This window comes from Astatotilapia calliptera, chromosome 12, assembly GCF_900246225.1.
Source record: "Astatotilapia calliptera chromosome 12, fAstCal1.2, whole genome shotgun sequence".
Taxonomy (NCBI): domain Eukaryota; kingdom Metazoa; phylum Chordata; class Actinopteri; order Cichliformes; family Cichlidae; genus Astatotilapia; species Astatotilapia calliptera.
This window is the reverse complement of record NC_039313.1, coordinates 5,001,167-5,071,849: the sequence shown is the minus strand read 5'-3', so window position 1 is coordinate 5,071,849 and position 70,683 is coordinate 5,001,167. Positions and strand designations below refer to the sequence as shown.

Below are 70,683 nucleotides of genomic sequence, written 5' to 3'. Positions count from 1 at the left end.
TGACTGACCAAACCAGTCCAGAGGACCCAACAGACCGACGTTACTGTTGTTAACTACAACTGGATTGAAAAAAACAAAAAAACAAAAACAAATCTATGATGTGACTTTTTTTTTTACAAACTGGGGTGAAAAGGGAAATTGGAATTTAGAAGAAACAAATAGCCACATTTAGTATCAGCTTATCATGGATTCATATTGCAGTCGTACAATATGCAATACCGGTATATACACTACATATTTGGGCAACATGAAACAACATGAAACTTCTGGATAAATCAAGTTAATAAAGCCTGGAGGTTTACCAGTTCATGTTGAGAGACGTTTCAAGTATTTCCTATAATCTTATTGTTAATATTTTTTTAAAGACTGTCAGTAAAGACGAAAGAAACATAAAGAATAATAAATGGTCAGTTTCTTGAAGCAATCCCGAAAGAGTTACATGTTGCATGAATTGTAATATTACCATTAATATTTATTCTAAAATAAGATTCTTTAATGTCATGTTAGCATTATGTTGGGTAGTCAATATGGAGTTTTATTTTGAAAACAGGAAGTGAATGATCGTGAATTGGGTGGAAAGTGTTTGCAGAAATTTAGCTAGGAGCTTAGCAGAGGAGGTGTCAGTCTCCAAAAAACAAAGAGGTTGTTTGTGGGAGCCGCAGGACCTTCGCTGTTGTCGTCAGGTCACGACCCGCTAAGATGGCAGAGCTGAGGCACCGTGGACCCAAAGACAGCGACCCTACGTTTCAGCAGCAGCCGTCAGAGGACAAGGTAACGTTAGCTTGGACTCAGTCCTGCCATTTAGCGGTCCTGACGCTAACTAGCCACCGAGCGATTTGAAATTCCCGTTACACTGTGACTGGTGTGACTAAGAAAGGTCATGTTAGAATGAATAATAAGGCATGTTTAAGTTTTACAATGCTGTCGTCAATTTACTCTTATAACCACATCTTACAACGTAAAAGCTGTTAAAAGCATCTGAAAGACGCTATACAAACCATCCGCCAAACTACTCAAATTTTAAACTTGATTGGCTGGTGGTACACACCGTCTTCCTGTGTGTTCGTCCGCTGCGAAAACAACAGCAAACCAAATGCAAAAGTTAAAATTTCATCGATTCTGGAGCTGCCCTTTTCACCTACGTTATGCCGATGTGTATAGCAGCTGGTCTTGTCCAACAAAAACCCTTTGAATACATTTGAAGACGCTTTTTCTTGAATGCTAAGAAGTCTACCAGAAAATCCAAAAATAATAAACTTAGATTTGTAAGGCGTGCTGCAAGCTAGCCACATACGCCGTTGCACACAGAGGTAAATAAGCGATGAAGGTCTCCATGTTGGCCCTTTATGAGCTAGCACCGATGCTAAATGTTCAGCAGCAGCGTTAAGCTAAACGTTTTATTTTGTTTGTGTATTTATTTATTTATATTTGTAAATTTTGGTTTGATATGACCGATAGCGATGATGTTCGCGAGCCCTGCTAGGCTAAAGTGTTTAGTAGCTGTAGTTACATTAACAACCACTGCTTCGCGTCGTAGACTGATGGGTAGCACGATATTATAATTAATCTCTCTTAACAAACTGTTATTAAGCTGTTTCAGTCAGTGTGAGGGGAAATAAAAGCAACATTTATGAGTTCAACATGGACGATGCGTGGCATTGAATGAAGAAAGGGGCGTGGTGATAGACGTGTGGATATCTAGGACGAGATAATTACAGAAAATTGGAGAGTAGCTGAAAGCAGTTGGAGAAAGTAGTGGAAGCATTAGTGACATCCTCACAGCGAGCCACACAGGCTAATGTAATTTTCCAGGGAAGGGCACTGTGACTGGTTTAACGTGTTCTTTATTATTTACTTTTTTGCCATGACTTGTTTAAGAGCAGCCTACCTCATGACCTTGAGCTTGCAGTTGTGCAATCAGGTGAATAATTTGTATTATTTTCGATAATAATAATAATGCTACAATTCTGATACAAAAGTATCCATTTTATGTCCACTTCTGCTGAAATAAAAGAAATTGACACTGACAATACAGAATACCCAACCAGATTATTTGCAGTTAACTATTTATCAGTAGTTTGCCTGAGCAGAACCAGGGTTTATTTGAAAAAGTCTAGCTTGGTGGAGGCGCACATGTGGACAAACATTTGTAACTCTGTGTAATATCACGCAATTTACTAAAGAAAAAGTTGCTCTAAAGACAGTTATATTAGCTGATGAAATTACTTTTGTTGAGGTAGTTTTATGGTGGATTGCATAATTTGAAATATAGTGAAATTCAGTTCACAAGTGCATGAATGCTTCAGTCTTTGATTAGGTTACATAACCTCATGGTATAGCTGCAGTGTCTTGATGACGTCAGTAGAGTTAAACTGTTTGATCACAGTTGTCTACTTTGGCTACTTTCCAGCATGGTGAAGCTAGATCACAAGCCTGCACTTTTGTATCTGCCTCCCTGTGAAGGAATCGCTTTCCTCTTTGCACGAAAACCATAAGATCCAAATAAAAATGGCCTTTTATGGCTGACAGAAGCAGCCTTTTCTAATCAGTTAGAGATTAAAGAAAAAACAAACCCAGATGTGCAAGACAGCATAAAAGGGAAGAAGTGTTTATGTGAAAGGAGCGTCTATTTTTAACTCAAGCATCCTGAATGACGGATATTGTCTCCATAGAAACCAGGAAAAGGAGAATGGGCCTGTGTGTATGTGGATTCTTGTGTGTGCTTCTGCATTCGTCTCCTGGGTTTTGACTTCTGGGTGGCAGTGCACACTAGTGACTGTTTCATATAATTTGAAGGGAACTTAATTAAATTTTCTAAGTCTTATAAAACATACAATGTTTTTTAATATATATTTGGCTGACTTGTAACAAACATGATGCAGCCAATCAGGGAATCACTATTTTGTTCACAACATTAACATGCGATCCTCAACCTCTGGATTAAATCTCTCTTAAAAAGCTTGCAAACTTAACAGAGCAGCGTTTTGTTATTAGAAACTTTTCTACTTGAAGTTCTTGCTCACAGGAACTGTTTATCTTGAACCAAGTTTTTAGTGTTAATATGTTGGTTTGAATAACAGAAAAAGTAGGGTTACTTACCAAACTCAGATACAGAGACCTTGGCCTGGGGCGTGGGCAGATGGAGAATATCAAATTAGAGGAGCACTGGTGTGATATTAGTGTAAAAAGCTCAAATAAGTCGTTCTTGCTCTCTAACTTGTGTGTCTGTGTGTCTTCAGTGTTACTTATAAGTATTTATTGCATCTAATAACCTGTTACAACCAACTCCATTAATATTATTTGACTTCATTTGTCTCCTGGATGCTCCACTGCTACTGTAACTTGTATGAGGAGCAGTAAAATGAGGTGCACTTAGACTGAGATGAGGAAAAGAGAAACTGTTATGACTTTAAATATCACACAGTGCTGAAGTTAGACTAGAGAAGATAAATTCGCTGAATACATTTTTAATACTTTTTATTTTGGTCCTGTTTTCATTTATCATTTAACTGATCATTCAGATTTAGTCAATTTATATTCTAAGATATATTTATTTGCTGCATTTTCTTTTATAAAGTTACCAAATCCGTGTTTTGAGCCTGATATTGTTCATGTCTCGTCCTCACTGTTTTGGCAGACTTTACGCTAAGGTATCTATATCTTGTCTGTGTGGCTAAGTAAATGTAGAACAAAGTGAAACTGAATTAAATAGAACATCTCACCAACATGTAACCAAACGTCTCATCATGCTAGTTCATATTGGACTGATATCAATATTTGAGTGATGCATGCCTAACAAGAAGTATTATTATGTATTAAAGCCGGAGCCCGACTAATATAATATTTGGTGATGTAAACGTCCAGTATACGGGCAGATTTTTTTTTTTTAAAGACACATTGTTATTTGTTTGTTTTTAATCTAATAAATATCCAGCTGTAGTATGGATTATTTGCCAAATTGTGAATGTGAGACCAAGTGGGCGTCACAAAACCACGTCAGCCATCTGCTGGGTGAATCTGATGCGTCAACTCCAAGCCTTATTTGGTCACCAGCAGCAGAGAGTGCAGCAGGGGATGAATGAGAAGTGAAAGAACAAACTGCCTTAAAAAACCCTCTCTATTATTGGCACAGGAGCGCTAACCATCCATATTTTTTAGCATTGCCGCTATGGGGGGATAAAGATCAGTCAGTGTTGTAGGCAGGCCTTCATTAGCAAACAGATGGTTTTGAGAAATCAACAATATGGATGGAGATGATTTGGAGCAGTGTTTAGCCTCCCACACACGACTGTACACTGACAGTCCATTAATCATAATATGTTCATCTCAGATGAAGCCGATGCTTTTTTTTTTTTTCCTGCTTTTTTTCCACACAGACGCACCCTGAGCAAAATTTGTTGTTCGCTCTAAACCACTTCTCAGAAAACATTGCTCTGTTGCTTTGTATTTCTCCTCTTGCACAATAACTCACTAACGGACATTTAGTATCCATCCATCCATCTCTCTCGGGAAAGAAAGGGGATTACGCTTCTGCGGTGTGTGTGTGTGTGCGCTACAGCGAGAAACGGTAACATCTGCAGCACAAAGTTTGTTACAGAAGTTTGAGTGAGAAAAAGAAGAGTATGTTTATAGTGGTAGCTACTGCAGACGAAAGAGAGTCTAATGGACCCAGACCAGAAAGCTAGTTACCAGCCACGAGCCAAACTATTGTTTATATTATTCTATTTTATTCTATTGTATATAGTATTTTATTTTATTGCATTCCAGTGTTTTCTAATTTCTGCTACATAACTTTGCACTTTTGCTGTAACGAAACACATTTCCCAGCTGTGGGACTAATAAATCTTATCTTATCTTATCTTATCTTATCTTATCTTATCTTATCTTATCTTATCTTATCTTATCTTATCTTATCTTATCTTATCTTATCTTATCTTATCTTATCTTATCTTATCTTATCTTATCTTATCTTATCTTATCTTATCTTATCTTAACTCGGAACACTAAGCATTAGCCAGAGGTATCTGTACATCGGAGCCGGGGGATCTGGCGCTAAATCTGCCATTCTGATACTTACGTGAACATACAAAAAGTATGCTTTCGATATGGAGGGAAATATGTCTCAAAGTGTTGCAAATGTGTTACAAGCAATGATTTGTACATATTTGTTTCACACTGGGACTGAAACGCAGCTTACATTTGCGGATCTGTGTGAAGCTGACAGCTTTAAATTAGTCTCAAAACTCCATGTGGGCATGCGATGTCATCTGCGCGTATCAGGCGATTCGTCCACATGTATTTAAGGATTTGCGAACGAGCAAGAGACACGATACATGTAGTTTTGGACACTTGATGCAATTTTACTTTATGCTCAGGGCTGGATGGTTGATTTCTGCCTGCGGCTTGATGAGAAAACAAGATGACAGCACACTGAAGTGGACTGAAGTCATAATTGCATACAAATAGTTTTCATGATTATTTGAAAGTGGGACTCAAATAGACCTGCAAAATGATGTTTTATTTGAAAGTAAGCCTGCACACGTCGGAGCTGTTTTTTCCTCTCTTCTCGTTTGTTAAACGGATCTTAAAAAGTAAAAAAGGTCTTATTATAAAGACTTCTTAATATTCTTGCATTAAGTATGTAATAGTAAGCATTATCCTCTCCATATTCCATCTGTCCATTTGTTACACACCCACTATCACCACAGACACACACACACACATATGCGGCTCTTTTTCTCCTAAAGCAGTAGCCTAGCATCACTGTTTTTGTTTTTAAATTGTTTATTTTTGATAGTTTTATAATACATTGGTGCTGTGTGAAGATGGAAAATATTACAGATGCCAGCAGCCAACAAACATCTCACGTATTCAGTTTTTTTTTTAAAGTTTTTTTTATTTTTTAATTTTTATTTTTTACTGAAACTGTTGGAGAAGAACCACTTCACTGTTATTTTGAAATTGTGTGGTGTTTTCACAACCACCACCTCACCTCAACCTGAGTAACTGGCAGAACTGAAAACATCTGTGCAGGTTGACATGCTGTTAGTTCTAACCAGCCTGGTTTTCATGCAGTAATGGTAATAAAGTGTTTGTGGGGTGGGGAGTTTTTAGAGTTGCATATGTTACCATTTTGGGTAAAGGTGGTGTTTTTTTTTTTTTTTTTTTTTTTTTGTCACATGTGTCACAAATGTGTCATATGAGTGTTGGGCAAAAAGTACCAAGAGATTACTTACCCAGGTATTTTATCGCGTGATCACAGCACCAGCTCATTGCTCCTGTAAATATGTAAAAAAACAGACATGCATCATATTCCTGGATAGCTCAGAGAGAAAAGGTAAACTCTCCTAAGTTCATCCGTGATCTATGATTAAACAGCACATATCTAAATGTTCTGTTATGGTTATATTAGAATAGTTCCCTTTCAGAGCCAAATCTTCCATTTCTTCAAGTTCTTCTCTGTTTTTGTCTGTTTGCAGGGTTCGGACAATGAACTGAAGGCAGAAAAAGAGGGGGTGTCAGACAGTGAGTCCAAAGTGGACTCTGGTGTCCCAGAGGTGCCGGTCCCTCCTGACGACACCCCTGAGGTTTTAAATAAGGCGCTGTCTGGACTCTCTTCAAGGTATGCTGAGTATCAAAGGAAATATAAACTGCAAGCTGTTTGCAGTGTGTTTTAAAGCTATGAACGTAAAGATGCGTCCTCTTCCTAGGGCCGGAACACGCTCAGTCTTGTTTATTGATATCGAACACCCCCATTGTCTGTGTACTGTGAGTTGCTATGCGCTCATTTTAAACCCACCTACCTAAACAAGAACCCCGGGTTTTTTCTGGACTGCATGTAAGGCTACGTCCACACGTACACGGGTATTTTTGAAAATTGAGATTTTCTGTTTTTTTTTATTTTTTTTATTTTTTTTTATTTTTAATTTATTTTTTTAAAATCCCGTCCAGGCTGCTAGGAACATGCCAAAGCAACAGTTAGCGATATATTTCTATCCGTGTAGAAATGTTGGCCAATCAAAAGTCTAGAAGCCTGGGTGGGAAAGAGTAAACAAAGATGGCGCATAGAACTCAGTTCTGCTTCTATGTGTGGAGGGACAGTAACTGTGTTGTATATGTAAGCATTTAAACATTGCAGAGAGTAAAGTTAACAGTATTGTCTAAGTCCGCTATTGTAGAAATCCATTTCACCGAAACGATAACGTGTGACGTGAAAAAGGCGCACACCTTTGACGCTGCGTTTTCTCTGTTTTCCTCGTCCAAACGTAAATGCAACAATGGAGTTTTTGAAAATCTCCACCCTGGCAGGAGTTTTTAAAAATCTCTGTTTTCAGTGACCGAAAACGCCATTTACGTGTGGACGAAAGGTGCAAACGCATAGAAAAATCTGCGTTTTCAAAAATACCCGGGTACGTGTGGATGCCAAGCCGCGTTGCCACCGTGGAGGTGTCATGATTCATACAAAGGAATTCCTCGTCACATATTTGAATGATTTTGGCCTTTTTGATAACATAATATAAGTAAAAGTTTTGGCCCAGGCTCTTTCAGTTGTGCTTACGTTTAAAATACAACTCGCTTGTTGCTTTTTTAATTTTTTTGTATTGTCATTTTGCCAGTGTCATGTTTATGTCTTTTCTTCAGATGGAAGAACTGGTGGGTGCGAGGCATCCTAACACTAGCCATGATCTCCTTCTTCTTCTTCATCATCTACTTGGGCCCCATGGTGCTTATGATGATTGTGAGTACAAACTACTGATTTGTCCTGCTTGACTTGACTTGTCATTCCACTTTTAGAGCCATCGTTTGTGATTTGAGACAAATTAAGCTTTTTGATACAAAATTATTTCAGTTAAGATGAATCGTGTTACGAATCAGACTTTTTCTCACTGAGTATATATAGAAGACGTGTTAATGTTCAGAGCTACTCTAAGCAGCGCAGTCAGTTTATTTTTTAAAGAAAATTAAAATCATAGTATTGTGGATTAAAGAGGATCCAGTTTCTCTAATCATTTGCAGGATAGTTGGCTCCGTCATCAGGGAATACCCTGAAAATAGGCCTGTCAGCCATTTTGTGTCAGTAGGACACCATACTGTGTCACACACACTGAGTTGTGCTCAGGGTTTTTCCTGCACAGAGTATTTGGTGCCCTGCAAAGAGGTTTAACAGAGCCAGTGGAGAATCAGCAGTGTTGTAATAATGATCTTTATTAACTAGTTTTGTTTATTGTGGTCTTATTTACACAAGTGTGATCCACAGTGTTGCTCATCAATACATTCAGACTATTGGACTGTGGAATATTCATCCATTTCTGTCAGATAAAGTAACCGGTATCTTCTACTGTACTTTGACTGATCTTGCCATGTTTTCTGTCACCCCAAAAGCCCGTTCTGGTTTGTCCTATCAATATTTTGCCTTTGTGCTGCTGACACAGTGTTTTATCTACGCAGGTCCTCTGTGTCCAGATAAAATGCTTCCAGGAAATCATTACCATTGGTTACAGTGTGTACCACTCCTACGACCTGCCGTGGTTCAGGACATTGAGCTGGTGAGGACACAGACACACACAGTGTTCACTTGGCAAGACAAAGAATGGGATATTAAAAGCAAATGTCCATGTTGGCTTCTTTCTTATTGTATTGTCTCATGTTTTTACTTCGTTACAGATGTCCTGAGGTTTGTTATCAACCCATTTTAAATTAGCAGTATCTTAAAGATTATACAGTGGGGCAAAAAAGTATTTAGTCAGCCACCGATTGTGCAAGTTCCCCCACCTAAAATGATGACAGAGGTCAGTAATTTGCACCAGAGGTACACTTCAACTGTGAGAGACAGAATGTGAAAGAAAAATCCATGAATCCACATGGTAGGATTTGTAAAGAATTTATTGGTAAATCAGGGTGGCAAATAAGTATTTGGTCAATAACAAAAATACAACTCAATACTTTGTAACATAACCTTTGTTGGCAATAACAGAGGTCAAATGTTTACTATAGGTCTTTACCAGGTTTGCACACACAGTAGCTGGTATTTTGGCCCATTCCTCCATGCAGATCTTCTCGAGAGCAGTGATGTTTTGGGGCTGTCGCCGAGCAACACGGACTTTCAACTCCCACCACAGATTTTCTATGGGGTTGAGGTCTGGAGACTGGCTAGGCCACTCCAGGACTTTCAAATGCTTCTTACGGAGCCACTCCTTTGTTGCCCGTGCGGTGTGTTTTGGATCATTGTCATGTTGGAAGACCCAGCCTCGTTTCATCTTCAAAGTTCTCACTGATGGAAGGAGGTTTTGGCTCAAAATCTCACGATACACGGCCCCATTCATTCTGTCCTTAACACGGATCAGTCGTCCTGTCCCCTTGGCAGAAAAACAGCCCCATAGCATGATGTTTCCACCCCCATGCTTCACAGTAGGTATGGTGTTCTTGGGATGCAACTCAGTATTCTTCTTCCTCCAAACACGACGAGTTGAGTTTATACCAAAAAGTTCTACTTTGGTTTCATCTGACCACATGACATTCTCCCAATCCTCTGCTGTATCATCCATGTGCTCTCTGGCAAACTTCAGACGGGCCTGGACATGCACTGGCTTCAGCAGCGGAACACGTCTGGCACTGCGGGATTTGATTCCCTGCCGTTGTAGTGTGTTACTGATGGTGACCTTTGTTACTTTGGTCCCAGCTCTCTGCAGGTCATTCACCAGGTCCCCCCGTGTGGTTCTGGGATCTTTGCTCACCGTTCTCATGATCATTTTGACCCCACGGGATGAGATCTTGCGTGGAGCCCCAGATCGAGGGAGATTATCAGTGGTCTTGTATGTCTTCCATTTTCTGATGATTGCTCCCACAGTTGATTTTTTCACACAAAGCTGCTTGCCTATTGTAGATTCACTCTTCCCAGTCTGGTGCAGGTCTACAATACTTTTCCTGGTGTCCTTCGAAAGCTCTTTGGTCTTGGCCATGGCGGAGTTTGGAGTCTGACTGTTTGAGGCTGTGGACAGGTGTCTTTTATACAGATGAGTTCAAACAGGTGCCATTCATACAGGTAACGAGTGGGGGACAGAAAAGCTTCTTACAGAAGACGTTACAGGTCTGTGAGAGCCAGAGATTTTCCTTGTTTGAGGTGACCAAATACTTATTTTCCACCCTGATTTACGAATAAATTCTTTACAAATCCTACCATGTGAATTCATGGATTTTTTTTTTCACATTCTGTCTCTCACAGTTGAAGTGTACCTCTGGTGCAAATTACTGACCTCTGTCATCATTTTAAGTGGGGGAACTTGCACAATCGGTGGCTGACTAAATACTTTTTTGCCCCACTGTATATTATAGCAGAATTACAATGAATCATCAGTGCTGTTTGATTTGTAGCAGTAGTGGTTTATAGTGTAGTGTAATCCTGATATTCACTATGCCAGGAAACTCAAACTCCTTGGAACACTGTTCTCCATGTACAGGTGTAAACTTTTAGCTGTCTGCAGTTTTCATGAAGAGAAGTTAGTCAGCCTTGTTGATTTATTTGTATTTGTGTTTTTCCCCCCGCTGGCATATTGAATTCAGAGTCTGATTAGCTGCTGTGACAACACCATCAGCTGCGTACATTTACTCTAACCCTTTGAATTACAGGTACTTCCTGCTGTGTGTGAACTACTTCTTCTATGGTGAGACCGTGACAGATTATTTCTTCACACTGGTTCAGAGGGAGGAACCCCTTCGCATCCTCAGCAAATACCACCGCTTCATCTCCTTCGCGCTCTACCTCACAGGTAGAAAGACACAAAGTCCTGCTGTAGATTCTGTGTTAACGTCATCATGCCAGCTGCCCACAACAAACATTCTTCCAAGTTATTCAGTAATGACTTATAATAAATGTTTATTACACTAAAACAAACTGCTGAACATGAGATAAGTGCACAATCAATAAACAGACATTAGATGCAGTTTACATTGTCATAGCAACCAGAAGTGTCAAATTTCTTTTAAGAGATGTCAGTGATTGGTCAGTCTGACTCAACAAAATACATTTACAATCAGTAATATTTCCATGAGTCATTCAACTGTTCAAAGTTTTATTGTTGTATGCACAGTAAAGAAAAATGTTTCCCTGTACAATGAAATTGTTCCTTTACTATCACCAACAGATGCCGAACAGAAAAACCCACATATATAAATAGAAAAAATGCTCATTTTAAAAATAGAATAAAAACAGTTATGAATACTGCATTTGATAAATACATTAGAGATGAAAGAGGAATCTGAGTTGCAATAAGCTGTGTACATATTTAGAATGCTACATCGTGTGTGTGTGTGTGTGTGTGTGTGTGTGTTGTAATTCTATTTCAGATATCTCTCAAGGTTGTTTCTTCAAATTTGGTATTTTTGGTTATAACCAGTGAATTTATATATTAATACATATCATATTATTCAGTTATGTTATTTGAGTTTCAAGTGATGTAAACTAGGACTTGACTGATTGGTGGAAGCACACAGGCATGCTTTGATGGAAAAATGAGTCTCAAGGTTTTATATGTTGGTTAGTTCAAAGCTTATTGTTTCAGTTACTATGCTAACTTTAGATGTTCCACTTCCTGTACTTCTTTGTCAGTTAGTAATACATTACTACTATAGCTTCTTGCTGATGCCAAACAGGATGTGGGGAGGAAGGAAGCACCCAGACTGTCTTACCTACTAGATTTAAGGTGCAATTGAATGGCCCGTTATGACTTTGAGCACAAATGCTCTGAAGCTCGTGATTTGAAGTGACATTTAATGCAGAGTTTTGTCATCCTGTACATCTTAATGTCTTGCTTGAAGAAGCTTTACTGTCAGTCTGAAGAGTCCAGGAAACCAACAGCGTCAGTATGTCTGAGTCAACTTCCGTTCAGGCCACATTTTCTCAGATATTCTTTGCTTTACAACATCCTCTCGTTTCCTCAGTCACGTAAAAGAAAAATATTCACTGCATCCTAAAGTAGGCATGCTGTGAAATAAGTCAAGCTAGATTGAATCAGTTTGACCAAAGATGACCTTAAGGAGGTTTCCTCCTCTTTACAGATGCTGTTGGTCTGTGTGTCTTAATAAGTCGTCCTGTTGTTGCAGGTTTCTGTATGTTTGTGCTGAGTTTGGTGAAGAAACATTACCGCCTTCAGTTTTACATGGTAAGTGCTGCCCTGCATACTCCGTGCATCCTGCCTCAAGGCTACTGGCTTATTCATGAGGCTAGCTAAAATATAAACCCTCAAGTAAAAGGGAAATTGGGTCAGAGACGGATCCTGCAGAAAAAACCCCCCACTAGTACATTCCACTTTGATTTGGCCATACCTAATGTGCCTGCTATTTCTGTCAGATTTGTTTTACTGTTGGCAGGTTATGAAATGTTGTTTCCTTTGCATTGAGAGCAACTTTGACCTCCATTTTGTGGAGGCCAAATCCAACATGTAGAATCATCTCCAGACCTGCTTAATCTAAGCTAATGAAAGAATAGCTGTAGTTACAGTTGAATCAATAAAAATATTGAATTATGTTAAAAAAAAAAAAAGACTTCCTCAACAGTTAGCGCAACATATATCTTGAATACGTCTTTGTCACAGTTCAATTCAGTTCAGTTTTACCACAACAACAGTCGCCTCAAGGCGCTCTATATTGTAAGGTAGACCCTCCAATAATACATACAGAGGAAAATCCAACAGTCTTTTTTGGTGACAGTGGGAAGGAAAAACTCCCTTTTAACAGGAAGAACCAGAAAGAAGAACCAGGCTCAGGGACGGGCAGCCATAGTTGAAATAATGTTGTCGATGTACCAAAGTAAAAGGATCCAGCTGTGTGTTTACAGTGGGGCAGGTTTATGTTGAAACACTAGTGGTCTTAAGAAAAACACCCGAATGGAAACACAGTAACAGTTTTTTTTTTTTGTTTTTTTTTTGGTAACACAAAGGCTTGTAAAAACCATCTAAAACATGACCAGCAGGTACTAATACAATACAATACAACTGTATTTATATAGCACATTTAAAACAAAGTGCTTCACAACAAGGTTAAAACATAACAAATATTTGTACCCTGTTATGCTCTTATAGACTAACAAGTGAGAAACGCTAGTTAAACAATCAATACAGATAAAACTCTTCTGCGTGACACTGATTATAAACAAAATTTACAGAGCCTGTGTCATTGTCCAAAAATGTATGAATTTAACTACACGTCATTGATCTTGTGCCCGTCTGCACAGTTTGGTTGGACCCATGTGACTCTCCTGATTGTTGTGACCCAGTCTCACCTCATCATTCACAACCTGTTTGAGGGAATGATCTGGTACGTTAAAGGCTCCTTATCCAATTCTCTAAATCTAATTAAAATTCAGTTATTTTGCACCTTAATGCAAATATCCATACACCTGCCATGTAAACTGTTCTTTGTGTGATCAGGTTCATTGTGCCCATTTCTTGTGTGATCTGTAATGACATCATGGCCTACATGTTTGGTTTCTTCTTTGGGCGAACCCCTCTTATCAAGGTTGGTTATTTTGAACGTTTGAAGCTGCTTAAACATGGAATGCAAATACATAAATGTTTAATGTTTTTAATATAATGTTTATTGTGAATTATTGATGCATGTAGCAAATCACCTAAAGGCTGTTGTGCTCTGTATGGTGGTGTATGATTTCTTTGATACTGGCTGTTGCAGCTGTCGCCTAAGAAGACTTGGGAGGGCTTCATCGGTGGATTCTTCTCCACCATAGTTTTTGGAATCATGGTAGGATGTGAATTTTATTTATTTATTTTTTTCCTTTTAGCTCTTAGCGGTGTAGCATTCTGTAGGAGCTGCTTGAATATGCAAAGTGGTATTTATCTCACAATGAATTATGGTTAAATGGAGTAAAATCAGCTGTGTAGGGCAGAAAAACTCACTCTCCTCATGTCATATACCAGCCGCACCTTCCTGATTTAGATGCCTGTTTAAGCTGCATCTTCTCAGCTCTCACTCTAACATCATTGCGACTGCTTCCTTGTGTGGGTGTCTGCGGTTCTAACCCTGCTGCCACCCCATCGTTTACCTGTAGGCCTCGAGGGGATCATTGTTCATCACTTCAGTTTCTGTATGTGTCATATTTCCGGGGCGTAATGAGCTCTGAAGCAAATCATTTCAAACACAATGTGTTTGTCTCAACTTAGTTAAACATGCACTCATCACAAATGTTTGTGGCTGAGACTCACGCTGAGGTTGATTGCTCTGAGCTCTGGATATCTTTAGCTTTAGCCTCTTTGGCTTTGGTAGCTTTTTTAAAATGCCCATGTTCAGCTGGGTGAGGGTGTATTAAGTGTAGTTTTATACTGGGTTTGCTGTAGCTGTTGTTGTCTCCAGTCACAGCGTCTAGTTTCCATACTAATGACACATTAATGCGTTACTGGTGCCGGCACTGTGCACATGCATGCACAAACTCCTTTGTAATTGGTCATGTGGGAAGGCTGACTGGCTGGGCCGAGAACACAGGAAAGCAGTCAGTTCTGATCTCTGTCCAGTTAGTTGGTGACAAGTGACACGATTGAAGCATAACTTTGCTCTCTTCACAGCTCTCCTACGTCATGGCTGGCTATCGCTACTTTGTGTGTCCGGTGGAGTTCAACAACGACTCCAACAGCTTCCAGGTGGATTGTGAGCCATCAGAGCTGTTTCAGCTCCAGGACTACTTCCTCCCCAGTATGCTGGAGTCTGTCACCGGATGGGTAAGATTCAGTGGCTATTTGTTGCGGTTCATCCTGTGCCAGTATTTAGGCTTCTTACAGTCCTCTCACCAACACATTAAAAGTATGCAGAGCTTGTAGAATTTTATTGAACAGCGCTAAAGGAAACCTTACAGCCTGTTACAGCTTGAAACACAGTATACAAAGTTTTATACCCACCTAGAGCAAACACAAGGCAATATCTTATTAAAACTGTCAGGCCCAAGTTGTGAGTTTCAACAAGATTGGATGTAACGTGTCCTATGTTTCCACAGACCACAGTGCGCCTGTATCCATTCCAGATCCACAGCATTGCCCTCTCCTCCTTTGCCTCCATCGTGGGACCCTTTGGTGGCTTCTTTGCTAGCGGCTTCAAGAGAGCTTTCAAAATCAAGGTATGGATGTGGACCAACAGAAACTATTCACCACACATAAGTTGGATGTGGCCTATGATTATCAAGCAGTGTTTGTGTTTCTTAAGCCATTGTGACACTTTGTTCTGGGCCATTTTTGGAAAAGAGAAAGAACCTACCACGGAGTAGGCTCTGAAAGAGATACAGAGCATATAAGCAAGGCTTTTAAAAACGCACACACGCACAGAATGTCATGTCTTTTGTAGCTTTAAGCTTGTATGTCATCTTTCAGGATTTTGCAAACACCATCCCAGGTCACGGAGGCATTATGGACAGATTTGACTGCCAGTACCTCATGGCCACATTTGTTAATGTCTACATTGCTAGCTTCATTAGGTAAGCATATATTTATGAAGTTTAAAATATAATATAATGTATTTCATCTTGCTTGTTGTCAGTCTTTGTCCTTTACATGCTCTTTATGTTGCTTAAGCAGCGTTAAAGCTTGTAATAAAACCTAGTAGTTCAGTGTAAGCTAATGTTCACCGTCTGCACAGACTGAAGGGATGGTTTCTGTGAAGTGAGGTTGAATAAGGCACATCCAGGAGAAATTGCAAATCTTGATTTGTCAGTTTCAACTTTTGTGGATATGGTGAACGTTGCAGACATGGACCACAGCCTTACATTTAATAGCCTATTGGGCTAATAAGTAGACCAGGAACAGAAGATCAGGAGAAATGATGAATTTATCTGTGATATGAGGAGAATCAGTGGTCTTAGTGACTGCTAACATTAGTTAAGGTGGGCTTATTTAGCAGTACTGTGCAGTTAGCTCTCTATGTTTAACAGCAAACAATAACTTGCTACTCTTAGCTTTTAAAAATACAAGACAAACGCATTCACACGAAGCGCTTCTCACTCCTACTAATCTCCAATAAGGTGCTCAGTATTTACAGTAGAGCTGGGCGATATGAGATTTTTTTCATATCACGATATGTTTTTTTAATTTCAGGCGATAACGATATCTATCACGATATAAGCCAAATAACTATATTTGTAAGATTTAAATGTGCCGTTGCTCACAAGTAAAATGTGAAATAATCAGCAGCTTGTTTTTATTTAAATATTTATTTCCCATAATAAGTTCAACAGGGTAGATGTACTTAAGGAACATGAGACTTTTTCAGATAAATAAAGGCAAATATTGCAAACTACACAAAAGGCAGCCGCTAAAGCGTTTAAGTTTCAAAATAGAACAAACGAAACAGACTAAATTGTCAATTCCACTTAGAAACAAAATATTAATTCTAAAAATAAATCTTAGTTTGTTTTACAGAAGAACAGACAAAACTGACTAACTTTTGTCAATATCAAATAAACTGAGAACTAAAAGGAAATTCTCAATCTCTCCTTGTTGTATAGCTGAGCTTTTCAAACAGTTTTAACAGTTACTTTAGTCTGACAAAAGCCGAATGACGAATTAGCGCTTCCAGTCAGAGACTGAGGCTACGTCCACACGTACACGGGTATTTTTGAAAACGGAGATTTTCCGTTTTCGTTTTAAAAAATAATCCCGTCCACACATAAAGGCAGAAATGAAGAAAAACGCTGCTAGGAACATGCCAAAGCAGCAGGTGGAGCTAGATTCCTAACCGTGCAGAAATGTTGGCCAATCAGAAGTCTAGAAGCCTCGGTGGGAAAAAGTAAACAAAGCTGGGGCATAGAAGCAGAACAGAGTCGTGTGTGTGGACGGACAGTAACTGTGTGTATATGTAAGCATTTAAACACTGCAGAGAGTAGAATTAACAGTAACAGTATTGTAGAAATTCATTTCACCGAAACAATAACGTGGCGCAGTGTGACGCATGCACCAGTTTATTGTATTTCCAGACTTGCTTTCGGCACAATTTACAGTGCACGCTACTCTGTTTTTTGTCAGACTTGAAATAGCCGAAATACCTTCACACTACGGAACTTCTATGGCTCTTCCGTTCGACAATCTCTCCGGCGTTGGAACCGTCATCTGTTTTCTCTTCGGTCACGCTCGGTTGATTTTTCTAGTCGGCACACTCATTTCCTCCATTACCCGCTGGCTGCTTCCCAAACAAACACACGTGCGGCTTGGCACTTGTGCTGTACGTAACAAGTCACGCGACGTGACGCTGCGGCTGTGATTGGTTCGGCTCTGCGCTACTTAGTTTGGATTGGCTGACCTTTTTTATTTTTTATTTTTTTATTTTTTATTTTTTTAAGAGGACAAGAGCGGCGAGGTCTATCGCGATAGCTTAATTTCTCTATCGAGTAAAAGTTATATCGCGATACATATCGTTATCGTTCTATCGCCCAGCTCTAATTTACAGTGTATAATCAGTATTTAGTAAAACTATTTGCATGACAGATACGGAAGTTTTCAAAGCCTCAGGCTCAACTTTTAAATGCCACTGATTCTCAGTTCTCAGTGCATACTTTTTCATGTGATTCTGTTTATTTTGAAAAGTCTCAACAGGATCTTGAGCTTTATTGTGAAAGGTTAATGTGGAAAATAAACAAGCAGACACGCGATGGTTTTACTGTCGTTGTTGCTATTGACAACACATAAAAACAGGCGCTTGTCCATCCTTAGTGTGGTTATATTAAATATAAGAGAAAGAGAGAACTTTAATAAATTAATATAGCCACTACAGTGACCATCAAAACGATGAGAAAATATTGCTGTAAACAGTTTATTTTGCGACACCACGAAACAAACGATAGCGTGAAATGAAACATAGACGTTTTTATATCGTCATATCGTTATCTCGAACAGCCCTACCCTCTTGCTGTATTTACTTTTGTTTCTCCTGCCCCAGACACCTGACCTATGAGCAGACTGAACATTTTCAGCTGATTCGTAGGACACGTTTTGGTTCGCTAAACACAGTTAAATTTTTCTGTGTGAAAACAAACTAGACAATAAAAGAAAAAAATAAACGACAAGTTTACAAAAAGAAAGAAAGAACTACAGGTGTGAAAACACTCTAAGGTGGTCGTGTCCATCATGGCGTCCAGTTCAGAGACTTGAACCAATCAGCAGACTCCATCCCTGCACTCTCTGCACATACACCCACACAAATCCTGAGGCAAACCAAAAATCACACAGTGAGCATGGATCATAACACATTGCATCACCTGACATGAATCAATAGGTCTGTGCAGTTTTCATACTGTACTGTTTATATCCTGTTACTGTATGTACAGAATAGAATAAGTCTCCTGTTACATATAAACATGGTAAAGAAAAATTGGGTGATCACTACTTTAAATGTACACTTTTTCATTTGTCTGTTAACCTTAATATCTTTGCAGAACAATTAAAAAAAGTCATACTTGATAAAAGATAAGTGTCATATGCTAGTTGGTCTATAATTGTATGTTTAGTGGTTTCTTTGCAAGTTTCTGAAAGACTCATCGTGTCTCGAATCAACATGTTACTAATCAACCAACTCACTGTATTTCCACTGGTTGAGCAGATGACCCATAAGCCAAAGTACACTGCAGAGGCCAGGCTTTGAGTCAACCCACTCCCTCCCTACACCAAACCTGCTTTTCTGTCCGCACTCTGTACTGCATTTAAAATAAGTCTTATAAGTTGTGTCCCCACCTTTTTTTTCTTAGAAATTATTTTTAAAGGCAGTGGTTTCTGGATAAAACTTTAAGTACATTTGTGCCTAAGCATTTCTCCACCTTCTTTCAGGGGCCCTAACCCCACCAAGGTGATCCAGCAGCTCTTGGCCCTCCGTCCAGATCAGCAGCTCTACATCTTCAATTCCCTGAAGGCTCACCTGACCGAGAAAGGCCTGCTGCCAGCGCTGGAGGAGGCCGCCGCAGCTTAGAGCCGCCAACAACCACAGCTTGCTCGCCCTAAGAGGAGGGGAGAGACGGGAAAGGAGGGCAGCGGCACCCAGGGAGCCCCGCGCACCCCTGGAGCTCTGGGAAGACTCAGTGCTTTTGCGTGAGCGAGAACACATCCAAGAAAAACAAACCGAAAACCACAAAATCGACAGCCTTGGGTCATTCCATTTCATGTGGGTGTGGGAGTCATGCTTGTCTGTGTTCCTACAGTCTGTGAATCATGTTTCTGACACCAGTGTTTTCAGGTTGAGTTTGTGAATTACTGTACTTTTACACATTTCCATTACCATCAACCTCTATCTAGTTACACTGTTAAACAAAATGTTGGTTTGCTGTACATTTCTACCTGTACACACAATATCCTCTATATATACCTTATTATTAATGTGTGTCGATATTTTATTGTTCTTTTTTTATTATTTCAATGCACTGCTCTCAGCGCTGTTACTCACTGTATTCTTACTCTACTGCACCCTCCCTCTAATTTAAGGGTAATTTTCTTTATTGTGAGTTTTTCTATTTATAAATAGATGTTTTTATATTTGGTATGGTTCTATTATATCTTAATGTTGTCTTTTTTTCTTTCTTTCTTTTTTTTTTTTAAAGTCAGGCTAAATTCACCATCGCCATCTGCCATGTACATTTTTTGTCTTTGTTTTTTTCTGCCATTCATCAAAGCCTCTCATGCTTGGCCAAATCTTTAAGACGTTATTGTGCCGAAATCAAAGGTGAATGACTAAATTAGACTTGAAGGGGACCTCTAATGCTTTGTTCCAGCTCTTGGATGGTAGCTTTATGTGATTCACAATTCCTTATATATCCTACCCCAGGCCTTGCTGCAGCTCCTCAGTTCATTTTCGGAAACGAGTTGTTTCAGCTTCCTTCCTTTTTAAACTTTGTTCTGATTGGCTGCTGCGCATAAACAGACTTTATATCACACTGAGCCAAGAATGGGGGGGAAGCTTTCTAAAGCCAGACAACTCCCAGAGATTGCACATGCACTGACCTCATGTTTGAAAGGTTAGCCATGGTTATTAATGTATGTATGTGAGTGAGGGAGGGAGGACAGGTCCACTTTAGGTCCATCAAGTCTTTGAGTTCAACTATTGGTGGTTTTGTGTTTACGGAGCATAAAAGCTACATTATCATCTTGTTGCTGTTCAGCAGAAATGATGTCACAAATAGAGCTGGCTACGTTTGTTTTACATGTTTGTTTGTTTGTTTTTATTTTTGTGGTCTGTTGCTTGTTGACTGTAAGGTACAGCGGGATCGTTGCATTATGGCTACTCCCTCTGACAGCTGGAATGTGTAACAGTGCCACAGTTAGGGTTTCTACACTGCCACCAGCTGCTTGTGCGTGCTGTGATGTCACTGTTTTTCACCGCTTGAGCGCAGCACAAACGGCATATCGATACTGACTGATCAACTTGATTTATTTGTGGCCTGTTGCCGTCTCATTGGGTGAAACTTTGGCCAATACAATCCGTTATTGTGTACGTATTGCAGTTCATTCCCTTTTCCAGTGGCGGCTTTTTTAAAAAAAAAAATTTATTTTTGCCACTTTCAAGTGTGTGTGTGTGTGTGTGTGTGTGTGTGTGTGTGTGTGTGTGTGTGTGTGTATTGGATTTAACGATAAAATATAAAAGCTGGGACTTCATTAAAGCTGGCTTCTTTTCTGATTTCACACACAATCTGGGGATGTTTAAGGACCACCACATTGTTTTTATTAAACCTGCCACACACGGACTCATGCTCTTGATCATTTCATAATCTGCAGACAGATTTTGGTGGAATAAAGTGGGCCTTTGAGTCAGCGATACGCTGCTAAGATGCATTTGTGGGAATTGTCTGGCTGTTTCATCCTCGTCTTTTCCACTTTTTCTTCCACTGTGCTGGGTTATTAAAGTTCACAGACAGATGGAAAATTAATCCACTCAGATTACCGGTGATTGTTCAGGTGAGAAGCCTTGTAGACAAAAGACTTGGATGGTGTTTGCACACATTCATTGTTTTGTTTCATGTCTACTCATAGGACAAAACAGCAATATGAACATTCATGCAGTAGTCAGTGTAGCAGGGATATGATCATGGAGAGTAAGAAACGCATACTATTTATATTATTTATATATAAATATATATTTATGTTGTCTGTGTGACAGCATGTCTCTATGCTAGCCATACAAATCAGCTGATACAGTAAACGACTGCTTTATTTCACCTTAAATTTCCTCTGAACTGATACCCCCCCCCCCTCCCCCAAGAAAAAGTTATATTTTTAAGCAATGCACTTTATTGCTACCCAGATCTAGATTGCGGCAATCAATTTATAAAAGGGTCCCCCTTTTTTCCCATAGGAGCCGTTGTGTAAACCCAGGCATGGCTTTGTGTTGTGTCATTCCATTCATGATTTCTGTGCTGCATCCAGCTACTCCGTCTTTCTGAAGATGTTTTATTTAAGCAAACCGTTTTGAAAGTTACTATATTATACATTTATTAAGAGGCTGTTTAGGAAGACTATTTTGAGTGTTCTTTAGTATTTTTCTTAGAGTAATATTGAAAGTATTATTATTATTATTATTGCCATATAGGAAAAAGTGCAGAGATGACAGAAAGGTGTTTTCTTGCTGTGGCTTTATTAGTACATTTGGGTGTTTTTATTTAACCTTTTCCCTGATAGCCATTGTATGTTCACTTCTGCGTGGAGTGTGACTTGAATCAGTGTGGAAACTCATTCTAGTAGGTTCCAGGTAGCTAGTGTCTCAGCAGAAATAGATATCTTGTGATTTTTGTTGGGTTTTTTTGTTTGTTTTTTTGAGCCTCACTGTCTCGTTGTCCTTCGACAGTTTTTAAGCCTGCAGCTCTGTACTGCCATTTCACTGCCTGGTGTTGCAGACGGCCACTAGAGAGAGCTGGAGCTCCTGTGCTGGGTGGATGGGTTTGACCCTTTCTGACTGCTGCTTGATACATTCCAGTAACCCCTGAAGTTGAGATTTGCTCACAAGCAGGTCATTTTTAAGAGATAATCATGCCACTTTCAGAGAGAAACCTGATTTTTGTTGTTGTTTTTTTTTCCTTCTTCCCCTGTTTTCGGGCACCTACAGTTGGATACGCCTCTGTGCTACTTTTATCAAGACAGTGCCACTTTGCTTTTTTGCATCCTGCTCAGTCAGGAGTCTCTTTGAAATTAAAAAAAAAAAGGAATGTATGGGAGAGATGTGTCTGTCCCACATGCTGTGTAGACTCCCCTCCTGCCTTGTGTTATATTTTGTGGTTTGAAGTTATTATACAGCTATATGATTTCACTATATAATTATTCAAATGTGCAATGGTTTGTGTTGCGTTGTACATTGTCTAGAGAAAAGCTGTACTCTTTTTGATGCGGAAATGTGCTTTGTCTTGTTTCAGAGAAAATTAAAAGGTATTTAAAAAAAAAAAAAAAAAAAGTGGTTACTGCGTGACTGGTTTCTTCCTTCTTAGGTTTCTTCCCCATTTAGTTGCATTTAGTTGACTTCCTTACACTCAGCTGTGTAATAGTTACTCCATCATTAAACAAGTGAGCATCAGTGCAGTCGGGAGTATTTTGTGGGCCACTGTGAGATGCCTAACCTTTCACCTTAGATGTAAAAATCAGCATTTACAACACCTCTGTAAATACTGACTTTTGCTTCAGTGAGGGCTGAGCTGTGAAGCAACATGCTCACTAAGGGAGTGACACCAAGAGGTACAAACCATTTCCTTTAAGAAGACGCCGGTGGCTTTTTTTTTTCTCCCCTCTTCTTCTTGTGACACCATCCAGCATTAGCCACTTGAAGAGTTCCCCACTACATGAAGCCCTGGAACTTTTTGCACCTTTTTAGTGAAACAACCTGGAAGCCATTTCTGCTGTAAGCTACCAGAACACGGAAGTAAAGGCAACCCGAGGGGACTCGTTGTGAACAGCTGAGAAAAAAAAAAGAGAAGATTAACACACAGGAAGAAGGAAGTTTGATCTGCGAGATCTCCTCTTTCTCTCTCTCTGTGTGTGTGTGTGTGTGTGTGTGTGTGTGTGTTTGAGTGTGTGTATGCGTGTGTTTGTCTGTCTGTCTGTGTGTGTGTGCTCCGGCGAGGTGCATGTGCGAACTAAAACACTGACCCGTGGCATGAATGAAGGACAATGTCTCTGAAACTACCTCGCAACTGGGACTTCAGCACCCTCAAGGCAGAGACAGCTCGCATAGGTAAGCCAGTGGCCGTGCTGCGTTCACTGACAGCCAGAGCAGATGCAAGGATTTTACATTTCAAATTTTAGAAACGAAACAGTTTTGTTCTTATCTAATGACGTGTAAACTTTAAACTGACCAACTGACATTCCAAGAAATCAGGGATCACATTCACATTTACACCGCAAGATCTGTACCTTGTACAACAAAGATTTGTACCTCGTAGAAGAAAAAGTGGCCCTTTGATTTCTTTGCCTATAATTACATGTGGTATAACCAAAGAAGTCAAAGGTGGTTCATACTAGAAAACAAGCCGATAGCAAAGGCATAACAAGGGGGTTGTGTGGGTTTTTAAGCACAATGGCGAAGTTGACCACAGTTGCTTAACACCCCACTTTTTTTTTGTTTTACACACCCCTCGTCGTAGACCATAGAATTCACGGTTTCAATTTACACAAAAAGCTTTAAGACTTTGCATCACCTCTCTTGAGGGCCTCAGAGTAGCCCCCAGCGGCTGACCAAACAACGCTAATGCAAGGATATATTTTTAAAGTGTACAGCGTGCTAGACCCACTGATACTGTGCTCAGCGGTGTTTGCACAGGGTGGAATCAGTGCAGTACTTAATGGTGTTTCCTCTCAGGTTTTCAAGGCACGACAGGTTAGCACAGACACTAGCAGTGACTAGATGAGTTTCTACAGTACAGTCGTAACCATAATTTTTTTAAACTCTAATCTTTTTTTTTTTTTTTTCTGCCATTGGTGTCAGCGTTGTTCAGTACTGTGGAAGGAAGTAGCTGCCTGAGCGGCATCTATTTTATCTGCCTCACATGGATATTAATATCCCAGACTTGCGCCAGTATGGAAGTAGAACTTCCTCAACTCTGGTGACCCTTCATGATTCTCCTCATGCTACCCTGAGATATCTTGTGTTAGGTAGTGGATGCTTCTTTTTCTTTTTGCTCTGGGACTAAAGTGATGCAGCCTTTCAACAGGAAACTGATGCAAGAGCTAAGTTCCTGTGGCTGTGTAACTTTGCCTACATACTGTATATGTAAGTGCAGGCTTGTATGATGTGCAAATGTCTGCACAGTCATACTGCATCTGTCCTTTCATAAAGTATTGTAAAGGTCGAACACACACCTTCAGAGTCAATGTTAATGATGAGGAATAAGGCATTTGACCCAAGTACTTACCAATCCTTTAACAAATGTCATATGTTGACATTTTTGAAGATGTTCTTATTTTACAGGATTAAATGAGAACATTGAACGCCTCTCTATTAAATATGAAGCTTCAGACTGAAGGTGTTTAACTTGTGTTACAAAGGAAGAACCTGCAGAGCCTCTGAAAGTCCTAAAGTACAGACATTTAAATTGGGCACCAGCAAGCTAAAACTGCATTGCATAACTTCTCTGTGTATGGTCTAAGGAGCTTGGAAAGAAAAGTGTCTGGACTTCTTTAAGTTGAGAGGTGAAACGTCTTCAAGCAACTTAAAGAAGTCCAGACACTTTTCTTTCCAAGCTCCTTAGACTACGATGACCTGGGTGACTGAGAACCTTCACAGACATATCCTCAGAGACATATAGTACTTTACCAAAAGTCTTTAGCCACCCCTTATTTCTTTGAATTTTGCAAGTAAAAGTGCAGTTCTGCTGAAAAATGTGCAAACATTACATAGATGTATACAGTTTGGCATGACTTTCACAATAGGCATCAACATAGCTTGAACTGTCTTAGGCAGCTTTCTAATTTTTTTTAAGCTGTCTTCAGGAATTCTCTAGTCTTCTTTAAGGACATTTAATGTTGGCTGCTTTTTGTTCTGCTCCCTACATAATTCCAAGGTCAAGATAATTCCACACTGATTCAATAATGTGGCCATCCGGGCACGGGGAGACCAATCCATGACTGATAGCGTCATGTTTGTAGCTAAAAGGACTTAGGGAATCACTTTGTTGGTGAAATATACTGTTTTGTGCCTGTCAGGGTGAGTTATCTTTGGCATTTGGCATATATTCAATAAAAAATGGGAACAAATCCTGTGTTTCTGTGGCAGGCCTGCAGAGAAGTGCCTAAAGCAACATTTAAAATTGGTTCTGTTATATCTACACACAACTGTGGTTCATCCCTGGAATTAAGTTCCTTTTTTATGCTGGAATTACTTATAGGTCAGTGTTAAGTGGATTAAAAAATAGGTTCACGGACTGGACTCTAACGTCAGAGAGTTATTGCTCAAGACCAAATTACAAGGAAATTCAGCTCCTTGAAAATAGAATATAAAGAAATGAGATGAAGAAATGGGATGACTTAAGACTTCTGTACAGCACTGTAAATGATTTTTTAAAAATAATTCACTAATAATAAATAAATTGTACCAGGGAATGAAATATCTCGTAGCTTGTGATCAAACCCTGACTTTAGAGGAACTTTGCAGAAAATAGCCAGTCAAGTTCTCTTAAACATAAATACTTTCACTAGCTCCATAATCCTCATTATATAACACAACAGTGATCTTTTTAAAGGTGGTTCTGTAATTGTACAACATTATAATTAGCAAGTTTGAAGGGTTTCATGTCTCTCTGTTGAGTATGAAGTTTAATTGAGAGCCAGTTAGCTTATTAGCATTAGCAAGCTTTGTTTGCTAATGCTTTGCCAGGATAAAGATTAGGGAAAAAGGTTAACCTGGCTCTACAGAGAGTTAAACTATAAATGTCACTGCTACACTGTAATATATCGGCATTTACAACAATTTCCAGTTTAACAAAAAAACAAGCAAACAAAGCCAGTTAAAAAAACATGATCTGGGACAGGCTAGCTTTTGTCCCATCTTCTGGTTTCATGCTTGGTGGTGTCTTACTTCTATTTAGCACAAAACTATAAGAATGAGATCAGTTTCCTCAGCTAGCTTATGGCAACAACATATAAAGTATTCTTTGAAAAGAATCAGGCTTTTAAAGTAAAATATTTATTGTAAGTATTTGTTTGGTCCTACTTTTATCCGGTCTGATCACAAGCCGTCATAAAACGAGGCTAGGCAACTACATTTATTGATGGTAGTCACATTTATACACTTGAGCAGAAATATGTAAATTGGTAAAATTACAATTATCAGTTCGATATGAAACTCTTCACAGTCTGTGTAAAACTGAGCATCATACTTCCCCGAGTCCATCTTGACTTGAAAGTGTTGGATTTATCGCAAATATCTTCTAAATAGTGGTTATTGGACACATCTCTGAGGTGCTGTGGAAATCTGGCTAGTCACGATATGAAGTGACATTAAAGGAACTTTATGTTTGTCAGCTGAGGGTGGGGTGTGACATCAGTCGATGTGTGTGGGCTCACATTTCCTCAACTTTAACTTTCCACTAATCAGGGTGGTGCTATTAAAATGAGACCAAAGGACTCTAAAGCTTGTAGGTGGAGACCTTCAAAGTGTACCAGGCCTCCGGCAATGATGTGGCTACTTCCTGTTTACCCCACTGTGGCCCTTCTCCTTCTCTTTTTACTCTGTCATCTTGCCTAACAAGACACAGAGAATTAAAGAAACACTGAGAAAATGGGCTCAGTCTCAGTCCAGCTATCTCTGGTCCTACCTCGCTGTCTGGGACTCAAACCGTCTGTGGTTTAGTCTGTGCTCACTAGGCCGCCTACACGTCACCTTTGTTCTTTCATCACTCCTCGTGCTCTCTAGTGTCACAGGTGATGTGACATTATCTGTCCATAACTTAACCACTAACCTTTCCATCATATTGTTTGGTGGTCAGTCTACTGCTATTTATGTTAGTACAATCACAGCTGCATTCATGCACCTTCCACAGGAAACTGGTCAGCTTAGACCAGCAGTTTCCTGTCAGCTTGAAACTCAATAGCTGAGGAACAAAAATAGTATACAGCGAGCTGCTGTCTCAGCCCTGATAGGCTGATGCATATTCATATCAAAAAAGAGGAAGTGCTCTGCTGAAGTTGAGTACCGCTGGTGTTTTGGTAATATTTCATCGCTCTGGCTGTGACACAGCACGCTGGGCGCTGTTGTTCTTGACGTTTTTACAAGCTGCCTCCTTGTGGTGTTTGGCAGCGCGGTCCAAGAGTGTGATACCTGGAGAGGGAGGCCCAGGCCAGGGCTCGCCGCGCTCCTACAGGTCCATGGAGAGGCCGCTGAAGGCCGGCTGGCTGAAGAAGCAACAGAGGTCTTTAGTGAAGAACTGGCAGCAGCGCTACTTTGTTCTGAGAGGAAGCACTTTGACTTACCACAAAGATGATAAGGAGACTACTGTCCAGGTAAGGCTGACCTTACCAGATTAATCCAGATTTTCAAAATTATTCATTTCTATATCCACTTTGGCCTTTGTTAGAATAAAATCACTTCCAAAACAAGTCATTCACATGTTATATATATTTATATATTTAAAAGAAGTTCTTATGATGACAAGACATCAAAGTTATTTCCATGTCCCAGTTTCTTATTGAAGCTACGCTTCTTTTATGCAGTGGTTAAGCGTGGAGATAAGCACAGATAAAACCGAATCATCATTCCTGTCACATAAACTATTTTTGCAATAAATGCATTTATTCATAATTAAATGCACACGTTAGTAGAAGAATTCATCCGTTAATAAGAAATGTGTCTTTTATCAAGTCTAATTAAGACCACAAACTTACTGCTAGCTGTGTGGCTAACCTTACACATTTCCTGTAGAGAAAACAACTGATGCAGGAAGCCTCACATGAAAGACCTTCTGCCATTGAAAGAATTTTAATATTGCACATTTATGTTTGATTTAAAGCCACGTTTTGCATGTATACATCTGTAACGTTCATCTCTGAAAAAGCTAAGTTTTGTTGGTATGCTGTAGCTCTGTCTGGGCCAAAAAGCAAACCTTCAGAAAGATGATGCCATAAATAATTACATGTTTTATATTGTAATAGCCGGCTTAACCTGTACTGTAATCGCAAACGCTCAAAGAAATAAAAAAGATGCGAGAAAAAGTATCTTAAAAATTCCTTTAAAATGTCTTCCTTCCTTTGAGTTGCATAAAGAGGTTATTTATATTTATATATATATCAGTGCCTAAACGTAAAATGTTGCTCCGTTTATTTCTAATGTTTCAGCGTTAGCGTGCACATCACGCTATTACCAATGGAATCATTGGCTAAAAGCCAGCAGCCAACCAACGTCTGCTTGTCTGCCACAGTCAGCACTTTCCACTGATGTCCACTGATGTTGTAGTGTCCTGTGTGGGTGTGTCAGGGAAGTTCCAGATTTGGATGTTAGCTGAAATACCAGGCATCAGTTCCACTCGCAGCTCAGATGCTCAGGTTCTGTTTTATCTGCCTTCAAGTCAGAATCGCAAAGCTGACACTAAGTATGCCGTGTCTGATGGATGGATCGATAGCAGAAAGAAGTGTGCACAGTCACGCTCTGCTCAGTGATAAAATAAAGACCTGCACTCCAAACCTCAACCCATTATTCTGATGCTTATCTACGTCTATCACTGCTTGTCATGCAATTGAAAAGACTCATTTGCATTCTCATTTCAATAGTTACATTATGGTATTTTGCAAAGGTGCATGATTAAATTACTCATCACCGTCTATAGCAATTGAAAACTACTATACTGCTTAAAATCCTACTGGAATTGAACTTCTTAATAAGGTAGTTGAGTCGACTTAATGAGCACTTTGTAACTTAACCGTAACTACATGTTGGTATTCATTATAAAATGAAGGCAAGCAAATTGTTATTATTGTCTGAGCTCTGAAAACGTAGTTTTGTTTGCAGCGAAACTGGTGTAGCAAAAAGTGGTCAAAGTTATCAACCATATCAAGGTGTGAAACAAGAAGAAACAAAGCAGCGTTTTATTTCCTTAGATATAAAATGTAATTAGGACTGCATGTTGCCAGCTGTAGCTGCTCCTAACCTCTTCTGTTGTAAGTGATTTGTCTCCTGCAAAAGCACAAAATTGAGGATTTACTCCAAAAGCCTTCCAAAAGCCTTCTGTTTTAATAATGTTTTAGTTTTAATACTTAGGGGGGTTGAGGGTAATGGTAGATAGAGGAAGTGAAAACAGAGGCTAGGGCTGTTAGTTCTCTGTCATAAACAGTGAACATTAATGCATCTTAAACTACATCAGCTTGTAAGCATTTAAATAGTAATAATAAGCAACAAAAGCACCTGTTTAGGCCTTCCCACTGCACACACAGCATGAATACCAACTGCTTGTTAAAGGGTAAATGTAAGTATGTGTGTGAATTGTGCTGGTTGGTTCTTGGCAATGAAGGACTTTACAATTCTGAGTGTGTTTGTGCTTATGTGATCTGGCCTGCAGGGAGTCATCCAGCTGCGCTTCAGTAAAGTTAACGAACTCCCCCCGAATTCAGATGACCCTGGAAAGTACCTCTTTGAGATCATACCACGTAAGTAACACACTCAACACTCACAATTGAGACCTTACATGATATTTTTACTCCAAGACCTAAAGAGGATTTTTTTTTTTTTTTAGGGGAATCCCTTCATTGTCATTGGACAGCAGAAACCTTTTTATATTTCCTGTTATATTTCTTGTTTCCTGTCTGTTTGACAGGCTCAACTGGAGACAGAGAGCGATGTCCCCATGTGTTGATGGCAAACTCCCAGAGTGACATGGAGGAGTGGGTGCGCACCTTGCGCAGAGTCATCGGAGCGCCAACAAGTGGAGGTTCAGTAAAATCTGTCAAAGATTATTAAACTGAAACAATCCTGTTTGACTAATGAAATTAAAAACTTGGACGTTGTCGGCAAATTCAGCTGAGATAAGTGGACTAACGGTGCTCTCATATTTGACCTTTGACAACGTGATGCTACAGTCAGCTGCTGTTTAGCTTAGCTAATCAAAAGGAATGGAAACAGAGGAAAACAGCTAGCCTGGCACCGTCCAAAAGTAAAACACTTAATCGAACAAAAAAATGAAAAAAACATCCATGTCAGCAAAGCTTTGCTAAGCTTCGTGTAAAAGAGGAAGTCATCAATCTAGCTAGTAGTCAAAACATATTACCTACCCATAAAAACACAATATTTCAAAATATTTGAATCAGAATCAGAATACTTTATTGGAAATTATTTTCCATTACAGTGCTGCATTATAAACAAACATTAACAAAGACAGACAGTACACTAACTAAGAATAGCACAATATAAACAAGCATATATATACATAAAAGTCACTTATTAATTAATAGCTGAAAAAACATTTGCTATAACAACGTGATATTTATTTTAAGGTCTTGTATTAGTAGTGTTTGAAGGTAGATTAGCCGAGGCTAGAGCCTAGCATCAGACAGAATCAAACTAGCTGTTTTCTCATGTCAGTCAGTAAATCCTTGCAGTTTTGACAGAAACCTTGAAAATGGGAAACATTTTAAAGCATTATGTTTGTTGCCAATGGTTCTCTGCATTCTTGTGTTCATGAAATATGAAGCTCACAAACTGAAAAAAGCTTTGTCAGACTAAAATAACACAGCAATGGTCAATCTTTAGTTCCCCAAGCTATGGATGCCAAATCCAAAAGGGTAAACTCACCGAGGATAACAGAGAAGTCAGTATTGCTGGGGCAGTTTTGCTTGCGTTTGACTTACTATTACACTTCATCTGCAGTAACAAATAGTAATAATGAAAGTCATTTTCAGAGCAAGTGCACTGCGTTTTCTGACAAGTATCCATGTGGGGCTAAAAGAAAGAGAACAGCCAGCATGACAGTTGCTAAATCGAGGACATCCACTCAGAGTTACACAATTTCTCGGTTTCATTTGACAAACTAGGCCATTTTTAATTTGATTCACTTGCACAATTTCAGGTTCAAAGGGCCATGCATAGCTTCATAGCCACTCTGAAGGAGGCTGATGCATGCTAATAGACAATTGTTTACCTTGATTTCACAGTTCCTATATTTTATGGTGAAAGATAATTGTACAAATTAAGCAATTATAAGATAAGATCATCTTTATGATTAAAAGATATATATAGTATATGCAATGTAGTGTCAAATGGGGTCAGATGAGTGTATAGAGACCTGCTGTAGTAAAGTTCAAAGTGGGGACAGATCATATGTTCTTCAGAGAAGACACATTTGACGCTTGTAGAAGGTTTAGTTGCAGCTGTAGAAGCTGTATCACTTTCTAGAAGGGTGTGGGTAAAAGAAAAGGAATGACCAGGCTGAGAGGAATCATTGACTACTGCAGGCTTTCTGCTGGAGTCTGCCAGTGTAGATGTTCGTGATGGGGGCTTAGTGTGCTTCTGCTTCTCTCACCACCCGCTGCAGGTTTTTTCTGTCCTCCACTATACAACAGTAGGTCAGGAGGCAGTTTTAGTTATCTTAGTTCTATAATTTCACCACAACAAAGTGTGATATTATTTCAATGACAGTTCAAATACCAAATATCCATAAATATCCTACTGTAGAGTAGTCATGTTATTAATAAAGGTCTACACATTTATATCTGTGAGTGATATTCACAGGCTAATTTTACTTAACAGCTCCATTAGTAGGCAAAAATATTGTTGCAGCTCAATCCAGATTTTTAGAGCCAAAAGATTATAGTGGTGTAATTTAAAATGCAGTAATATTGGGTTTTTCTGCTGGTCTTTAACCTTCCCAGTATAAAGTCTGTGTGATGTGTCAAGTCATATCATGTTAGTGTGAAAACTGAGCAGCTCATATTTGAGTGCATTCACGCTTGTGAGCTGGAAACTCCTGTACTCGAAACTATGGAGTATTTCTAGTAATGTGTTTGAAACAGATTATTTCCTGCTGTGTGCAAATTTAAAGAAAACTGATGTCAAAAATAAATGTTTTTTTAAGAAATGTAAAGAAATGAGAATTGTTCTCTCGATATAAATGTTTTTATTCAACCAAATCGAGTGATTAAGCATTAAGCATTGCCCTACGATCACCTGTTCACTAACATGAAAAGGGACAATAGCTGTTTTATAAATCATTTATCTAACTATGCCAAATATCTTTGCTCTCCGTATGTCTGCAGTGTTTGGAAAGAGTCTCATGGACACTGTGACATATGAGCAGCGCTTCGGACCTCAAATGGTCCCAATCCTGGTGCAGAAGTGCGTGGAGTTCATCAAAGAACATGGGCTGGACGAAGAGGGGATCTTCCGCCTCCCTGGTCAGGATAATGCTGTCAAACAGTTCAGAGATGCCTTTGATGCAGGAGAGAGGCCCTCCTTCCCCAGGTAATGACCTCACTATTCTCTCTATAGTCATTTAAGACATGGGAGATATGAGATTATCATTGCATCTGACCCTGGAAAACTGAGCACATCTTCGAGCTTCCATAGGAATTATGGGGTAGGATGAGTGGCAGCCAGGTGCTGCTAATCAAATGAACTTGATTAGGCAAGGCAAGGCAAGGCAAATTTATTTGTATAGCACAATTCAACAACAAGGTGATTCAAAGTGCTTTACAGAGACATTAGAAACAAAAACAAATAAAAAGCATGATTTACAATTGATTAAAACAAGCAAACAAACAAACTAACTAAACACACATATTTCACACCTGTTCGCGCGATCTGAACCCTTATCGTAAGGGGAGCTACCAGTCCTTCTGTGGACGAGCTACTTTCTATTTTAAATTCCCTGAATTTAAAATACTCTCTAGACCCAGTCTAGACCCAGTTGGGGAGCTACCCAGAGCTCTAAACCCACTTAACAAACAAACAAACAAACAAACAAACAAACAAACAAACAAACAAAACAGTATATAAAATCAAAACAGATAAAATCAGAACAGTAGATAAAATCAGTAGTTAATGTAAGTTTTGACATTTAAGCTTAACAAACAAACAAAACAGTATATAAAATCAAAACAGATAAAATCAGAAATAGATAAGATCAGTAGTTAGTGTAAGTTTTGAAATTTAAGCTTAAAGTGTGGATTTGGTGCTTTATTCAAATGCAGCTGAGAACAGGTGAGTCTTCAACCTGGATTTAAATAAACTGAGTGTTTCAGCTGATCTGAGGCTTTCTGGGAGTTTGTTCCAGATATAAGGAGCATAAAAGCTGAATGCAGCTTCTCCGTGTCTGGTTCTGACTCTGGGAACTGATAAAAGACCGGATCCAGATGACCTGAGGGATCTGGAAGGTTCATACTGGGTCAGGAGGTCACTGATGTATTTTGGTCCTAAACCATTCAGAGCTTTATAGGCCAGCATCAGAACTTTAAAGTCTATCCTCTGACGGACAGGCAGCCAGTGTAAAGACCTCAGAGCTGGACTGATGTGGTCCACTTTTTTGGTCTTAGTGAGGACTCGAGCAGCAGAGTTCTGAATGAGCTGTAGTTGTCTGACTGATTTTTTAGGTAGACCTGTAAAGATGCTGTTACAGTAATCAAGCCTACTAAAGATGAATGCATGGACTAGTTTTTCCAGGTCCTGTTGAGACATCAGATCTTTTATCCTTGAAATATTCTTGAGGTGATAGTAAGCTGACTTTGTTATTGTCTTAATGTGTTTTTCTAAGTTTAGGTCTGCATCCATCACTACACCCAAATTTCTCGCCTGGTTTGTGGTTTTTAGATGTATAGATTGAAGTTCTCTGGTGACCTGTAATCGTTTTTCTTTGGCGCCAAAGACTATTACTTCAGTTTTGTTTTTGTTTAGTTGGAGAAAATTGTGGCACAACCAGTCATTAATTTCCTCAATGCATTTACCAAGAGCCTGTACAGGGCCTCGGTCTCCTGGTGACATTGTGATATATATTTGTGTGTCATCTGCATAGCTGTGGTAGTTTATTTTGTTGTTCTTTATAATCTGTGCCAGTGGGAGCATGTAAATGTTAAACAGAGGGGGTCCCAAGATGGAACCTTGGGGAACTCCACATGTGATACTTGTCTGCTCGGATGTGAAGTTACCTATTGATACAAAGTATTTCCTGTTTTCTAAGTATGTTTTGAACCAGTTTAGTACAGTTCCTGAAAGACCTGCCCAGTTCTCCAGTCGTTTGAGTAATATGTTGTGGTCAACTGTATCAAATGCTGCACTGAGATCCAGTAAAACTAGGACTGACATTTTTCCACTGTCTGTGTTCAGACATATGTCATTAAACACTTTTGTCAGAGCGGTTTCAGTGCTGTGGTTCTGTCTAAAACCTGACTGGAAGGCATCGTAGCAGTTATTCTGTTTTAAGAAGTAATTGAGCTGTTGAGAAACTGCTTTTTCAATGATCTTACTTAAAAATGGGAGATTTGATTAACTGATTATCAGCAAGTGTGTGCACATCTATAAATGCAGAAACTTTCGAGCATTCAGGTGTGTTAACACAATACCACAATCTTCCCAGGACTAAAGCGAATAATGGCCCGATTGTATTGGCCGGATGTGCGCCAATGGTGCGGGTCCTGCCCTGAGTGTCAGCTGGTGAACCTACATCTCGGTCTCTACAGGCCTCAGTTAGCATATTATATGTTGAGAACACAACATAACGAGTATGGCTGCTTGAAAGTGTTCTCAGGAGAAAGCCTCTTCTCTCTAAAAAGTCCTCGGTAGCACAGCCCAGCTTTGCAAAGTTGCATCTGAAACAACCACTTCTGCAACAATGTGGAGATGTTTGGCCATGTTTGGTGGAGGGGTGATGACTTGGGCTTGTTTTATTGCCACTTGTCCTGGGCACCTTGCAGTCATTGAGTCAACCATAGTCTCCTCTGTATACCAAAGTATTCTAGAGCAGCAGGTAAAACAGAAAAGAATGAAGCAAAGTGGCAAAGACCAGATCTCAACACTACTGAAATGCTTGGCAGGACCTTAACAGAGCTGTGCATAAACGAATACCCACAAACCTTAATGAAGTTAAACAATGTAGTAAAGAAGAGTGGCCAAAATGTCTTCACAATGATGTGAAAGATTGATAAATTACTTCACGTTTTGCTACTATATAAGCTAATGAATCATTGGGTGCATTTAGCTCATCACAGCAGTCCCGTGAAAAGGACAGCAGCATGAATTTCATATAGAATTCACAGGAAATAGTGAGTGTAAAGTTGTTATGGCACGAATTAATTATCACATCTTAAAGAAACTTTAAGACGCAGTAAATGTGCTTCAAACAAATTTAGCTGTCTCGATAAGAGCCACTTCCATAAAAGGAGACGAATATCCTAACCTCAATCAATCAACAGCATCAGCTCTTTTTTTTTTTCTTCTTCTTCTGAGAAAGCAAGGAGAGATGAGAGAGATGTAGTGAGAAGTTGATAGATTTGTGTCTGCTCAGAGCTGAGGGTGATACCACATCCTGTTCTGGCAGGCACAGGGGAGGACGCCTTTATTACTCAACATCACAAGCTCCTCCGACAGAAAACTGTAGATGAAAACATCCATTTAACTTAACTTGCTTGTTTGTCTGTAATCTAATGTGAGTAGAGTCAGGGAACATGAGTTTTGAGCCAACCGACAGATACTTTGCAACAAAAATCAAAGGCAAGGCCTCGAGTTTCCCTCTTGAACTGCACTCTTGTCACAGTTACAACAGCAAACTCCGTACAAGAGACCCAGACCCTGTTTATGCTACACACCACCATGTCAAGATTATTTGTCCGTCCAAGAAAATATTTACACATATCTTAGTGTGATTGAAAGCATAATTGTGCAAAGCCTTTCATGATGTGCAGATAAACTCAAGAGCTTCCACACCAGTCAGCCAATCTGCATGCCTATGGTTTATTCTCGCTGGGTAATGAGTATCGTTTAAATTGCCACAGCGACACAGATGTCCACACGGTGGCGTCACTACTCAAGCTGTACCTGCGGGAGCTGCCTGAACCTGTGGTCCCCTGGAGTCAGTACCAAGACTTCCTGGACTGTACCAACCTCCTGGACTCCACCAGCTCTGAGGTGCACTTAATTTAAACACACTGCAAGATGAATACAGAGCTGAGCGTACATGTGGACAAGAAGTGGATATCCTCTGATGTTTTGAGCGTATGTATCCTTTAAACTGGTTGCTTGCATGTGTTTTCAGGGCTGGGAGAGGTTGAACAAAGAAATTGCTCTGCTCCCCAGAGTAAACTACAATCTTCTCAGCTACGTTTGTCGGTGAGTAGATGCTGAAGGACGTCATTACATCCAAACTTGAAAATAACTTAATATGTTTAAAAGAAAGACACCCGTACATCTACCAGATCCTACAGAGACCCTCTGGTCCATCACCCCAGTGTTGTTTTGAGATCAGCCTCTCGGTCTGAGACATACTATCCTGTGTCTGGTTACGTGTCCTGTTGTTTTTCAGGTTCTTGTTTGAGGTACAGCTACACTCTAAGGTGAATAAGATGAACGTGGAGAACTTGGCAACTGTGATGGGCATCAACCTGCTGAAACCTCAGATAGAAGATCCTATCACTGTGATGAAGGGTGAGGACACACAGCTCACTGATGTACCTGTTTTGGTTCATCTTAAAAGACCCCAGTTTCAGCTGTGTTTCTGTTAGATATATTAGGCAACAACAAGAGACAACAACAGTGTGTTTGCTCAGATAAACCAGTCTTGGTGTACCATTTAGATACTTTTGTAATATTTAGCACATCTACTTCCAAGTAGATTCTACCTCTGCTTGTTTTCGGCTCCTTTTTTCAGCCAGTGATCTCATGTCTCTGTAACGATCTGTCTGAATTGCATAAACCCATCCAAGTAAATATTGAAGACTGAAGAAAGTGTATCAAAAATGAGAATAAAAGCCAAAAGATAAGAGCTTTTGATCATAATCTTTTCACATTTCTGTTCTTCACAGCGACTCCTCAGATCCAGAAGCTGATGACGGTGATGATCAGACGACATGAGACTCTGTTTCCTCTTTCCAAAGATGTGCTTCCCCCCTCTCCTTCAAACAAGGCAGAGAGCCAGAAGAATGCTCCCCGAAGCTTTGTGGGCTGGGAGTCTGCAGAGGTACGAGCCTTTAGCCGCATTAGACTTTTGCAACGAGCTTGTTAGTGTGTCAAAATGACTCGTTATTTTACTGAAATTTGAATTTATAAAATATTTAAACTAGCTTTTTCATAAGAATTTATATATGTGACAAACAACAGAGCTAGTTTATTAACAAAAGTGGCTACAGAACAATGGCAATTACCAGGTGGCTGGTTGATGTTGGGAAATACTTGACACGTGACATCGATATGATAAACATACGAGTGGATCCAGGAGATTGTTCATGTAGTACAGTGATTATTTGGCACAGCTACTCCACACTGTGAAGAAACCCTGGGACCAGGAGGAGAGACTGGGAGGATCAGGAAGAATAGCTGGCTTCAAAATCTGCCAAATCAAACACACAGATCTGTCCTCTGTGGTGGCCTCTTGTGAATAAGGGAGCAGCTGAAAGAAGCTTTATGTCAAATAAGTACACAAGGATCGTGGTGATGCGGTAATGGTTGAGCTGTTGAGGTGACAGGACATACATGTTTGTACCTTAAACAAAGCTGGGCTAGCTCGCCATTCTCTTTTTAGTTTTCCAGTCTTCTCATGTAAAGAACAAAGAAACAAAGAAACAGTGGAATTCCACTGTCCACATCTTATGTGTTCATATGTGTTTAATGTGTATGTATTTGGTTTGATGGGACTTATTCTCTTCATTCTCTGCTCTATATGTTATTGTTGGACACTGCTAGGGTAGCTTTGCATGATTAACTGATCAGAATAATCCTCGTCTCTCTCATGCATGACTTTGGTGAGGCCTTACATTGTCTGGACTTTCTTCTTCTGTCTTTGCTCCTTTTCCTCTTAATTTAAGTCAGCTTTCTCTTGATTGGCTGCCCCTCGTGAACAACAGGTTTAAACAGGAAACGAGTTAAAGCCTGAGCTGTGTGCTTGAGAGGATCATGTTAGGGATGCTGTCACTGTCACTGAGATCATATAGAACAAAGAGCAGAAAACTTAGGATTAGTTGTGCTTTAAGGCGGAACTAATGGGGCTCCTAATGAATAAATAAATAAATAATGCAGATGGAGACGTCCAGATCGACTCTGGTGTTAATTCCTGTGTCTTTGTATGACATGTAAGACTGTGACTGTTATTATGCTAATGGTTACTAATGGTCTTCTTATTGGTAAATTGACCGAGAGGTAGAGTACTTTTGCTACATGGATACATTTGAGGATGATAATAGCTTAATAAGAAATTTAGGCCTATGTTGTCAGCAAATAGCAAATCTCTGTATGTGTAATCAGTCTGTGTTCTCTGTGTTTGTGTTAGATGGGTGACGCATGTCTGTCTGAGTCTCCGGAGGAGGAGGACAATGACAGTCCGGGTCCACTCAGGGGAGACCACAGCCCCAAAACCTCGCTGCAGGAACCTCTGTCTCCTTCTGTAGATGACTGGCTCGGAAGCCCCCGCAAACGCACCCAAACCCTCCCCACCTTCAACTGCCCGCTCACCGGGATGGCAGCCAAGACCGAAGCCCTCAACAGGTGGAGTCGGATCCAGGAAAGCACAGACGAGAAGAGCGGCACGCTGTCAGAGGACATTTTTAAAATCCTAGACCTGCGAACGTCAGGATCATTTTTCAGGGGGTCTACAATGAGTAACAAAGAGGAGGAGGACAGATTGACCACTCGGAGGGGGAGTGAGAATTTAGTTTCTTCCACTTCTGTGCCGCAAACCCCTGAAAGTGACTTCCAGTATCCCCGGATGCTCTCTAATAAGAAGAGTGTAGACACCACGCCAGTGAGCAGTCCTCCTCCACAGGTCAACAGCATGCCAGAGCTGAAGAAAGACCCCGGGCAGCCACTTCTAGACAGGTGAGATTAGCAAAAGAGTCACATGGACACCCTGACCCACCATTTCAGCCATTAAACACTAATTTTCCTAAAATAAAATGTTTTAGAAATACTGAAATGAAATGCTCAATTTCTACCCCGAAACTGTAGAGTGTAGATGTGCTGTTGCAGAACACTTAGAGCCTGGATTCAATGTGAGAGAATCTTATATGAGCAAAGCAGACCCTGGAGTATAATAACTAGATTCCTGGAAACTTAAAATGAGTTTATTTATACTGGAAACAAGTCCATGTGTTCACACAAAACTGACGTGAGTTATTTGGAGGGAAAACTGCCGGTGCAGAAACTCTTCCTGGCACAGCTTAGCTTTTCCTTTGCCTTTCTTACTGCACATGTGAACCTGTTTATGTCTGTCATTGCCTCTTGCAGTTTGCAGCAGGAGAACAAGGAACTGAAGGCCACCGTGGCAGAGCTCCAGTCGGCCCTGGAGGCTGAACGCCGCCGTGTGGCCGCTCTGGAGATCTGCCTAAAAAATGCAGAACGCAGCAGAGACGAGGCCCAGAGACGCAACGGCGAGCTGCAAAGAGACATTCAGCAGTTCCTCATGAGAGAGAAAGCTCCTACTTAAACGTAATTCTGAGATTCACTTACATGTGGGTTTATGATCCTGTTAACAAGGGAAGCCTCATCCATTAACACGGGAACTGGGAGTCACCATTTGGTCCTATAGATAAATTATTGACTATTATATTTGTGTTTATTTTAAGGACATGTTTGATCCTCCCGTTTGCAACAGTCACGTCACTGTATGAATTGCCTTCATTTGGTGTAACTGTCATACAGAACACATTTACATGAATTACTTGCATGGAAATCTAGGGTCAGGCATCAACTCTGCTCAAACCCTTTGATCCGAGGATAACGGGACTTTAACTAATATGAATGTTAGAGAGTACAAAGAGTGTGTGTCATTCAAACATGTTTCATTTCAGTGGTAAATTAATAAAGTTGCACAAATTGAAATGTGTCTGTCGATGCGCAAAATGATCTTACAGCTCATTCAAGCTTTTTTGTACCAATATGTGTTGTGTTACCCCCACAGTTCAAACAAATTAATAACAGAAAACAGAAAAAAAATCTTTCTTGAGGAAAGTTAAGGAACATCGGGACAGATACATGGCTGAAAAAGTTATGTGAACTTCAAAAAGGTGTCAATCCCGAGACTCTGTAACTCCCATTAAAACCTCTAAGGTCTGTTTAGCTAACTCCGCCCTTCATCAGCACAGTACAGGAGGTTAGGTTTCATCTAACTCTCCGTCAAAAGGGGTTAAAAATGGGGGCGTGGCTGCTTTAACTGGCACACCGGATGGTACAAACAGATGCAGCCAATAGGTAGGCGATCATAACATCACTCGGGCCAAGAGAGGACTGGACGATGTTATGAAACAAAAGATGGCTACATCCATCTTTAATATACAAGCTATGAGAGAAGCAAACTGTTCAAGCCTATCCTAGCAGTCATCAGTCTATTGCAGGGCCAGACAATCGAAACAGACAACCATTTCTGCTCATATTCACACCCACGGTCAATTTAGCGTATCCCCACGCCTGTGTTTTGACTGTGGGAGGAACCTAGATAACCACAGTCAAACTAGGCCCAGCAATGAATTTGTCTTCTGTGCTGTGGTCCATTCTGGGTCTATGAACAAATATCAGAAATTATTCTTTGGTCCCAGTTTGGATTTGTGTTTGCCTGAGAGCAGCAGATTCTGGTGGAAACAGCCCCAGCCTTCCAGTTATTAATAACAGGTACTGGAATATCCACTAAAACCCCACAATATCATGACAGAAGCGCGGGGAAAGGTTAGGTGAATATCCAGACCTTTCCCTCAGGAGTTGGCGAAGACAATGGGTCTTCGGCAACTCTGGGTCCTCCTGGATGTGTTTGAAAATGGTGACTTAGTCAATGTTTTGTCAACGATGTCTCCATGTAGTCAAAAATGATTATGTACTACTTTAAAAACAGTAAAAATAATAAGTCTTACAGCAGAGGTTTTGTGGTGAAAATTGTGTTGATTTTCAATAGTCGTAAAAGGATAACACTGGGGAGTGAACACACAGATGGAAATCATTAAAATTCAGAAACAGGATATCAGGACTTAATATCTGCTTCCTATAAGGTTTGGTCCAAAAATAGCAACTGTGCGCTCCCTAAATCCTCAGTTGTTACACTCTTGGGCCGATAATGGAGACCATATGGAGGGGCCTGACTCTGTGTGCAAATAGACATTTTTTACTATCAAGCTTTCTTTAGTCCACCAGGAAGATGTGACGGCCTGTTGCAGCAGCAGTTTAACAAAGAGGCAGATAACAAGAACGTCTGTCAACCATCAGCCTGGCAGATGAGTGGCAGAGGCAGGAAAGGCTCATTCCTTCCCATCTGTGACGCACCAAAATCAGGAGTGTATCTGCGGGTCACACAAAGAAGCTCAGGAATGAAGGACAGTTGTGTAGTGAGACGAGGGTTCAGGTGACGAACCGAGCAGTTGTTCGGATCTGATTGGAAGCCAGCGTGAATCGTTGCTAACTAGTGTCATCAGAGTCTCTCACGGCTTAGCTGTTTGTTTGCTTCACACGTACTGTAGCGTGTAGCACGTGCCAATACATTGGACGAGGCCTCGGACGCCTGCTTCATTAGTCACCCAGTTTCCACTGCCATCACCTTTGACTTGTTCCTGTTATTCTAATTGAGAGGAATGCCTTGCAAGCTGGTGCCCCAGATGAAATGTCGTGAGCGTGCCTCACCTATTCTTGATTTCAGTTAACCCCTTTTCAGACATACTGCTGCTCTTCTCAGAGGAGGAAGTAACTTTCAGCAAGCGTTACACAAGTGTGGAAGTGGCTGAACGAACGGGAATGAGGATTTTTGTACTGCTCTGTCATTCTCACGAGCTACTTGAAATGTTGTCAAGACCCAAAGTGAACTCAGTATCTTTTACGCTCTATCATTAAGGCCTCACACCTCATTGCATTTCAATTTCATTTGTGCCACTGTTGCCTAATAGATGCATCCTGTGCACTGAACGATATCAACAGACCTGTGGTGTATTTTGTCCAAAAAAAAAGAGAAATGGTCAATGGAGCCTAGGCAGCAGCTCGCAAGAATCCACCATTTACAAAGCAAATAAACAAGTGCAGAATATCAACTCTGGAGCACCCACCCAAACAAAATAGCTCTTCCACAAGGAAGAGGCTACAGGACAGTGTTTACAAAATCCTCATTAAGGAAGTTGTGAGATAACACGGTCATGTGCATCTCACAAAGTTGAAGGGAAAGCAGGCACGCACACACACATACACACACACACCAACTAAAAGACCATACGCACAGAAGCAATGCAGAGCCCACCATAGCATAGATAAGGGACAGAAAGAAAGAGCTGGCAACAGAGAGCAGAGCACAGAGGGAGACTGACAGAGCAGAGGACACAACAGAGATGAGTCGGACGGACAAAGACGAGCCTCGGCCACCCTGCCACCGGAACTACAGCGGCGTCGCAAAGGACATCAAAAGGTGTGCGTGAGAATAAATGCTGTGAGGTCTGGAAGACAGCATCAGGAATACACACGCAGAGAGGCTCACACTGGCCTGTGCAAGGGCCACCAACACTTTTCAGCTGAAAGAACTTTTTAGCCTGCAGATAAACTGATCTTTACCTAAATTAACCTCTGAATTAGAGATCTTTTTTTTCTTTTCTTTTTTTTCATGAACTCATCCAAAGACAACCCTAGAGGGCATAAATTAAATTGCTGCAGATTATTTCTCCCATGGCGAGCACTTGGGTCTCTCAACTGGGAACCATTTGCACCTCCAAGACCTTGTTCTTGACATACTCCATCCTGCTGCTTCAGGGGCCCCTCTGTGGAGAGACTAGCCCCATCTCCAGTGCCCGTCAGAGACAGCGTCCCGCTCCGGGTCTCGGAGACGGGCATGGAGGGGTTGTGGATTTATCGTTGCTGGAGCAGGACGGCAACAAGGATGTGCAAAACCTGCTGGAGAGCCTAAAAGAACAGTTTCTGCGTACTTTCAACCTCTCTGGCATGGGTCCTCCTTCCTTAGCTCCTGGAAGTACACGACAGGAGCCACCTGAATACATGATGGAGCTCTACAACCGCTTTGCTAATGACCACAGTGCCATGCCCACGGCAAATATCATCCGCAGCTTCAAAAACGAAGGTACGTCACTGCTCAGTATCTTGTTGATAATGTAGATTGAAGAAAAGAGATACTTTTTTCCCTCTGAATTATCCTAACCTTAAATTATGGTAAAGCTTTGCCTAAATGTTCTGACACACATCCAAACATTTTCATTTTTCCAAAACAAAACAGCCACAACAAGAAATCCTTTAATTTTCCTCTAAAGCACGGGGTTAGGAATAAGGGCTACTTGTCCTTAATGACGACCTTACAGGGTTAAATGCAAAGTTAATACGTGTAATGATTTTTCTTATCACTTCTTATTCTTATCACTGTGATCTGTAAGACTTGTGAAACTGGTCTCCTTTCAGATATGTACAAAGTTTAGTATTTGATTTAGTTCATGACACTGAAACTCTTCCTTAGTTTAAAAAGCCTTTTATTTCAAAATGTTATTTCTACTTTGACATGACGGTTTGGATTAAATTCAAACAGGAGTTCAAAGTTTCTCTGTCTTGAATAAGCAAGTTTATGTCTGAACCACTTTTTTTTCTCCTCGCCCAGATTCCTCTCCCAGTGCTGTTGGTGTGGGAGGAGTGAGGCGCCACCCTCTCCTCTTCAATGTGTCAGTCCCACATCATGAACGCATCACAGCTTCTGAGCTTCGCCTCTACACCCTAGTCCAGACCGATCGCCACCTCTATGCTGGTGTCGACCGCCGGGTAACTATCTACGAGCTGGTATCGCATGACGATAACGTGACGGATGCGAACGCTGCCAGAGGAGACGCATTCAGCGGAGGAGAGGAGCGGATAGAGTTGGTGGAACTGGCTTCGCGCCAGGTCTACGGCACCGATAACGGCTGGGAGGCGTTTGACCTCACTGCTGCTGTGCAGCGCTGGCATGGATCTGACGATGGAACCACACACAGGTTGGAGGTGCATATTGCCAGCATCGCCGATGATGGTAATGTTCAAGACGTGACAGAAGCCAACAAAGACAGCAGTCTGCCTCAAGGGGACATGAAGATTGACACGAGCCCAGAGAAAAAACACAAACCCCTGCTAATTGTTTTCTCCGATGATCAGAGCAGCGATCACCGCGATGACAGGCGGGAACTGAATGAGATGATCGACCACGAAACCTCTAACATGGTCGTGCAGAATGACTTTGGGACTTGGGGGAGTGAAGAAAGTGAGCCAGATGAGGAAGACCTAATCCAAATGCGCTCCAATCTCATCTATGACTCGGCTTCTCGCATTCGCCGCAACGCCAAGGGAAACCACTGCAAGAAGCAGTCTCTGTACGTAGAGTTCAAGGACATTGGATGGGACAGTTGGATCCTTGCCCCCACTGGTTATGATGCCTTTGAGTGCAGTGGAATTTGTTCCTACCCACTGACAAAGCACGTCACACCCACCAAGCACGCCATCGTCCAGACACTGGTCAACATCAACAGCCCTCAGAAGGCAGCACGAGCGTGCTGTGTGCCCACCAAGCTGGACCCCATCTCCCTGCTGTACCTGGACGACACGGGGGTGGTCACCTACAAGTACAAGTATGAAGGCATGGTGGTGGCCGAGTGTGGCTGCAGATAATCCGGACTATCTTAGAAAGTCTACTGAAAGTCTTACGATAAGAGGAAGGACAAAATAACTAAAGAGAGGGAGATGAACTGAGAATGCAGATTCCTACAGTCTCTATAAGGGTTCCTCAGCAGGACTGAATGTGTTCAGTCACTATGCATGAAACTATAAGAACTCTCAAATGTGCAGCAAATATAATATCTTGTACCACGAGACACATTATTTCATCTTATACAGCAAAGGTGAATATGGACGTTGTTGTCAATAACGATGCACGTCCTCATACACGTAAGACTAGAAAGTCTCAAGATTTCCCAAAGAACCAAGCCCATCCTGCAGCCTGGTGGGAACTAGTGGGCCCGCTGCCCCCCTCCCTCTCCCCTTTCCCCTGACATCTGCCTTCCTCTCCACTTATCTCTAGCCTCCCCACTTGATGCAAACACTAATCAGCACTTCATGTGCCTCGGCGCAGTGAAATGACCTCCCCGAGGCAACCTGACAAGGCATGAACTCTCCAGGCCCACCGCCTGCCTCCTGTGGCCTCCTGATACGTGGGTACTGTGCTGAGGTCCCAGTGTCAGGGTTATCAATCCTAACCCCATTTCCCACTTCACATGCCTCTTTTCCACTCCCCCGAGCCTCAGTGATAACAAGGTGTTGTTGGTTGAGAACCATGTATGCCACCACTCAGCTTCGGAGAACTTAAAGCCGCTGTGAGAAGCTTTTGAGGTGATGCTTCGGGGGGAGTGAGGCAGGGGTGGGCCACATTCCTAGGCAACAAACATTCTTAACTAGCTTGTCTTGCTGACCTAGCACTGTGTGGACCCCCCCTCCACCCACCCACCCACAGACACACAAACTGGACATATCTCCAACTCCTTTGTTTTTCCCACTTTGATGGTAAATGTCTTTGTTGGAACATTACTGTGGAGTGGGGAAGCAGCTACACATCATCCATAGATGGATTCCCAAAGAAGATCATTATTTTCTTTTGTTAAAGGCCTTTTGATACCTCTGCTGCTTGTGTCAAATAAAAGACTATTTATTGTTCTAATTTATTGATTTTTATAACAGAGTAGAAAGCTATATATGTATAACTGTAAGTCAGCATAGAGATGTTTTTTGCAACCATGACAATGCATTTGCAGCACAAGTGAATTTTGTTGGGAAGAGAAATGCTAACAGTTTCTGAAAGAATAAAGAATAATTATTAAAAACAAATCCTGAATGAATCGTGTGCCTGAATCACTGATCCCTGCAGTTTCACCAAACTTGCACATCACCCGGGCCAGCAGTATCAGCTTGCAGGTCACAGTTCGTGCACCACAAGCAAACAAAGAACCATGGGAAAATAAGTTGTGGCCCCGCTAATGATTAAAACGGACGAGCTACTGCTCGCACTGACAGGTCGCAGGCCGCAGATAGCAATGATGGAAAACCTGTTCATAAAAAGCAAAAACAAACAAAAAAAAAGCAAAGAAATCTCTTTCTGCAGCTGCAGAGGTTTCTGTGAATGTCTGTGGGATTGCAATCGCAAGACTGGCTGTGATGTTGTTTTCACGCACCAATGCACACTGAAGATTTAAATAAAAGATGCAGTTCAGACCTGAAATGCTGAACTCTTTCTGTTCTTTCTGATTTGTTAATCATGTGGATCACAATAAAGTTCTATGAAAGGCACTTGTGCTCAGTTTGGGTAAATGATAGTGCTGTGCGATATTACTCATTTTTGGTATCTGATTCCAAGTAAACACAGGGCCAGTCTTGCTGGTACTGATACTTTTTACTTATAAAGGAAGCTTGTGTAGGGGAGATCAGTGTGTCATGGGTTACAACTTTGCAAATTCTGAGCACATTTTAATGGCCGCTCCAAACACATTTCAGCTTTTCATGTATTTTGAAACTGTTTTTTTGGAGACCTTTAATGCAAATGTGTCTGTCTGTAAAGCTCTTTGGATACATTTCTGTTTTTTGAAGGTATTATAAGTTATTTTTAAAAAGTAGACGTGACAGTCAACACAAAACGGTTCAAAGAGCATGTTTGAGGCATATTTTTTTGTGGACTACACAGAGGATTGAAACAAAGTATCGATCCTGTCGCAGTAGTATCAATCCACCACAACTAATGATATAGAGACTATCGATATTTGCATCAATCCGCCCACCTCTAGTAAATAAAACTGCTAAAGCTGCAGGAAATTAGGTCAAAGATGAAATATGGAGACTTAAATGTGTGAAGTGAACTATAGAAAGCTAGGAAAAGATTGGAGGCAAGCGACTATAAAATAAACGTAGTCACAAATGAATATTAAGAAAACGCACACACAACCTGTTTGTATCCTCTGTTAAAGGCCAAGCTAACTGTAGCCTAGCTGCCTGCACACTTGGTACAAAACCCAATGATTCTGATCACAAATACAGCAAATAAATGTGAGAAGTGTAATGTTTAAAATGCATCTTTTGAAATCATAGCATAGCTAAATTATTACAGTCCTATCGTTTTGCAATCCTTCCGCTGCCTTTCAGAATGTCGTATTTACAAAATAGCTGCGCTTGTTTTAAGTTGCTTTTGCCAAAAAGAAGAGGAAAAAAACTGTTTTGGCCACAGCCAGCTGATGACAAGTGCACCAAAATGTTTGAGAAGCAAACAACTCAGGCGCTGGATGGCCCCTCACGCAAGACGAGAGCAGAGGTCGGCTAAAAATGGCAACAAGAGAGCAGGAACCTCAATTACTGAGACAACAGGCGGCCTCAGCTATGCGAAGCTTGCTAATTGAATATTTACAGAACTATGGAAGAAATATGAATCTGGCCTTTGTCACTGAATGGCAAGCTTTCAGGGAATATGATGAAATGGGAAGTCTTTGGTTTGTGCTCCTTTGATAAGGACTACTGCAGAGCTCTTGTTGTTTCTCACTCTTGATTTGAAAGGATTTTATGAACTGTTACTTCATGTGGAGCATTCAGCCTACGTGCCAAGTTTAAGAGCCCACCTAACAAGTAAACATTCAGAGCAGTTCCCCGTGTACAGACGCTTCAAAGTGCTTCAGTAATTCTCCTCGGGCTTGACATCACGACGCCGACTGCTGGACCCCGACGTGCGTCCCGCTGTGAACGTGTGTTTTGGTGTGTGTCACCCACAGCTGAGTGACTCGCCCTAAACTCTGACGTCGGGTCTGTAATAAGGCCTGATTGTTTCCGTTTTGGATCACATGCTTATCGTTAAATCTCCTGGCTCCACCACCCAGCGCTCATCTCTTGCTGCTCTGTCCTCAAATCTTCTCAGGAAAAGCGCAGTTTTCCCAGGCACTGCATGATCATCATGAGCAACAGAAACAAAAAATCTCCTCCAAATGTTTAAGCACCTTTGAAACATTTGGGTCTGCTGTTGCGAAACTTCAGAGAGCCCATTGTAATGACAAAGTAATGAAAAACAGATGACTGCAGTAGTCCCAGCCAAGGATGACTTAGCAAATTCAGCTCGTTGAAAGTATTCACATGTCATTCTTCATTAAAGTAATGGCCCTCACTTTTCAAAGTTTCCAAAGAAATATATTAAAAGCTTCTTTGTTTTTGTTTTTTGGCATTTTTGCCTTTATTGGACAGTGAAGTGAAAGGAAAGTTGCGCAAAAAAGGGCTGTAGTTTGGACTGGAGCACGAGCCGATGCTCTTACCTGCTCACCCACTGAGCTAAGGTGGTGTAAAGTACCTGTTTGAAAGGTTTAATGTGACTGATACATGAGGTTGTTATCTTTCTGGGAATCTCTCACTTTAGACGGTGGGCCACATACAGCCCACTTTAATCCTAAATTGGTCAGATTAGTAAAACTCCCCTTTCTGTCACTGTAAAGACATTTAACTATACATTAAATCCCTATGATATCATAATACTGTACAAAAAAGGAACGCTGCAGTAATAGAGGCAGAACCCCAACAATCAGACAGCTCCTTGAAAACAAGCACTTGGCGACAGTGGAAAGGAAAAACTCCCTTTTAACAGGAAGAAACCACTGGCAGAACCAGGCTCACGGAGGGGCGGCCCCGAAAACAACTGAACTTGAGTAAATGTGTGAAAAAAAAACAACCAAACAAACAAAGGAAAGGTTCTGTCAAGTAGAAAAGCCATGAGAGCCTTCTTTATCAGGAGAAGAGGCTGTGAAAATACAGTCAGAAATTCCAAAATGTGTGCCCTTGTTCACATTTTCAAAGCTGCCGGTGGGCTAGATTGGAGTCTTTTTTGAAGGATTTGTGTCCTGAGGGCTTATGTTTGACCCCCTGCTCTATAAATTGTATTTGGCCCCTTAAACATGTCTTTTAAGCACATGTGCATGCAAGCTGTATGTGCCTCTTTTCTCTTGCCATCTTTGCCTGCCTTTGGACACGAGTCTTCCCGAGAACTTCCTTTATTTTCCCTTTGCCTCACTCCCATTGTTTTGATCTGTATTTTAGCTTCTTTGGAAGAGATTTCATCTTTACTATCAACACTGCTCTTGCTTGTGAATGACATGCTTGATTCATTATATAAGCAGTGCTCCTTCCAAAATCATAAACAGGCTCACCTACTTATACTTCTCATTACTGTTTGCAGCCCTTTCTTTTGCCATCCTGAAGATTGCAACACTGACTCTGCCTCCCTCTTGCTTGCCTGTAAACATGGTGTGTTACAGGCACTGTATTCTCTTAAGGCAAACTTGCGATAATGGGCCATAAATAATGGCTAGACTTAACACTGCTGTGAAATGCAAGAGTCTTGACAAACTCTCTATTTGTTATATGTAAAGGATCCTCAGGTAGCTGGTGACATGATGCCAGCTGAAAATTGCAACTGCAGAAACCATGGAAAAAACAGACCTTTCTTCTACAGTGGGGCAAAAAAGTATTTAGTCAGCCACCGATTGTGCAAGTTCCCCCACCTAAAATGATGACAGAGGTCAGTAATTTGCACCAGAGGTACACTTCAACTGTGAGAGACAGAATGTGAAAGAAAAAAAATCCATGAATCCACATGGTAGGATTTGTGAAGAATTTATTCGTAAATCAGGGTGGAAAATAAGTATTCGGTGCGTTGGTGGTTCTTTGTATCTGGGGGTGGGCGTCCGGGTACACACCGGCTCACTCCTTGGCGGCCGCTTGTCGGGGCCTGGGGCCTGGGGCTCGCTCGGGCCCCTTTGGAGGTGGGGTGCCCCCGGCCTCTCGGCCTGGGGCTCGGTCACTCAGGCACAGCTGGGGGCCGGCGGAGCTCACGGGCGCGTCACTGCAACTCCCCCTGACTTCTGCTCCGCGGCTGCTGGGCGAGCCCTCATCTGGGACTCTCCTCAGCTCTTACTGGGACAGTGGCGCGGCTGCCCCTCTGTTGGTCTTCCATGGTCTCTTGTATTCTGGGGGCCTCTGGATGTCTGGAGTTTTGATCTCCTCCATACCCACTTCACACCCTGGAGGACGGGGCTGTGGCCCCCCCACACTCCCTAGCAGATCATTACATGGAGAAACCTTTGGAATGCAAGCATGCTGATCCACACAGGTATGCACACATGGGTATTCACAGACACGGACTAAAGCTTTCTTGGCTGCTGCCTCAAAGCACACTGTGCGCTGTCTATCTTGCGTGCTGCACAATATCGTTTATTATTTAGTAAATATTGATATCTATGACTAGCTAGTTTATTGTGATGATGCTTTGTTTTCTCTATTATTATGTTGCTCTTTGTTGTTTGCTGTCTCCTCTGTTTGTTTTTTTTGTTTGTTTCTTTTTTTTCTCTCCATACAGGTGACCCAGGAGTTCTTTTTTTTTTTCTCTCTCTTCCCCCCCCTTCTCACCGTCTCTTCTCCCCTTTGGTTTTCTTTCTTTCTCTCCCCCTCTTTCTCTCATTCATTCCCCCTGTCCTATTTATTTAAAAAAAAAAAAAAAAAAAAAAAAAAAAAAAAAACATAAATACCAGCAGCCCACCCAAATCTTAAATCTTCATTCTAATCAAAAGAAAGAAAGTGATGTATTTTCCTGAAAAGTTTATTCAAAAACATAAACAACACAGGCTGTTGGTTATCAGTTGTTAATGTTATCTAGCCATATCACACAAACTTCAATGAAAGAACATTAAATTTAGGTCAGAATAATGAGTAACATCATAAACCAAACACCTGATATTAGCAGTTTTAATTTACTTTTACATAAATAAATAAATGTATATAAATCTAAAAAAAAAAAAAAAAAAAAAAAAAAAAGGAAAATAAGTATTTGGTCAATAACAAAAATACAACTCAATACTTTGTAACATAACCTTTGTTGTCAATAACAGAGGTCAAACGTTTACTATAGGTCTTTACCAGGTTTGCACACACAGTAGCTGGTATTTTGGCCCATTCCTCCATGCAGATCTTCTCGAGAGCAGTGATGTTTTGGGGCTGTCGCCGAGCAACACGGACTTTCAACTCCCGCCACAGATTTTCTATGGGGTTGAGGTCTGGAGACTGGCTAGGCCACTCCAGGACTTTCAAATGCTTCTTACGGAGCCACTCCTTTGTTGCCCGGGCGGTGTGTTTTGGATCATTGTCATGTTGGAAGACCCAGCCTCGTTTCATCTTCAAAGTTCTCACTGATGGAAGGAGGTTTTGGCTCAAAATCTCACGATACATGGCCCCATTCATTCTGTCCTTAACACGGATCAGTCGTCCTGTCCCCTTGGCAGAAAAACAGCCCCATAGCATGATGTTTCCACCCCCATGCTTCACAGTAGGTATGGTGTTCTTGGGATGCAACTCAGTATTCTTCTTCCTCCAAACACGACGAGTTGAGTTTATACCAAAAAGTTCTACTTTGGTTTCATCTGACCACATGACATTCTCCCAATCCTCTGCTGTATCATCCATGTGCTCTCTGGCAAACTTCAGACGGGCCTGGACATGCACTGGCTTCAGCAGCGGAACACGTCTGGCACTGCGGGATTTGATTCCCTGCCGTTGTAGTGTGTTACTGATAGTGACCTTTGTTACTTTGGTCCCAGCTCTCTGCAGGTCATTCACCAGGTCCCCCCGTGTGGTTCTGGGATCTTTGCTCACCGTTCTCATCATCATTTTGACCCCACGGGATGAGATCTTGCGTGGAGCCCCAGATCGAGGGAGATTATCAGTGGTCTTGTATGTCTTCCATTTTCTGATGATTGCTCCCACAGTTGATTTTTTTCACACCAAGCTGCTTGCCTATTGTAGATTCACTCTTCCCAGTCTGGTGCAGGTCTACAATACTTTTCCTGGTGTCCTTCGAAAGCTCTTTGGTCTTGGCCATGGCGGAGTTTGGAGTCTGACTGTTTGAGGCTGTGGACAGGTGTCTTTTATACAGATGATGAGTTCAAACAGGTGCCATTCATACAGGTAACGAGTGGGGGACAGAAAAGCTTCTTACAGAAGACGTTACAGGTCTGTGAGAGCCAGAGATTTTCCTTGTTTGAGGTGACCAAATACTTATTTTCCACCCTAATTTACGAATAAATTCTTTACAAATCCTACCATGTGGATTCATGGATTTTTTTTTCACATTCTGTCTCTCACAGTTGAAGTGTACCTCTGGTGCAAATTACTGACCTCTGTCATCATTTTAAGTGGGGGAACTTGCACAATCGGTGGCTGACTAAATACTTTTTTGCCCCACTGTAGGCACCAAGGAACCGTGTTAGCAGAGCATATAACTGATTACTGAAAGGCTCAAAATGTGCTATACAAATGACTAACCGCAGCAGCACGGTGGAAACATGAGCCTGAGGCAAAAAAACCCGGTCTGTGTCCTGCTTTCATTCACTACAGCAGTCGGGCAGATTTCCAACACAACTTTACAATCACTCATAAACAGGCCCTGAATGTAACAGGAAAAATAAAATATATAGGTGTCTAACTAAGCCTACTTAAAATATATACCTTTTCCTCACAAAATAGCTGATCTGTCTAAAGATTTTCAGTCTAAATGCATTTAGAGTTCAAAAAAAAAAGCTTGCACTTGAATTTGCTCTGCCTGGACTGGTTTACTTGTTTCAGTTTAGTTTTTAATTAAGTTTTCTGTTTTGGATGTGGGGGATCTGAAATGTGTCCAGATCTCCTCGCCGTGATTGTTATCCGCTGTACAATAACAATATACTGGCCACATTAAAAAGCCCGAGCTTAAAATATTAAACTGATGAACTGTAAAATGAGATTCACTGTACTGGGTTGTATAAACAGGTCTTTGTTTCGGATTCACTCCTCCAAAGTAACAAAGTCACTCTGAGTTTATGAGAATATGTGGGGGTGGGGGTGGGGTGCATTTTCAGTTGCATGAAACATGTCTCGCTTCAGCATAACTACAATGGCTCATTGTTTTTTTCCCCAAGGTAAAGGTGATCTGATTTCCTGTCCATAGCTCAGTTTATAAGTTCTGAAACAAGCCAGCAGGGGGCAGGCTCCTCTTGTTGCATAAAGACTTGTAGTTGCATGGCACAGTGTCTGTAAACAGTCTTTGGCTCCATTGCTCTGTAACCAGAGCAAATGCTTTCTTGATGACTTTACTGACCCAGCTCATTTTGTATGTGATTGAGTCATAAAGAAGGATGAATCAGGGTACACCGGCTGGAGCAGTCAGCATCCGGTGGTGCTTAGTTTCACAATCAGCTCCAGTCTCTGACAGTCCCTGAAAGCTCTGGCGACAAAGGTGAAAATGCTGGGGGTCTTCACTTACAGCCTACGATACAGTGGTTACATACATAAGGTATCAGTTGTGATTGTATTGTATTATTGATTGCGACATGTGTAGTAATAAATGAGCGAATAGTGAGATTACACGTTAACATCAGCCAAAAGATAACATCCTTCATTGAATCTGAGAAAAAAAAAATGCAACAGGCTTGTCACTGTGGACGTGAATTCAGCACCGATGCGCGATACGTCCCAAAGAGGTGGTCCCAGTGCGTGAAGAGAGGGGCGTAATTTATGATTTGCAAACTGTGGTGTGCGTGGTGGTGGGGGGCTCCTCCCAGACAGGGCAGCAGTCTGTGCAGAGCCCAGGGCAGGTCGTAGCCGCAGTGGTCCTCCACGGCAAGCCAGGTGTTGATGAGGTGGAAGAGGGCCTCGCTGAGAGGGTGACATCCCACCATCCAGGCGCTGCTCAGAGACAGCAACAGTAGAGACAACAGCTCGGCCGAGCTGCAGTCCTGAGCTGCCAGAGCGAAGGGAGTGTGGTGCTGGTGGTGCATCTGGTGGATGTTGCGGTACAGCCAGGAAACTCTAAGGATGAAAACCCACACACCGATTATGGTTACAGTGGTGCTGTAATGGAAAATTACTGGAAAGCAGTGGCGGAGCGGGGGGGTGGGGGGGTGGCATGCTGGGCTTAAGCCCGGGTTGTTTTGTCAGAAGCCCGGGGTCTTTTGGAGTGTAATTTTTTCATAGTTAGATGCCTGGCTGACAACTGTATAAAGCAAAAAAATACGCACAATATTCAAAGCACATAGTGCACACATAGTGCACACTGTGCACTATGTGAATTTACGACTGTGCGTAAATCCCCCCTAATATTAGTATGATCCGAGCTCAGGCACTAAGCGGGGAGCTGCTGCCTGCGAGTGCGCTGTTGGAGAAACAGAGCCAGGCAGACAGAGGAGAACTGAAGTTTGACCAGGTACCAAAGCAAATCATTCATCCTGTACAAATAATGTAAATATGACGGTGTATCACGAAAGATTGATGTTAAACTGATCACTTGACCCATATTACGTTACTTGCTCTTCAAGTGAATCAACAAATGGCGAAATGAAAAGCCGAACAACAACAATGCTGTTTCTTTAGAGAGTCTTAGCTTACACGTGTGTTTATTTCATATTTTCAGTTGTTACCCTCCACGACTAAATAAATCGGTTTCAGTAATGTACTGATATACAAGAATGGAGATAAGGAGCTTCTTTCAAAGAAAAAACTCAGGTAGTATTTTATATATTATGCTTTGTATGTTGTTCAGTATATTTCTATGCAAAACAAGAGGAACTTCAATACACAGCAGTATATCCACAGTTGAAACCAGATATTTACATACACTTTATGGAAAATACAAGAACATTTTTTTTACTGTACAACATCAATTTAGAGTAAACTTGTTTTGTTTTGGATAAATAAATATTGAAATATCTTTTGGATTAGTTAAATGTCAGAATAAAGAGAGACAGAGCTGTCTATTTTTTTATCACTTTCATCAAATTTAAGAGTACATATACACTAAGTTTATTGTTAATTAACAAGAAAACTCCAGACGATTCCATTCTGAGCTGAAGAAGCTTCTGATAGGTTAGTAGAGTCCATGTGAGTAAATTGGTGGCACAGCTGTGGATGCATATAAGGCAAAACACAGAGCCTGTTTCTTTGACATGGGAAAATCAAGAGATGTCAACCAAAACACCAGAAAAAGAACTGTGGAGCTCCATAAGTGTGGCTCAGTTTGAATACAATTTGGTGCCATTTGCAATTAAGAAATACAGATAGTTTCTCTCTTTACTCTTAAAGTTAACAAATATGTTTTTTATATTTATCAATCTAAAAAAAATTAACATTTAGTCTGATTTGAGGTTACAATTAAAAAAGTGTTTGTGTTTTGATCTGAAGAGTACATAAATATCTGGTTTCAACTGTATATTTGATGATTGTCAGCACAAAGAGGGAGAGAGAGGAACAGAGAGGGAGAGAGAGGAGAATGAGGACAGAACAGAGGTGGAACACGAGCAGGTGAGACACACGTGTTAGTCAAATGGTTGTTTACAAAAAGTATCACCGTATCATAGGTCCTCATGTATCTCGTACCTAGTGTTTCTTTTTAGGTTTGCTATTTTTCAAATTCTACATTTATTAAGTTATGCAGGCTTGTTTGCACAACAAGGCTAAATAATTATATAAACTTTTCTCAATCTAAATAGTGGACTTTGGTAGAATTAAAAAATAAGTGTAGTGCGGGTCTATGAAGATTTTTAGTGCTACTATCATCTAGTTCTGATTGTGGTTCTGTCTTAGTTAAGTCCTCAGTAGTCCTGATTTTGAACTGTTGTAGTCCTGTTTTAATGCCGGATCAGTTCTGGGTCTGGTTGAATTGGGGTTTAGTCCTCGTGTCTTGATGCAGCCCTGATTTTGTTCTGCCTTGCTGCTTAATTAAAAAACTAGTTTAAGGTGTCCTGCACATGTGATATATATTTTTCCCTATATGAAGTCATTTCTTTTTGAACAAAACTCAAAACAGAGCCAATTAATCTTTCAGTCATTTCTACCCCCCCCCCCCCCCCCCCCCAAAAAAAAAAAAAAAAATCCCACATGCATACTACCCTTTAGGGCTAAGCCCCTGGTGTTTCAAATGTCTGGCTCCGCCTCTGCTGGAAAGTTCTCAGAAGTCAGAATTATATAATATCTACAGACAAAAACAGAAAACGAGTGCTACTGGTACTTTAACTGGCACTGTTAGAGCCAGTGTTACAGCTATTAGCCGCACAAGTGATTTATCAAGGGCAAAGATCAGGAACCCAACACTGATTTTATATTGGAATGATGTGAATAAAGATACTGTTACTGGGAAGCTGGAGTTCATGCTTGACACTTCTGGCGAAGTGGTTTACATTCTTTCTAACGCAAGAAAATCCTTTGTAGGACAAAAAAACCGAAATCAGTCCTTAAAATGTACATGCGTAACAAGTATCAGCAGCGGACTCTCTTGTTTTCTCTCTGGTCTGCTGTTTAAAAGGTCAGAAAATAGAGCAAGTGCAATCATATAAATATCTCAGGACCGTAATAAACGTAAAACTGAATTGTGATTAAAATTGCAAATCGGTCTGCAAAAAGGGTCACCAGCACCTTTACTGCCTCAGGAAACTTGCTCGTTTCCACATTGAACAATTTGAACTTTGTTTTATCGTTCTTTTATTGAGTCCGTTTTATCTTTTGTTTGGTGCCATGGTTCGGTCAGACCTCTGTTACAGAGGAAAACTCACTGAATCAGATAGTGAGATGGTCCAGTCGTCTGATAGGTGAGTCACAGCCATGTTTAGCCTCCCTGTACTCTAAACAGGTAAGGATGGCTTTATCAATTATTAAAAATGGTTCCCGTCCTCTATAGGGTGAATTTTCAGCTTCTTCCCTCGGGACGGAGCTGTTATGTTTTATTTGATTCTTGTCTAATAAAAAAAAAACATGTGTCTGTCAGGTTACAATAGGTGTGTGTGTTTTGTGAAGGGATGCCAAATGTTATCATTTCTGTGTAAAGCACATTTCAAAAATAATTAAAGCGTTAAGCAGCAGCAGACTGGTGCAGACAAACCCTCAGGACCTCACAAGCAGCCCGCTGGACCGAATGTCTTCTTTTAAACCCGGGTTCATGTTGGGGGAGGAAGGAAGCCCAACAAATGCGCGTGCTGCTCACCTGTGCATGACGTAGTGCCACATGAAGAAGAGCATGTCAAAAAGCAGCAGGCATGCCACCACCTCCACGCAGAGCTGCCAGCAGCTGGGGGCCACATCAGGTAACTTGAGGTTTATTAGGGTGTTGAAGAGCGCAGTGACGGGCAGGACCACGGTCACGTATTTATACAAAACCCTGCAGAAACACTCTAACCATCGGCTCAGAGACGGCGGCGGACCCGAGCCCGCGGTCATCCTCCATGACCGAACCCGCTGACAGACGCTCCCCAGCGCATCCAGCGCGAGGAAAGGTACGCAGAGCAGCACGTGCGCCAGGAACGCAAAAGACGCGGGCAGGAACGGTGAGCGGAGCACGTCCTCCTGTCCGCTCTTCACATACTCCCACAGCCCCAGGAGGACAGGCGCCTGTGCCTCTCCATACTCAGTGCAGGGTACGACCATCACGACCTTCTAACCATAGTCTCGTCCTCTACATCCTCTCATGCGTGCGGCCGTTTTGACCAGATGCTCTAAAAGGATCTGTATCCTCCTTTAAATGTTTTTCTTCCCGGAGAAGTAACTTAGAGCTGCTCCACAGGGAGAGACACGATGCTGTGGGTGGAGCTTCGTTTCTTGTGAAAAGGTGAAGTAAATCCTCAGATTTCAGTGCTGGGATTAAAGGGGAATTCTGAGACAGGACTGTCACTTTTTCTTTTTTTTCCCAGCCATCCACTCCTCCGATGACGCCCGCTGCGGTGGCTGCTGGTGGCTTCACTGTGCGCACATGGCTCTCAGGGTCTATAAATGTGCACCGACAGGAATAAAAACGATTTATTTTCTTGTTTTTCCTTTTTTCATACCTTCTCAAGAGCGTGTTCTCGTTACGCATATTTAGACTTGAGGTGCTTTATGTAACGGTGGAATGTGATTTTGATTTAACATATGTGTTATTCTGGGCTTGTTCAAAATCACTACCCTTTCAGCTTGTTCGTGGCCAAAAGTGGCCACCAACAGATTAGGTCTGTAATTTTTATTATTTTTATGTTTTGTTTTGTTTTTTGCCATTTTTTCTGCATAAAGCTTTTAAGTAACTTCATTTCTTTTTTAAATTCAATTCAATTCAATTCAATTCAATTCAATTCAATTCAATTTTATTTATATAGCGCCAAATCACAACAAAAGTCGCCTCAAGGCGCTTCATAGATACAGAGAAAAACCCAACAATCATATGACCCCCTATGAGCAAGCACTTTGGCGACAGTGGGAAGGAAAAACTCCCTTTTAACAGGAAGAAACCTCCGGCAGAACCAGGCTCAGGGAGGGGCGGGGCCATCTGCTGCGACCGGTTGGGGTGAGAGAAGGAAGACAGGATAGAAGACATGCTGTGGAAGAGAGACAGAGGTTAATAACAGATATGATTCAATGCAGAGAGGTCTGTTAACACATAGTGAGTGAGAAAGGTGACTGGAAAGGAAAAACTCAATGCATCATGGGAATCCCCGGCAGCCTACGTCTATTGCAGCATAACTAAGGGAGGATTCAGGGTCACCTGGTCCAGCCCTAACTATATGCTTTAGCAAAAAGGAAAGTTTGAAGCCTAATCTTAAAAGTAGAGATAGTGTCTGTCTCCCGAATCCAAACTGGAAGCTGGTTCCACAGAAGAGGGGCCTGAAAACTAAAGGCTCTGCCTCCCATTCTACTTTTAATTACTCTAGGAACAACAAGTAGGCCTGCAGAGCGAGAGCGAAGTGCTCTAATAGGGTGATATGGTACTACAAGGTCATTAAGATAAGATGGGGCCTGATTATTTAAGACCTTCTATGTGAGGAGCAGGATTTTGAATTCAATTCTGGATTTAACAGGAAGCCAATGAAGGGAAGCCAAAACAGGAGAAATATGCTCTCTCTTTCTAGTCCCTGTCAGGACTCTTGCTGCAGCATTTTGGATTAGCTGAAGGCTTTTCAGTGAGTTTTTTGGACTTCCTGATAATAATGAATTACAGTCGTCCAGCCTGGAAGTAATAAATGCATGAACTAGTTTTTCAGCGTCACTCTGAGCCAGGATATTTCTAATTTTAGAGATGTTGCGAAAATGGAGGAAAGCAGTCTTACATATTTGTTTAATATGTGCGTTGAAGGACATGTCCTGGTCAAAAATGACTCCAAAGTTCCTCACAGCGTTACTGGAGGCCAAGGTAATGCCATCCAGAGTAAGAATCTGCTTAGATACCATATTTCTAGGCTTTTCAGGGCCGAGTACAATAACCTCAGTTTTATCTGAATTAAGAAGCAGAAAGTTAGCGGCCATCCAGGTCTTTATGTCTTTAAGACATTCCTGCAGTTTAACTAATTGGTGTGTGTTAGCTGGCTTCATGGATAGATAGAGCTGTGTGTCATCTGCATAGCAGTGAGAATGTATGCTATGTCTTCTAATGATACTGCCTAAGGGAAGCATGTATAATGTAAACAGAATTGGTCCTAGCACTGAACCCTGTGGAACTCCATAATTAACCTCAGTGTGTGAAGAGGACTCTCCATTTACATGCACAAACTGGAGTCTATTAGATAGATATGATACAAACCACTGCAGTGCAGTACCTGTAATACCTACAGCATGTTCTAATCGCTCTATTAGAATATTATGGTCAACAGTATCGAATGCTGCACTGAGGTCTAGCAGGACAAGCACAGAGATGAGTCCACTGTCAGAGGCCATAAGAAGATCATTTGTAACCTTCACTAAAGCTGTTTCTGTGCTGTGATGAGCTCTGAAACCTGACTGAAACTCTTCAAATAAGCCATTCCTCTGCAGATGATCTGTTAGCTGTTTGACAACTACTCTTTCAAGGATGTTTGATATGAAAGGAAGGTTGGAGATTGGCCTATAATTAGCTAAGACTGCTGGGTCTAGAGATGGCTTTTTGAGTAAAGGTTTAACTACAGCCAGCTTGAAGGCCTGTGGTACATAGCCGATCATTAGAGATAGGTTGATCATATTTAAGATCGAAGAATTAATTAATGGCAGGACTTCTTTGAGCAGTTTTGTAGGAATGGGGTCTAAAAGACACGTTGATGGTTTGGAGGAAGTAATTATTGAAGTTAACACAGAAAGATCAATTGGAGAAAAAGAGTCTAACTTAACATCAATGGTACTAAGAGTAGCTGTAGATAATATTACATCTGTGGGATGATTATTGGTAATTTTTTCTCTAATGATAAAAATTTTATTTGTGAAGAAGTTCATGAAGTCATTACTAGTTAACGTTAAAGGGATGGTTGGCTCAAAAGAGCTCTGACTTTTTGTCAGCCTGGCTACAGTGCTGAAGAGCAACCTGGGGTTGTTCTTATTTTCTTCAATCAGTGATGAATAGTAAGATGTTCTGGCTTTGCGGAGGGCTTTCTTATAAAGCAGCAAACTATTTCTCCAGGCTAAATGATGATCTTCTAAATTTGTGACACGCCATTTCCTCTCCAGATTACGAGTCATCTGCTTTAGGGTACGTGTTTGAGAATTATACCACGGAGTCAGGTACTTCTGATTTGAGGCCTTAGTTTTCACAGGAGCTACAGTATCCAGAGTCGTACGTAGTGAGGAGGTGAAATTATTAACAAGATGATCGACCTCTGTTGGGGTAGCGTTCAGATAGCTGCTCTGCTCTGTGTTGGTACAGGGCATTGAAGATGATAACAGTGAGTGGATTATATTCTTAAACTTAGTTACAGCACTTTCAGAAAGACATCTACTTTGATAAAGTCTACTCTCCACTGCTGTGTAATCAATTATTGTAAATGTAAATGTTATCAGGAAATGATCAGACAGGAGAGGGTTTTCAGGAAACACTGTTAAATGTTCAGTTTCTATGCCATATGTTAAAACAAGATCTAGAGTGTGATTAAAGTGGTGGGTGGGTTCTTTTACATTTTGAGAGAAGCCAATAGAGTCTAATAACAGATTAAATGCCATGTTGAGGCTGTCATTTTTAGCATCTACATGGATGTTAAAATCACCCACAATAATTATTTTATCTGAGCTCAGAACTAAATTAGATATAAAGTCTGAGAAATCAGACAGAAACTCTGTGTAAGGCCCAGGTGGACGATAGATGATAACAAGACTGGTTTCTGAGTTTCACAGCTGGGGTGGACGATGTTAAGCATCAGGCTTTCAAATGAATTAAAAGTCTGTCTTGGTCTTTCATTAATTAATAGGCTGGTGTGAAAAATTGCTGCCACACCTCCCCCTCGGCCTGTGCTTCGAGATTTCTGGTAGTTAGAATGACTCGGGGGTGTTGATTCATTTAAACTAACATAATCATCCTGCTGCAACCAGGTTTCCGTAAGGCAGAGTAAATCGATTTGTTGATCAATTATTAAGTCATGTACTAACAGAGACTTGGAGGAGAGAGACCTAATATTTAATAATCCACATTTCACTGTTTTACTCTTTGGTTCAGATGTGGATACTGTATTGTTCTTTCTTTGTGATTGTTTATGTTTAAGTTGTTTGTTGCTGGTTTTTAGTTTGTTTTTTGTCTTTTTGGAAGCTGACACAGTCTCTATGGAGATGGGTTTTTTTGGGGGGGGGGGGGTAGCAGGAGGAGAGAAGCTGCAGAGAGGCGTGTAAGACTATTTAACTCATTCACTGCCATTGACGGCTATAGACGTCAATGGCAGTGCATGAGTCAATGGGTTTAACTCATTCACTGCCAATGGCTGGCAGTGAATGAGTTAATAAATATAAAATAATTATTACTTTTTAAATTTTAACCCTTTAAACACCAGTTTGTTTGTCCATTGCACCAGCTGGAAGATAACCTCAAATCTCGCAATTTTATATAATTGCATTGCTACTGAAATTTCTTGTATTATTAATAGTAGAGTCTGGGGCATGTAATTGATTCTCATCAACATTGATTATAATGGATTGTTATTTTAGTGCAGAGAGAGCAAAAACATAAAAACTCCCTCTCAGCTTGTTCGTGGCCAAAAATGGCCACCCCTTGTTTACGTTTACAAAATGCTATAAAATTCATATATTAAGAAAAATTTCCACCTTTTTTTGAGTTGATTTTTTAGATTAGCATCAGTGCTGTTCATCAAGACCAAAATTTCAATTAAATCCATAATTGTAACCCTTTAAATACCAGTTAGATCACATAATTTTAATGATTTACATAGGGATAAAAGCATAAAATCCCCATTTTTTTTTTCTAAATAATACATGCAAACTGATTTATTTTCTAACCATGATGGAGGTTAGATGCATAGCAATAAGTAAAAGTATCAATGAGTTTTATGTATCTTTGGTTTTTTTTGCAGTAACAGAAAAACAAAAAAATCCCTCTCAGCTTGTTCGTGGCCAAAAATGGCCACCCCCTGTTTATTGTTTCCTGTTTCCCCTGTGCCAGTTTTCATTTGAGGAGTGACCAAGAGTTTGTCCTCGGAGCTCCTCCGTCAGTTGGAGTCTGAACCCCTTTCCCTTTTTTACTTCCTGAGAACTTCCAGTGTTGTCATCCAACATGCTACGTATTGCTTCATTCTGGTTCAGGCTCACATCTCCGCTTCATCTATAATCCTCCAATCCTCACACCTTTGCCTCCCGTGCAGGTTTGTAAGGGTGCACAGCAGCTAAAAGATCTCCTTTGTTATAAAAAAAGTCAAAAGTATATCTCAGGCTGCTAGTGCAGGGAACTGCATACAGGGTGACATCTGGTTTGATACCAGTGGGTACTGGATTGTAGAGCAGTCTCTCTTCAGTGGGACCCACATGGTTTTCCTTTCATGAGGGATCCACTCAGTCACCGGCTCCTCGGTCTCAGAAAATGCTCCTATGTTCTTTTCCATCAGCTGCTCGGCCTCCACCTCCATGCCCCCAAATCCCAATCCTCCCCCAAAGAAGAGGATTCACACACTGGCTAGTACTCATCTTAAGATAAGATAAGATAACTCTTTATTGTCATTGCACAGTCATACATAGTACAGTAGTACAATGAAATTGGAAAAACTGTCCTACGTCGGCACTACATATAACACAACACGACACGATATGACACATCACAACGTAACAAACAACACAACACAGTATATTAACTTAGTATAAAAAAGAAGAATAAGTGTATGTGTATTGCACACTGTTATTATTGCACATTAATTATTATTGCACCTTGTTATAAATATAAATATTATTGTTATCGTTTTAAACATTGTTACCTCCCCCTAAAAAGTCCAGGGAGGTATCCAGTCAGGTCAGCTATTTACATTGATCAGGGCTATTGCCCTGTTGTAAAAGCTGTCCTTGAGTCTATTTGTTCGGGACCTCAGCAGCCTGAACCTCCTGCCAGACGGCAGCAGCTTAAACACCCGGTGTCCTGGGTGTGTGCAGTCCCGTAGGATGCTGCGTGCCCTCTTGAGACAGCGAGTGCTGTACAGGTCCTTCAGGGAGGGAAGAGGATGTCCAATGATTTTTTGGGCCATGTTGATGACCCTCTGGAATGCCTTTCTGTGTGCTGTGGTGCAGCTGGAGAACCACACACCGATGCAATATGTCAGCACACTTTCAATGGAGCAGCGGTAGAAGACGGTCAGCAGCTCCTTCTTCAGGTCCATTTTTCTGAGGATTCTCAGAAAGTGGAGACGCTGTTGGGCCTTCTTTAAGACCGCAGAGGTGTTAGAGCTCCATTGGAGGTCTGTGTCTATGTGCACACCCAGAAACTTGAAACTGGAGACCCTTTCCACGCACTCCCCGTTGATGCTGACAGGCTGCAGCTCGGACTTCCTCCTTCTGAAGTCAACTACCAGTTCTTTTGTTTTGGTGGTATTGAGGTCCAGGTTGTTGTCTGCACACCAATCTGACAGCCTCTGAACTTCAGCTCTGTATGCAGTCTCATCTCCCTCTGAGATGAGCCCCACCACAGTGGTATCATCTGCAAACTTGATGACTGTGTTGTCTGGGTGGGAACTAACACAGTCATGTGTGTACAGAGTGTACAGTAGGGGACTCAGTACACAGCCTTGTGGAGAGCCTTCAGTGGTGATGCAGTCAGCCTCTTTGGAGATTGTCCCCTCATCTTCTGGAGAGGAAGTTTCTTCATCTTGGGCAGATGTCTCTTCTTCAAGGGCAGAGCACTGCTTGCTGTCCTTGCTCTCTGACCAGATCATATAGACAGTGCTTGAAGCAGTGATGACCTTCTTGCCATATTGCCAGAATAAATGATCTGGAAGCTGTTAGGCTTACTTAGAGCAGTAGCTCTGTCTGCACCTGCAGAAACTCCAGGACACGTTTACAAACAGTGTTTGTCGTTGTTTGTGCTGCAGCTGCAGCTTTGAACTCTACAAAGTGTCCTGTAATTAGGTTTCTTTTTTGGTTTTTGGTTTTTTAGAGTTATTTTGGGTATGGCATCTTTTTATGAAAAATACAAGAGTAAAAGTGCTTTTAACATGTGCTTCAAAGCTAAGTTTGACTGGGAACCTCAAAGCTCAATAGCCTGCATCCACAGAAATTCACTGCAGCCTATGTAATGTTTGATGCGTCATTATTTATTCCAGTCTACGTCAAAATTGTTTCATTATTTTGGTCCATTGGAGTGTGGTAAGCCATCAAATGCCGCTACTAGAAACTCGGAATATTACATGAAATTGCTTGCTTGGCCAAAAATGGGTAAATGATGTAATTTGGTAAAAAAAAAAAAAAAAACATTAAAAACTACAATTTTCATGTGTTGAGTTTAGAATAAAAGCAATTTTACCTAAACCGCATGTTATAGTACTGTCAATAACAAGGAATCAAAAAAGGTGGTTATAATGGGTTTCAATTGGCCAAAAATGGCCACGATAGAGTCAAGAGGAACAATTTGGTGTATAGTGAATATTATTGACATTATTAAAGGAGGGAAACCCTCACAAAAAACGGATAGAGCTGTGGAGCAGCCAAGGGAATAGACTGAATTAAAAATTACCTCACTAAAATATAATTTATTATACAAAAACAGTTAAAAATGTAAAAGGAATTAAAACAACCCTGGCCAGGGAAAACACACAATAAAAATCAATAAAACACAAACATTAAAAGTCCAGTGGCGTCCGCCACGGCGTAAAAGTCACTAAAAGTTAAAAATCCAGCCAATCAGAGCAGAAGGGGAAACCCGGCGGCGTCCTCGCCGTCCTATCAGTGTCTCTGCTTCGGCGTGCCCGGATGGGCAGAGCTCTTAATTCTGCCCGCCGCTTTCCTGTAGCACGCCAATCGGCACCAGCCCGTCTCGCCGTGGGAGGTAGGGCGCTGTCCCGCTGCCACTGATTCCCCACCGTAGCGTGATCTGGCCTCGTTGTTATTCCAGCAGCAGAACAGCTCCCTCCGCTTCTCTGCTCGCTGGCGTCGTATGCTCTCCCACGTATAAAGTAGTGATGGAGCTTTACTTAAACATTTCTTCAGCAAATCTACAACACAGAGGCTTCTTCACATTCACACTTTGTGACATAACAGCGGTCCTCTCCAAAGCAAGTGTTCCTCAAACAGTCCTTTGGAATTCAATTCAAAATACAAATCTGTGTATATAAAAGCCATTGTGACTTGTTTCTATGCTTTGATTCTTTTGGGGAAAGAAAATAAAAAGAGAAGGAAAATAAAAGGGAAAAAGAGCCTGCATTTTAAAGCCTCATTAGTGTGGTTCCCATGTAATTCACCCCCGCCTCATCGAGCAACTAAATGTCACTCCTTTCTCCTTCCCTGGAACTTACACAAAACTTGATTTTTATTCTAGAAGACTCTTTAACCCTCCGCTGCATAGCGTTGCCCTGAGGCAACAAACCACATGTTCATGCCTTACACTGGCCCTTCAAAAAACAAAACAAAACAACCTTTTTTTTTTTTCTTCAAATAATGCTACCGGGCACATCTCTTTCCAATAAAATGATGAGTTGAAGGTGGTGTGACTTTCTGCAAGCTGCACTACGAGCGACATCTCCATTAGGAGGCAAGATAAAGATCACAATTTTACATGTTTATAGTGAAATAAATGTATATAAAAATACTTGTATGTGCATGAATATGTTAAGAAGCATATTTGAATGTTTGTTCTACTTTTTAAAATGTATTTATACAGCAAAACTGTTAATTTTCATTCGTTGCCTCAAGGCAACACTGTGCAGTTAGCCTATTTTTTTTCAGGCAATATAATGCATCTGCATATGTGTGTAGAGATGTGTTTGGGTGTATTTATATAATCATAGTCAATGTTTTTTACTTTACAATCTACTCATAATTACAGGACATGAATGTAAAAACCTTTTATGGAAGGAAACTGCACTTTCTGTCCTCAGAAAGTGAGGGCAGTGAGCTTTCAGGGAGTGACAGTGAAGTAGTGGATCCCTGAATCAGGTTTGAGGGACACTTAGGAGCTCAGGGGTCAGTTGGTAAAGTAACTGTGTCTGTGGTCGTGTATTACTTATTGTTGTTGGGGCACAAATTTGTTTACACACTCACATTGTGCGGTCTCGCAAATTGTAACACAGCAAAATCTCCAGTGTTAAATTAACACTAGAGAGTGTCTATATGGGTCCACTCCTCTGAGTGTTAAATACAACACTGTTGAGTGTTAAATGAACACTTTTGACAGTGTTATATTTTTAAAAGTAACCTAGTCACTTTTGAAGATTAACAATGACTGACACTGAGCAGTGCTGAAAATAACTCAAAATGTTAGAAATATTCCAGTTGTGATGGGAAGGGCCAGGATAAGTCTCCAGGAAATGAATGTAAGTTAATGTAATGTCCCCAAAAGGGATGGAAACACAACATGTGTGTGTGTGTTTGCGCACGATCATGGGGTTAGGGTCAAATGTTTGATGTATTTTGTCAAATTGTGTCAAATGTTATGATTGATATATTATTAGGGGCCCTAAAGCTCCCCCAAAATAAGGAGAAATGTTTTTTTCCCAAAAAATTAAAAAGTCATGGAGTAGTAGGTTAAAAACAGTGAAAACAAACAAACAAACAAACACAAAAACAACAACAAACAAATCACATTTTAAGAGATTAGAGGAAACTTTATAGTGAAAACTCAAACTTCTTAAAAGAAACCGTCACCCAAATTTCAGCCCTGGGGCCAAATCTAAAACCAGTTTTAATATATAAATATATCAATCTTATACACTAAACTGCAAAGAAGAAAACACAGTACTTTATTATCAGAAGACAATGCCTTGATTGTACATTCACAGCTGAAGTCAGTACAAAAACATTTGCGTGGGTGGGTGCCAGTCCCTTTGAAAAACATCACTGACAGCAAAGTGGTCCACTTTCTTTAAAAGTGTGTCCACTAACACATGATGTGAAGATATAGCTACAAGAAATTAAAAAATGACAGACGAATCAGATTACGGAAAATCTTAAAATAATAATAACTTTTTGTAAAAATGCCATTTGGCTCCTGGCCTAAAGAAATATTTGCTCACAGTGACGCTGCTTATACCAAGCACGCCAATTCCCCTAAACCAGTCGGTCCTTCACACCAATTGGTTCTTTGGAAATTTAAGCACATGGTTATCAGCACTCAGTCGTGCATTCTGCAAACCGTCCTGGCTGTAAAACCTCAGAGATGACTCAACGTGGACTCATGAAGATTTCCCAACAGATTGTTTTCAGAATCACTGGATCGTATGACGTTTATAAGATCACTGAAGTGAGTAATGGAAAACTACAGACTGAGTTTATGGATGGTTAAAAACTCGTCATCATTACTACATCCTAGAGTGTTCCTCCTCCACAGCTGCGTCACGCCACCAAAGACTAAAAGGCAATTATTAATTCTTGTCTTATGAAGAGTCTTACAGGACGCCCACGAAATTGGTTGCATAAAAATTTTGCTTAATAGTTTTGTGAGAAGCTGATGTCACACATGAATACTTTGGTTATGTCATATTTCTTTCACAGTGCGGGTGGAAAAAGAAGAAGAAAACTCCAGAAACAAATAGTCTCTTAATCAGTTATTCAATGTGAGAAACACGTATACAGAAAATATATAACAACTTCACACAGGTGCACAAATCCAGCGTTCAAAACAAGTTGAAAAAACAAACTGCAGCGATCCAGTGATGTTGTCAAATGTGACAGTGAACAGCTACCTCAGTACATTCATCCTCAGAGACACATTTGGTCCGTCTTTCAGGCAGAGAGCAGAGAAAAAACACTCTTGATTACAGTCTGTGTGGAAATGTGAAACACGTAACTGAGTAACAGCATGGTTTCTGCAGAACATTCATCCAAACGCTCAACCTGCTTTGTGATGGTTATTTTGCTTTTTAAATAATGACCGTATCAAAAACTAATTAAAGCATGTTTATCTACCCTGACATGAATGAGACCAATCAGCTGACTTCCCCATAGAGACGGGCAGTGTTTAAAGGTACCCTTTAAAAAGAACAACCTTTGACATTGTTGGCTGTGGGCATGCTTGAGGAATACAGCCATTACTTTAGTGGAATGGATGGTACAAACAAAGTATTGATGGATTTGGGATCCTTGATGCTTTGGCTACGTAGGCTTGATGCACAGACCATAAAAAAATCTAAAACTGAGCAGCAGCAGTAGCAAGGACATGTTTTTAAATTCTTATTTTGCTAAATGACAATAACGGATTTTAATCACACTGTGTTTAGAGGACTTCAGTGGCCATCAGGACAGAGCAAATGCTCATGTTGTCTGCTCTGAGGCTGGAGAACAGGGATTCCTAGCAGTAATTCAGATGTGTTGAGAAGTACAGACCCCCAGTAGGCAGATCTCCTTCAGCTGATAGTGCTCTGCCTTTGAACATTCCAGCAGGTGCCACTACTTTCCTGCCTAATCCAGGTCCATGATGTGCTCGGCAACAATGTCCATGGCTGCCGAGGCCTTGATGGAGCTCCCTGCTGAGCCAGAGTCCACAAACATCTGTGGTATGTCGCTCCCAAAGTAGATTTTGCTGTTGGCTGCGATGGCCTTGTATTTCATCAGCTGCAGGTACTCTGGTGTTAGCTTGAGCTGTGAGAGGGAGCGACAGGATTCCAGTGAAGGAAGGTAATTTTGCAGCCCACATTTGTCAACCACAATATGTGTTTGTGTCTTTACCTTATTGGCCTCAGCCGCTCGCTGAGACGTGTAGAACTCTGCATCAGCCTTGGCTTTCTGCCGGGCCAAGAAAGCACCGTCTATGAACCACAAACACAAACTCATATGAATCATTAGCGGCATGGCAGTTTAACAAAAACTCTACCGTAGGCGTCAGAGAGCGGGAAGCTGGAGGATTTTCTGCAAATATGTATTTGACCCAACCGCTAACTCCCAAATGCAGCAGCCAAAACAAATGCCCTTGGAAAAGAGCAAACATGTGGCAGTACTTACTGCTGAGTTTTACACTTTCCATTATCAGATTTATAAAACTGTACCTGTACCGTACTCACAATGCAGTTCACTTGATGGATGCATTCATTTTAGAGATCAAAGAAATAGGATCCCTTTAAAATTTAAACAGAATACTTTAAAAATGAGCCCAGTAAATTAAATCAAGTCATTCTTATGAAATCATTCTGTTTTAATAAAAGTGCATTTGTATGAAACACTGACGTCAGACATTCACTGGCCACTTTGTTAGGTACACCTGTTCAACTAGACATTTAAACTAATGAGCAGTCAGCAGAAAATCTGTGTATTTGCATGTAATCAAGTCGACCTGCGGTTCAAAGCGAGGATCAGAATGATGATATAAGTGACTGCATGTGCTCTGAGTATTTGAGAAACTGCTGGGATTTTCCCCACACAAGCATCTCTTGTGTTTACAGAAAATGGTTTGAAAATATCCTGTAAGCCTCAGTTATCTGGGTGAAAATGCCATCAAGAGAATAGCAAGACTGATTTGAGTTGATATGAAGGCAACAGTATATCAAATAACAACTTATACCCAATATCCAGGGTATGCAGAGGAGTATTTCAAAACACAGAGCGTGTCCAGCCAAGATATCTGCATCTGGGCTACAGAAACAGAAGACCACACTGGGTGTCACTCCTATCAGCTAAGAACAGAAAGCTGAGGCTAGACGATTAGAAAAATGTTGCCTGGTCTGATGAGGCTCCATTTCTGCCACCGCATTTGAATAGCAGGGTCAGAATTTGGCAATAACACAGTAAAAGCATGTCTCCCTCCTACATTGTATCAATGGTTCTGACTCATGCTGGTGATGAATGAATCGTTTCTCCTCGCTGAATGCAAAGCACCACAATTGCTCCTCTTTCTTCTTCCTTCACTGCTGGATACAAACCTTCAATCTCAGAGATTCTTTTTTCCGTTTCCTTCTCCATGACTTTCTGTCCAAACTTGATTTCTGCAACTTGAGCCACTTTCTCAGCCTCTACAAAAAACAAAACAAAACCCCAAAACATCCAAGCATGTTAGCACGTTGAGTGCAGTGCAACTAACTCCGAACAAAGCGCTCTCAACACGACAGTCTCGCTTCAGTTTCTCACCTATCACCGCTTTAATCCTCTCCGTCTCTGCCTCCTTCTCCACAACCTTCTGTGTCTGCTGGGAGATCAGCAGCTTGGTCTTCTCGCTCTCCCTGCGAACATGTT

The 70,683-nt window shown here is 41.0% G+C and overlaps 5 protein-coding genes across 6 annotated transcripts in view; 3 read left to right on the top strand and 2 right to left on the bottom strand.

Annotated features, from left to right (window-relative positions):
- The first annotated feature begins 544 nt into the window (after window positions 1–544).
- cds2 (CDP-diacylglycerol synthase (phosphatidate cytidylyltransferase) 2) lies at window positions 545–20,169 on the top strand. The gene is made up of 13 exons (XM_026186771.1): window positions 545–771; window positions 6,480–6,622; window positions 7,642–7,738; window positions 8,449–8,546; window positions 10,627–10,766; window positions 12,100–12,158; window positions 13,229–13,311; window positions 13,425–13,512; window positions 13,684–13,752; window positions 14,571–14,723; window positions 14,996–15,115; window positions 15,366–15,469; window positions 18,807–20,169. The coding sequence occupies exons 1-13, from the start codon at window positions 700–702 to the stop codon at window positions 18,943–18,945; spliced, it is 1,365 nt and encodes a 454-aa protein (XP_026042556.1). The 5' UTR covers window positions 545–699; the 3' UTR covers window positions 18,946–20,169.
- A 2,845-nt stretch (window positions 20,170–23,014) lies between these two features.
- On the top strand, window positions 23,015–39,939 carry arhgap25 (Rho GTPase activating protein 25). Of its 2 annotated transcripts, none has more exons than XM_026186769.1 (11): window positions 23,015–23,181; window positions 27,241–27,443; window positions 29,492–29,579; window positions 29,747–29,860; window positions 32,181–32,385; window positions 35,907–36,039; window positions 36,167–36,240; window positions 36,434–36,555; window positions 36,933–37,087; window positions 38,393–38,937; window positions 39,346–39,939. In XM_026186769.1, the coding sequence occupies exons 1-11, from the start codon at window positions 23,118–23,120 to the stop codon at window positions 39,542–39,544; spliced, it is 1,902 nt and encodes a 633-aa protein (XP_026042554.1). In that variant the 5' UTR covers window positions 23,015–23,117; the 3' UTR covers window positions 39,545–39,939. The 2 variants fall into 2 exon arrangements, with proteins under 2 accessions (XP_026042554.1, XP_026042555.1); XM_026186770.1 differs by lacking the exon at window positions 23,015–23,181 and adding an exon at window positions 26,963–27,127.
- Window positions 39,940–42,009: 2,070 nt separating this feature from the next.
- On the top strand, window positions 42,010–46,288 carry bmp10 (bone morphogenetic protein 10). The gene is made up of 2 exons (XM_026187674.1): window positions 42,010–43,153; window positions 43,679–46,288. Exons 1-2 carry the CDS (start codon window positions 42,745–42,747, stop codon window positions 44,710–44,712), a joined length of 1,443 nt encoding a protein of 480 aa, XP_026043459.1. The 5' UTR covers window positions 42,010–42,744; the 3' UTR covers window positions 44,713–46,288.
- A 6,014-nt stretch (window positions 46,289–52,302) lies between these two features.
- ch25hl3 (cholesterol 25-hydroxylase like 3) lies at window positions 52,303–57,877 on the bottom strand. Its single transcript, XM_026187775.1, has 2 exons — window positions 57,110–57,877; window positions 52,303–53,946 (listed from the first exon to the last, which is right to left on the bottom strand). Exons 1-2 carry the CDS (start codon window positions 57,547–57,549, stop codon window positions 53,571–53,573), a joined length of 816 nt encoding a protein of 271 aa, XP_026043560.1. The 5' UTR covers window positions 57,550–57,877; the 3' UTR covers window positions 52,303–53,570.
- A 9,362-nt stretch (window positions 57,878–67,239) lies between these two features.
- The window catches only part of erlin2 (ER lipid raft associated 2), a 17,140-nt gene continuing 13,696 nt past the window's right edge, over window positions 67,240–70,683 (bottom strand). The window contains exons 9-12 of the mRNA XM_026187756.1: window positions 70,579–70,670; window positions 70,374–70,463; window positions 69,187–69,266; window positions 67,240–69,099 (exon numbers count right to left, since the gene is read on the bottom strand). Coding sequence (XP_026043541.1) covers window positions 68,920–69,099; window positions 69,187–69,266; window positions 70,374–70,463; window positions 70,579–70,670 — 442 coding nt within the window. The 3' untranslated portion in view covers window positions 67,240–68,919. The remainder of the gene's footprint in view (window positions 69,100–69,186; window positions 69,267–70,373; window positions 70,464–70,578; window positions 70,671–70,683) is intronic.

Bases quoted from the DNA above. Each gene is read 5' to 3' on its own strand.
- cds2 (XM_026186771.1), top strand. From the start codon at position 700: ATGGCAGAGCTGAGGCACCGTGGACCCAAAGACAGCGACCCTACGTTT. The intron at 8,547-10,626 runs GTGAGGACACAG...TTTGAATTACAG, and splicing joins TGGTTCAGGACATTGAGCTG to GTACTTCCTGCTGTGTGTGA. The intron at 13,312-13,424 runs GTACGTTAAAGG...TTGTGTGATCAG, and splicing joins CTGTTTGAGGGAATGATCTG to GTTCATTGTGCCCATTTCTT.
- arhgap25 (XM_026186769.1), top strand. From the start codon at position 23,118: ATGTCTCTGAAACTACCTCGCAACTGGGACTTCAGCACCCTCAAGGCA. The intron at 29,580-29,746 runs GTAAGTAACACA...TCTGTTTGACAG, and splicing joins CCTCTTTGAGATCATACCAC to GCTCAACTGGAGACAGAGAG. The intron at 38,938-39,345 runs GTGAGATTAGCA...TGCCTCTTGCAG, and splicing joins GGGCAGCCACTTCTAGACAG to TTTGCAGCAGGAGAACAAGG.
- bmp10 (XM_026187674.1), top strand. From the start codon at position 42,745: ATGGCGAGCACTTGGGTCTCTCAACTGGGAACCATTTGCACCTCCAAG. The intron at 43,154-43,678 runs GTACGTCACTGC...CTCCTCGCCCAG, and splicing joins CCGCAGCTTCAAAAACGAAG to ATTCCTCTCCCAGTGCTGTT.
- ch25hl3 (XM_026187775.1), bottom strand. From the start codon at position 57,549: ATGGTCGTACCCTGCACTGAGTATGGAGAGGCACAGGCGCCTGTCCTC. The intron at 53,947-57,109 runs GTGAGCAGCACG...TTTCATCCTTAG, and splicing joins TGGCACTACGTCATGCACAG to AGTTTCCTGGCTGTACCGCA.